The sequence below is a fragment of the Lepidochelys kempii genome, chromosome 6 (genome assembly GCF_965140285.1).
Source record: "Lepidochelys kempii isolate rLepKem1 chromosome 6, rLepKem1.hap1, whole genome shotgun sequence".
In the NCBI taxonomy this organism is placed as follows: Eukaryota; Metazoa; Chordata; order Testudines; family Cheloniidae; genus Lepidochelys; species Lepidochelys kempii.
In genome coordinates, this window is record NC_136385.1 from 104169026 (window position 1) to 104229521 (window position 60496).

Consider the following 60496-nt stretch of genomic DNA (forward strand, 5'->3'; position numbering starts at 1 on the left):
AAGGTGCCACAAGTACTCCTTTTCTTTATATGTATCTATTTACTTTAGGTTCCATTCTATGCATCCAGTGAAGTGGGCTGTAGCCCATGAAAGCTTATGCTCTAATAAATTTGTTAGCCTCTAAGGTGCCACAAGTACACTTGTTCTTTTTGCGGATACAGACTAGCACGGCTGCTACTCTGAAACTTTTGTTTTCACTGCTGTTTTGAAGGGAATTTGGATGCTTGCCACAATATGCTGGTCTCACAGCCCCCCTACCTGCAAGCTTTTCCATGCAGCTAGACCCCACTGCCTTCAGTGGGACTCCAGACAAGTGTATGGATCTGTGAGCATGTAAAAGCTTGCAGGATTGGGGCCTTATTTTGTATGGTCTTCAAACGTCACTTCTTTCCTTCTATCGCTATTAACTCAGGGAGCCATAATGCTGATAGGGATGTTTCATGCCTTTTGAAATTCTGTGGTCTCATTTTTATTTTTAGACTTTTACCATCTGTAAAAGTTTTACAACTGAAAAGACACAAGGGGGGTGGAAAGGAAGGCTGATGTTTAGGCAAGAATGAAGGCTTAATTCTTCTTTCATGTACACTGAAGCATAGATTCTTACAAACCCTACGTCTATCACCACCTATTCTAAAAAATGCTCTGGAACTTGTCTCTTATACCCTTTCTTCAGGAGGCAGCAGAAACCTGAGGGTGGAGCAATGCTTCTAGCTTGCTCCTCCCTATATAAATGGAATTTCAAGCAACTCCTGCCCCTATCAGAAGGGCTACCCAGAATTCCCAACCACACCACACCCCAAACAATGGCCTAGTTTTTTCCCCCACACCCATTCCCTTTCCAAGAAGAGCAAAAGGAGGTCTGGTAATCCAATCTATAGCATTCTTTTGAGAAGTACTCCAATGGTACTCTGGACATGAAGAACAGGGAAGAAAGGTATGGGGAATTTTAAACTATTACAAAGCACTTTATAATTTGATATAGCTGTCTCTCAGCTTATGACTCACTGAGACATCTCAGTAGAAAGTGGCTTCTTCAAGTAAGTGTTTGGGACACTGTTTAAGAGAGGAAAGTGTATGTGTTTTAAGCAGGTTATAAGTGTAGAGTTTGGAAGTTCATTTCAGTCAGTCACACAAAATGTACAAGCTTCTACTTAGCTCCTGAAACAAGTTTTTTGTTAAGACACAACAGCATAATGCCTTAAAGGCCCATGGGACATTCAACTTTCTTTTTATTCAAAGATAATTCCAAGTGCTGTACCATCTCCTGCAGACTTGTGTGTACATAACACTTACATAATGGTGCTAAAAGTTACAGAATTAGACCATTTTTTTTATTCTTTGGGAAACAGTGCAACTTTATGCCCATTCAATTTACAAATTGGATAATTCTCAAGTACAACTGATTTCTTTATACCGTTAAGGATTTAGAGCTTGATGTACAAACTATGGCTTCTTCATTTTTCAACCAGTTTGCAAATAGTCACTGGAAACATAATTCATTAATAATAAACCCCCCACTTTTTAAAGCTAATTAGTATTCATCAAGTTTCAAATGCAAAATAATTAAAGATCAAATTTTAATCATAAAGTTAGGATCCCCAATAGACTGTGTGTAGTGTTCAACTGGAGACTCTTAAAAATGATGCTACTGTAGCCTGCTTTGGGCTTTGAAACAAACCATTTCCATTTCAAGTGCTGCATGGGTAACAGTAACCCTGCCCAAATGCATTTTGTAGAACACCAGTTATATCCGAAATACTAAGGGGATGCAATAAAGTCCATAATGTCAGATGGGAGGCTTTTAAGAGCTGAATCTGTTCAGTGGTGTCCAACACCGCTCCCACTGCGTTACTTAAAACTGATATAGTGGTTGACATTTCTCTTCTCTTTGCATGCAGTTGTAGTCCTGATGATTACAGTGTCAAAAAAAGGCTATCGCTTTTAGTAAGGATTATTAATGGGAATGTTGTTTCCATTAATATCCAAGGCACACATGGTCCATGGCCAGTTGTATTCTGCAACAGATGACGACGACAACAACAATTATAAATACATCATAGTCTCTCCTTATTTAGATTCATTTAATGTGATAGTTTTAAATAAGGAAATTAGTATCTACTCATTGGGTATCTGCATCCATAATGTAAATAAAGACTAGTTATGGTAGAGATGCCTTTTCAAAAACAGTCTTGCCATTTTAAGATTCAGGCTGCGGCTATGCTGCACATCTCTTGTGACAGGGTAGGATATGTGTATCTACACACCGCAGGGAAAAACGGGCTGTGTCTGCATTGCAGTGTGTAGCTACATGTGTCAATGAAAGGCTCTGGTGGAGGGAGACAGCAGGGAAAGGCTCTGAAGTGGGAAGCTGCCAGAGCCTTTTCCCCACTTCTGGAGCTTTTCCCTGTGGTGTGGAAGGACTCCAGCAGCAGGGAGGCACTGCTACAATGCTAAAAATAGCAGTGTCAGTAAATATGCATAGATACACGTCCAAATCATTGTAATTTATTTATTGCTAGTTAGTAAGTCTGCTGTGAAAAGTGATATTAATAAACATACAAGTTTCACTTTTCACAGCAGACTTAATCAGCCCTGGCAAGCCTGGGGACAAATTGAACCATGGATGGAAGGTCTGGGGAAACGGGGCTACCGGAGGCAGTGAAGGGCTGGAGCCTGAAGCCCTGCAGCCACAGCCCAAAGCCCCGCAGCTGGAGGATGGGGTCCAGGGACAGAGCCTGAAGCCATGCACAGCCAGAGCCCAGGGCTGGAGCCTGCAGCGCCACAGACAGAGCTTGCTGCCCTGCCACCCCAGGGCTGAAGCCCAAAGCCTGAATCCCGCCACCCATGGGAAGGTGGGGAACTCACTGGCTGCCTGCTTCTCCAGCATTGGGCCCCAGGTGACTCCAGATGGGGGCAGGGCCCAACCCCTGCTGCTGGCCCCAGCAACCAGGAGCAACAGGGAGTGGGAGAGGGCTCTACTTTGCCTTCCCCACATCACAGCCCAGGAGGCCACATTTGAGAAACACTGATCTAGACCATCCCTGACAGTTGTTTGTCTAACCTACTCTTAAAATATTCAATGACTGAGATTCCACAACATTCCTAGGCAATTTATTCCAGTGTTTAACTTCCGTGACAATTAGGAAGTTTTTCCGAATGTTGAACCTAAACTGCCCTTGCTTCAATTTAAGCCCATTGCTTCTTGTATCCTCAGAGCTTAATGAGAACAATTTACCTTCCTCCTTGCAACAACCTTTTTTGTACTTGAAAACTGTTATGTCCCCCCTCAGTCTTCTCTTCTCCAGATTAACCAAACCCAGTTTTTTCAATCTTCCCTCATAGGTCATGTTTTCTAGACCTTTAATCATTTTTGTTGCTCTTCTCTGGACTTTCTCCAATTTGTCCACATCTTTCCTCAAATGTGGCACCCAGAACTGGATACAAAACTCCAGCTGAGACCTAATCAGCGTGGCATATAAGGCAATAAATAAGGCTGCTATTGCAAGCTGAATTACCTGTCAATAGGATATCCTCCTTCACAAACGCTGACCAAGGCATACAGCTGTCTCAGAGCATACTCATACTGCAATTGAACAAAGAACATTAACCATTTCCATGTCAAATCCCAGCCTCTTTTTATTTAAGATAGAAGTAAAAGAGCTTTGTAGATGCTGTTAACACCAATGATTTCTATCCTTGTTGGAATATTCCAACATCAGACCAAAGTTACCCCTCTCTCACACTTTTCATTGCACCTTCAGCCATACAATGTCCTTAATTCCATCTTCTTTATTCAGATCTCACTGCAGATTCCCTTCTTATGCAAGACTCATAATTCTAACCAATGTGAATGAAACCACAACTCTAATGTAGACTAATATGACCTCCCCTTGTGTTGGATGGTGTCTCTAGATTGTAAGCTCCTTAAGGCAGAGAGCATAGCTGCTTTTGTCTCATGTACAGTGCTGAGCACTCTCAGTGCTTCATAGATTAGACAAGTGATGACTTAAGACTTCTGCTTTTTCCACTAAATTCTGTTTTATGGTTGCTGCATCCTCTCAACCCATCCATTTGTCTGTTTTCTGCATCTGTCTTGTGTGACACCTAGACTGTGAGTTCTTTGAGACAGGGACCGATTTCTCTGTTACTTGTTTGTACAGTGCCTAGCTCAATGGGGCACTGCACAGTGACTGAGACTTGGATACTACTGTAACAAAAGTAATTATTTGTAGTAAAGCTCTCAAAAACTATGTCTGTGAACTCAACAAGAACCAAATAATATGTAGTAGGCGGTCACAGGTAGTGTACAACATACAGTCAAGGGGATTTCTTTGTAGGATATAATTATATACATTAGGTACTATATTTCAAGGCTGCTGTTAATTGCATTGAGTTGATTAAAAACCAATATTGAATGTCCTGTTACACGTGAAAGGCAAGGAGAAAACAGTAAAAGGAGGGAAGGAAATCCTTCCTCTATTTTGATCATCTTGTTACTTGTAGATGGTTGCTTGCAGACGGAGTGTCTTTCCTTTTACTTCTGAAAATGTTTCTCAAGTTTTATTAAAGTGAAAATACAGGGGTGTTCAATAATCCCAATTTTCTTTTTTGGTAAAAACTGACTTTGAAAGAACATCTTGGCAGCTGTGCTTGTCCAACTGACAAATCTATTGGGTTTTTTTTGCTAATGTTACACTTACCAAGGGAGAGTGCCAGTTGAAGCAGTGGGCTTTGAAGTAATTCACTGCTGACTGGTAGCAGTCATAGTCACTGATGGTCAGTCTGTCTGACAGAATTTGCTCAGTTCGCTCCTTGGATGCTGTTACGAAGAATATGATCTTTCGCATGGATTCCTGAATAATCCGTTTAGCCTGTACACAAAGCAAAGACAACTTACAATGTGCTTTTCCTGACCCTAATTTGGAGACTATTAACTGAATGCCACTTCCTTCTTTCAAAAAAACCAAACCCTTGGGCTTTTAAAAAATACCCTGTTTTCTAAAAGAAATAACATTGAACTTGCAGTCCCTTTTGGGCCAGCCCCTTAATAAAACATGAACAAATAAGAAGGGAAATCAGAAAGGTTACAGGTTGTGGGCTTCCAATAGAGCCTCCATTTAACCTATTAGTTCTCCCTGCAAAAAGGGGGAGAAACATACAGTAATCGTGACTAGACTTGCTGTAGCAGCTTTCTGGGAAAATGTATTTGCTCTTCAATAATGATATTAGAGAGATTTCGGAGAAAGTCTGATCTCTGAAAGGCTAAAGTAAGCAGTCATTCTGAAGTATGGTTTTCTTGTGCAAGAATTATGGGGGCGAGAGGATATCCCCTAGTGGTAGAACCACTGGCAGTACAATCTAGTAGGTTAGTTTTTGCATGTTTATATTCCCGTTTGGTAAGATGCCTTGTCTAAAGATCTCGGAAGTTTAAATAATTGTGGAGAAAAATATCAGAATGGCTGTTACTGGTATAAGATGTATTTTTGCATTAATTGGGGTCAATTTGCAGTAACTCCATGAGTCACACTGGAGTTACTTTTGATTTACATCCATATAATGGAACTGAATCTGTCAGAATTTTTAGCTTTACCTCTAGATGTGTTTTCATCTCCCCTGCAATCTTCTTAGCCTCATAAATATCATTGGTAGCCAACAGCTTCCGTTTCATGATTTCAAGAGGCACATCAGGACTAGGAGTGAGATCGTAGTGTGCCACTGGGGGCAGTGAAATAGGAGTGGATTTCCTTCCCATGCCCTGAAACTGCACCACTTTCATAGAAGAGATGCTCTGCACATTAGAAAGAAAAACACACAAAGGTTAAACATCTCTGCTAGATAGAGGTCCTTTGTGTTGCCATGCAAGCCTGTTAATTTTCTAAACTCGCTTGGCTACGGAAGGCACATGAAGGTAAGTATTGTTTTACAAGCAGTAGGTTGCCTTAAAAGTGGCTAATCTTCATTTTCAAAGTTCCCTAAGGCAAAAGGCCATCAGGTTGAACAGCTTGAACTTTACAGATTGAAGACCATGTCAGAAAATCATTTTATTAGTACAATGGGATAAGATGCTTTCAATTGCGTTTATGAATAACTTGCCAGTTTATGGCACCTTCTACCCAAAGAGCTCAAAGCATTTTATTATCATTTATTAAGGCTCACAATACTCTGGCAATATGTCTAATACACCCCTTTTATGGATGGGTAAAGTGAAGCATTGGGAGGTTAAATCAGCATCATGAAGAGAACCCTTGTGTCCTCACGCTCCGTTCCCTGCATTAGCCCATAGACCACATTTCTTTTTGCTATATCCATGTAGGAGAAGAGAGCCAGGTGAGGTCTGATGCAAGAAAGCAAACCTGACCAGGAATTTCCCATTCTATTCTGCATGCCTGGTCACTATGCCCTGCTTTCTCATCAGGCCTCAAGGCAATCGTGACCACAGCAACAGCAGAGAACAAAAGAGTAGCTAGGAGGCTAGCATGAAACTCTGTGCTCAAGATGCCCATAAAGGTTGAGGGGCTGAGGAGCAGCAAATGGCTACTGGCCCTTCTGAGGGTGTGAGCAGAGAATTAGGAAGGAGTAAGGTTCACTGTGTAGAAGGAAGGACAAACTGCTGTGGACAGGGGGGTAGAGAGGGAGAAATGAGAAATTCTTGGTTCCTGTCTTGCACTTTCCAATCTGAAGAGTAAATGCAGAGACTGAATGCCTGCAGTTCTAGATATGAGTGGCTACAGGCCTGAGCTACAAAATTCAGATCTTGCGTTCTGCTTCTCTAGCTTTTGAGCAGGCTTTAGTTTTTCAGGTAGATATTCAGAAGCTGAGGATTTGTCCCCTCATCAGGGTACAGCAATTTTGAAGGGATTAAAATATATGGGAAGGACTTGACCTGGAAACCACTTAAATGAATACTCACTTTGTTTCCATATTGCATCACATGGCTGGTGTTGGTGTGTTTCTTTACTATCAGAAATTGCTTATGGAGAGTTTCTTTTTTCAGATCCTCCTGCATGAAGAAATCTATATGTTTATAGACATCAAAATATGGCTGTTGTAAAAATGCAAGGAAAATTTAGAAGAGCCTTAGCTTCCCCCTGAGCAGGAGGTGAATACCAGGGCAATGGCTATTAGCACTTCAAAAGAGATTAAATGAAACGTTAGGAAACTTGGGTGAAATTGAGATTCTATGACATCTTCTCAACTGCAGTAAAAAATCCCTAAAGTGTTTCGTTACTACTGTAAATTTGGTTCAAAACAACACTTTTGTTCATATTTAAGGTTCATTAAGGAAACCTGGATACACTGTTCAGTAATTGCACTTTGAGATTCATGTTCAAAAGCTTGCCATGATGTTGCCCCAAATTAGTAACTTCAAGCTAAGTGAACTCAAAATTAGTGGCTAGGCTGTTTCTAACTTTTTCCACTTCAACACCCACCAAAGAGGAATTAAGTTTCTGAACTAAATTTAAAGATGTCCAAATGAACAACTTGCACAAATATTGAATTGGTCAGTAAAGTGTTTAAGTATACAAGCCATCCAGTTCCACATTACTAATGATTAAGAATTTAAACAATTTTTAATCTTAAATAAAACCTAAAGGATAAAAAACACTTGTATAAAGAAAAACTGTAATGCTTAAAGCTTTATAATTGTCTTAAATTTAAAGCACCAAATACTTGATCTAAGTAACTTACCACATCAGAATCTTCCATCCAGTTGACACTGTACCAGTCACCTAGGTAGGTCTGTCTCTTATCATCATAGTAACATGCATAAGAAGACTCCCTAGGATTGGCAGCAGTAGTTGCATAAACTGTCAGACAAATGGAAGAGCAGTCGTTATTTAAGTGGTACTTAACTGTCTGCTATACTTGTCTGAATGTCATGGATTTTATTCATTTACTTCAGTGCTTTGAATTGAAAAATCAGCTTGCTAATATTTTGTCCACAGTTGCTGTTGGTGCCACTGAAAAAGCTCTTTTTCTTTTACCAACTGTGTGTTCTATTGTGAGCACATAATGAAGAATGTGTAGGTTGGGGAAAGAGGCTTTGATCAAAAGCTTCTATTCAAAACACTGCAAATACAAACGCTATCTTAGTTGAAGGATAGATTCTTAACTGATCAGCTGAACTGCCTATTCTGCATGCTAACAATTGGTATTAATTTGATATTTGATTTGGAATAACATTGAATGTCCCTATGCAGTGTTGTTGTAGCCCTGTCAGTCCCAGGTTATTACAGAGACAAGATGGGTGAGGTTTAATCTTTTATTGGACCAACTTCTGTTGGTGAGAGAAACAAGCTTTTGAGCTACAGAAAGCTCTTCTTCAGTGTAAAACTAAAAGATACGACCTCACCCACACCTTGTCTCATTTAATATCCCTGAAATTCCTCTTTTCCAGAAAACACTGCCACTGGAGTAATACTGTACATTATTAACACTCTTCAGTGAGCATACTAAGGTAAAAAAAAAAAAAATCTTTAGAACAGCTCCATCCAACAATGTTCTATTACCAATCAAGTATTTTCTAACACAATGGGATACCAGTTCAAAACACTCCGCAAGTTATCCCATTACTGGGACAGGAAGCCTAATCCTAGCTCTGAAAAATTCAGACACCCAAAAGACCTCAGTAGCTAAAGACATAGCATGGCATATTTTGTATGTTTGCAGGAATTTTTGAAGGAAGTTGAATGTAGCATTTGTGATACCAATATAACAATAGTTATTTCTTTGTATATACAAGTCATTTTGTTTCAGGCAGAAAAGAGTTAGAATCTGGTGAAAAGCAGGACACCAAAACTGAAGACTTTATTGCCTTTTTAACAGTTTGCATTTCATAATTCTTTCCATGGTACATTCTTAAAATGCTTAACAAATAATCAATTAACCCTTGCAACTTGTCTTTGAGGGTAGGTGAGTAACACACCATTTTGCAGATGGCTGAAGAGAACAGAGGTTGTCAAAAACCAAGTCTCGAGTTGGTGGCAGAGCTAATGACAGAATCCAACAGTCCTGATACTCTGCTAAACCTCTACATGAAGGTGGGTGCAATAATCCCAGGACTGCCCTCCACACTTCTGATCAAGTCAGGATATGCAGCACATTGGCCACAAGAAATTTTGACCATTTCAAGCTAGGAAATGCCAGGCCAAAAAGCTGACTGATCACTTACCATTGATATCATCAGCCAAATGGTTCATCATTGATCCAGATTCACATGCTTCAATGTAAAACACCAGCTGCAGAATAAGTGAGACACGTTAGGAAAAAACAGTGGGCTGGAGAAGAGTTTCAACTCCTTTCAGACGCTAATTAATCTGGTCCTTACTGATAATCCACTAAAACAGCACACTACACATAGTCCTACACATAAAGGCAAATTAGCTCACTTCCTGCTTTGAAAAACTGAAACAAGTAAAGAAAATTGCATTAAAAAGGTTTCTTAATGACTTTTCTATGTACATCTCACATGGATCTTTTTGCTAATTCAAGCAGAATTCAACTAGCTGGTCAGCTTTTTTAAACTGGAAATAGTATACCATTCTGAGTTGGCTGTAGCCTCAGTATTTTTGAGACATCACCACCACTTATACAGACCTAAACACAACTAACTAGTACTCTGACATGATTAATAAAAAGTTTATTTAAGAAGGTAATCTAACAAACAGCTATAGATACCAATTAGTTTTCTTTGCTCTAAGTGACTTCACCTGTGCTGAAATGGGAATAGAAACCACTTAGATAAAAGAAGTGGTGGGTTGTTTAATTTAAATGTTAGCTTTTGTAAGTATCCCTTTATCCTCAGCTGACTTGTTATTTTGTAACAATAACCAGCAGTGAATCACAAGATATACACAGGGTTCCTACAGTAATAATACACAGGGTCAAGGGTGAACAAAGCAAAAGAAGCAGGAGTGAAGTGATAGTGGGTGTTTTTCAACTCTACTGGTGATCAAAGTATATGGGAGTCACAGGACTTTGCTAAATCAGGATATGAAACCTTTCAACATTGATCCAAATAAATCACATGCTACAACTGGAAAGTAAGCAATTGAAGACAGTCCAAAAATGGAATATATATCCCATTTAGATGGGCAATCCATCTAAATTTCAGGCTTTGAATCATCTTCCTCTTCAACAACTATGATTTTATTGTTTAAACAATTGAAGGAAGTGCAGCCAAAGATGTCACAAAGATGCTTCCTCTGCATTAGTTCCTCTATTAATTTCATATCTGATAAACTGTTGTTTACCTTTTGGTATTTTTTGTTATGGTACATGTAATAAATGGTCTTGTTCAAGTCCTTTACATGGAGCTGTAAAATAAGAACACTTTTTTTAATACCACCATAATTCAGCAAAATAAATAAGGGAAGAAACTAATTTCATCAGAATAAATGATTCCTACTTTTTATATATTACTGCTTCTAATTGTTTGGAGATATAAATATTTTCATTGTTAGAGTTCACAAGAGAGTTGCTTGAATATTTAATCCACACTTGTACCCCTTTTGTACTTAAATAAGTGATTTACTGTAGTCTGTGATCATCAAGTCCAAATTTAACATGGAGTTATATTTTTTACCCTCAATGTTTCCCCCCCCCCGGGGAAACAGAGGTTACAGTATTTACTACAGTGTGCAAGATGAATAATCATACCCACAAAGGTCTGAATGATGCACTGCAAAGCTAAGCAATAAAAATCACACAACAAATAAATAGTCTGTCTAGACCTCAGCTTTCAAACATTAAGTATTCTATTTTATATCATGTCCCAGACTGAGATCTGGTGTAAAGTGGGAGATCAGAACATGGCCCCTTATATTCTTTCCAAGAAAAAATAGTGTGTTAAGAAATTTAGATTTAGAAATATTTATTTTTATGGTAACTTTAAAAATGTTCAAAATAAAATGCTTACATCATCATTAGGAAAAGCCAGTAGTCCAGGGGCTCCATGGTCAGTGAAATAAACAAACACATGATCCTTGGGACCACTGCCAAGAGAAATTCAGAAACAACTGACTTTCTAAACATTTCAGCTTAATCTTTACATAAAAACCTGTTATAGTATTGAGACATGCTGGTATCTGTGAAGATAAATCAGAAGATGTAGTCTCATCTATACCGCCTTTTTAAATTACGTACTACACTTTGGATACTTATGGGAAGAGATGGATGAGTAGAAAAGGAATGCAGTAGGAAGCCAGAATCCTGAACTGAACAAAACACACACCTGTTAGGGATGGTCTTTCTAGATAATACTTAGTCCTGCCGTGAGTGCAGGGGACTGGACTAGAAGACCTCTCAAGGGCCCTTCCAGTCCTACAATTGTATGATTTTATGTCTTTTAAGAGACTCAGAATTTTCACACTAGCAATGTAAATGGATTTAAGTGTCTTATTCTTGTAATATAAACATTTTGGGTCATTTTAGTCCCAGATTAAGCTTTTGTAAAATAGTTTTATAAAACCTGAGAATCAATAGCTATTTCCATGATTATTTTTAATTTCAGGTTAATCTAGTTCAGCTTCATAAATATGTGCTGAAAATATCAGAAAACACTGGTACATTTTAAATGTGTTCAAAGAATGCAATGTACTCAAATATGGGATTTTTAGCCTTCTAATCCTTGATGCTCTATTAAAGTGGATTACCTACACTGATGGGAGAATCCTTCCCATCAGCATAAATAGTGTCTACACTGAAGTGCCACAGTGGTGCAGCTACAGCTGGGCTGCTGTAGCGTTTCAAGTGTAGACAAGCCATCTGTACAGTAATGCACAATACGACCAGATGCATTATGGGTTTTCATCTTCCCCTGATGTATCTGGAATATTGTAGGCCAGTACCAGACACAGTTAACAAAGGACTTCCATACCTAAAAGATATAGCAATAATAGGAAGAGATTCTAAAGATTCTTCATTGTTGTTAAGACCCTTAATGAGAGTCTTTCTTCACACAATTACAATGTGGCCAAGCTGCTCTGAATTATATGGTTGTGTTTATCCAATTTAGGATTCAACTATTTCTCTATTCTGCTAAAATTTGTTTTTTATTTATTTTATTTATTTATTTAATTCACATTTTTTTTTGTACTAGTCTGGTTCTGAAATTCTTTGTGTATTGGATACTTAAAGGCCTTGATCTCAGAAGACATTGTGTAGTCTGCCGCAGGGATCAGAAGATTGTTCCATTCATGCAAATGGCAACTATGCATGGATGCAAGTAAGGTTAACTGTCTTCTTACTGAGTAGCAATAAATGTTGGGACCACCGCACATCCACTCCCTTACTTACAACTATGTGGGGGGGAAGAGGGAGGCAGGTTGAAAATGCCCATGTATGAGTAGCCATGGGCCTAACTGCAATTTTTAATTTGGCTAATGAAATGTTTAGCTGTGTTCACCTTTTAGACCTCATTCCAGTTGAGCAATTTTGCAGTAGTACAGCAAAATATTCATTAATAAAAGCTCAGAACCCTTCTCAGCGCTTCTAATCTTGTATTTATACACTGAATATTTTAAGCCTGAGTTATGTAGGCAAAGCCTCACATGACTACAGCTCTGTGGCAATGACCAATTTAAATACAGTCCAGCTCTGTAACTTTTCTCCTTTCTTCCACCTGATTCCAATGCCAGAGTTCCCCTCTCTCTCCACCAACTTGTCTGCAATGGTCAAGTTGCTCTCTATTGTGGATATCTAGATCTCAGTCCACACTATATTTGGTATCCATCAGATACAGACACACTTTTTGATACTAGATTGCTAAAAAAGTAGAATTGTCACATTACTAATTCCAAAGATGTAGAATAGCCATTGACCAGTCTTGCTAATCCTCAGTCTGGACAACAATATAACTAAGATTGCATTTAAATCCCATTACTCAACATCAGCACATGAGTGTCCACCCATGTGATATGATTTATCATTTCCTGAACACAACTTTTATGTTACCTTTTTAATACTTTTCCTGATCCTATGCCCTTCATTGCTTCAGCATCACCTCTTAGAACAGCAAGGAAATTTTTTGGAGTAACATCCTACAGATTAAGAGAGTTTTAAAATTAAATATGAAGCGCAGTAACAGTCAACCTTATCTACTCACCTAGACAGGCTGGTTCTGTCAGACAGAACCAACAAGTGTTTTACAATGCAGAGGAATGCTGTTGGGGTGGGCTTTGGGAGCTGGTTCCTATGATAACCATTATTACTGATCTTCATATGCAGCTTTTTTTTTTCCTGTAAGGGCTTGTCTATACAGGAAAGTTTTATTAGCTATACCAGTATAATTATACCAGGTTTCAGAGTAACAGCCGTGTTAGTCTGTATTCGCCAAAAGAAAAGGAGTACTTGTGGCACCTTAGAGACTAACCAATTTATTTGAGCATAAGCTTTCGTGGGGGTGGGGGGATGAGAAAACCTGGATTTGTGCTGGAAATGGCCCACCTTGATTTTCATACACATTGTAAGGGGAGTGGTCACTTTGGATAAGCTATTACCAGCAGGAGAGTGAATTTGGGGGGGGGGGGGTGAGAAAACCTGGATTTGTGCTGGAAATGGCCCAACTTGATTATCATACACATTGTAAGGGGAGTGGTCACTTTGGATAGGCTATTACCAGCAGGAGAATGGGATGGGAGGAGGTATTGTTTCATGGTCTCTGTGTATATAATGTCTTCTGCAGTTTCCACAGTATGCATCCGATGAAGTGAGCTGTAGCTCACGAAAGCTTATGCTCAAATAAATTGGTTAGTCTCTAAGGTGCCACAAGTATAATTATACCAGTATACCTAAAATGATATAGATACACTAGTATAAACCCCAATGTGGGCAGGTATTTTGGAATAAAAGTGGTTCTTTGGTTTAGCTTAACCTCCTTCTAAAGCGACATAAGCTAAACTGAAAAAAGACACCTATTCCAAAATAAGCATGTACATAGTTATACCGGTATAACTGGTATCTGTTTAAATTTATACCTTGGAGTATGCCAGTACAACTTTCTGGTGTAGACAAGTCCTTAATCATGATGGTCACTCACTGCAGTTTGTTAGATCATGACTGCTCTTGGAAATCAGGCAACAGTCATAGTGAAGGAAGCTAGGAAAACGCTCCAGTCATTGCACGTGTAAAATACAATGAAACCTATACTTCTCGTCACCGTTAGTAGGTGATCTCCTCTCATGGGAGACTGCCTGAAAGTATCCCAAATTTATTATATCCAATACAGTTCTGATCCTCCTCTGTTAAGCAACTGATTTTTCTCAATCCCTTTAAGTAGATTTCACTCTGTCAAAAAGTTCTTGCCATTTAAGCTGATACCAAAGGGCTACTGCTGCTCATTTCCAGTTAAACAAGTACAAAACCTAAGCCACATTTGCTAAACAATATTAATTATCCAGTAGAAGTCTCAAACTACTGGCAGGATTCAGTGAAATAAATAACTTTTTTTTTTTTAACAAAGTTAGGAATGCCTTTATTTGAAAAGTTAATGATTACTTTCAATGAAGTGTAGAGAAGATAAGCACTCAGGTGACAGTATGAACAGAAATTTAAGTGCTGTTTTTATAGCTCTTTGCAACAGCCTTTGTGGTGGCATACGCAGATCTCTGAGACTACCTCCAATTTAAGTATGTCTACATGGCACACCACTGGTGGCAGCGTGTAGGATATGTGTAGCTACATGCCACAGTAAAAAGCACGCTGTGTCCACTGTGGTGTGCAGCTACACACAGCAGTGAAAGGCTCTGGCAGTGGGGAGGCAGAAGGGAAAGACTTTGGCAGCTCCCCACTGCCAGAGCCTTTCACTGTGGGAAGGAAAGGCTCTGGCAGGGGAGAGACAGATGGGAGCTTCCAGAGCCCTTACCTGCTGCCTCCCCGCACCAGAGCACTTCTCCAATGCCAGAACCTTCCTCTGTGGCACAGAAAGACTCTGGCAGCAGGGAGACAGAGGGACACTACACTGCTAAAAATAGCAATGTAGATGGGAGGCACTGCTTGGACATGTAGAGCTGTGTAGAGTATATACCCACAGAGTTCAGGCTTGTCCTCACCCTACTCACCTAAGCAGTGCTTCACCATCTACACTGCTCTTCAGACCTATGCTAGGGGAGCATGCAGTGTACATACTCTATATCCCACAGTAAGGAGTATGCAGTGTAGCATACTTTTAGTAGCAACTTGTAAATCACTCAGATATTGGGGTACTGAGCCATAAACTACAGTTAAATTTAATCAGGACATGTTTACATATTGAGTTATTGATGATTTTTTTTTAATTGTAAGATTTTCCCTCCCCTCACTCTGAGTATGGTGCAGAAATAATGGAACAGTCTATTGCTATAGTTTCTGCTCCATTTTAATATGCCCTCTGTTTACATCCTAGTTAGGAAAGGTTGGCCAAGCCATCTAACTGGATGAACACCCTCCAGTGCTTTGTATCAACCAGAGGCTTAATATTAAATGTATTAGAGAATATCTAACAGTCTGGGGGTGAAAAAAGATTTACTTGGGTCACTAGGTAATGTTAAATCTCAAACATATTGGTTGAATAATAGAGACTACTTCAGTCCTACCTCTTGTACATAGTCCTTTGGCACTCCCTTGTACACATCTGTGCCATTGGGTCTATTGATGATGATGCCTTTGGTTGGATTTCTGAAAATTAAGTTGGACACATGTATTAAGAATAATTCATATGCCGTATAGCGCCAACAAATTAACTAGAAAAATATTAAAAGGTCATGAAATGTCGACAAGATCAAGCCCAAATATTTGTACATATTTATTTACAAAAGCATCACCTCTTTAAAACTGATTTTTGAACAATCATGTGGAGGTCTTTGTGCCTTATCAATTACATATGCCCAGCTCAAGCCCCATGAACGCAGTGGCAAGACCAGGTAAATTGTTCTGAGGATGCAGGACATGGTCCGTCATGGCTACAATCCCTGGATTTATCAGTTTAGGTGCTTCAAGTAGCCCTTGCTTTGGTTCTGCTTTGAAACGGTTTTATTCTCTTTTGACACCTGAACCATTGCCAGTGCTGTGTAATTGCAGACACTGATAGCAAAATATTAACCAGCTAGTGTCACCTAATTCTGTTTATCAATTAAGGCAGCTGACTAAGGTGTGGCTGTCACTGTGCCCACACAGCTTCTAGGAACCAAAAGTAAGAGCTGAGTGTTGAAATTAGTCCAGAGTGAAGGGCCATCACTGAAACTGGGTGCAGCTGCACATAAATATTGACCTCCTTTATAAAGCATTTCAATATTTACTGGTGAAAAGTGCAATGTAAGAGCTGGTTGTATTATAAAGGCAAATATGGTCAAAGGTACCAAATCAGATGATGCATGGGAATTTCCTTTTTTATGGAAAGTATGCTTTGGGGACTAAACAGGCTGACAAAGGCCCTTAAAGATATCCACACTATATAGGCATGTCTGTACTGTAAAACACTACATAACAGATCATTTTTACTATGTATAATAAAAATTAAGATTGTTTATGTGTTTCACAACATGCAAAAGTAAGTTACCACAGAGCTCTGAATTTACACTGCCATAACTGAAATCAGGATCTTACTCTTGAAATTTAGAAATTTGCAAGGTACACATCCTAAAGTGAACTCATTTCAGTGATGGCTAAAGTGGTCCCTGTACATACTCTGTGAAGTGCTTAGGATTCTTCTTTTTGAGATACTACATACACACAAAGTACTACTGTTAACTATGGAACAGAAAAAAATATACATGGTTTAATATTCTTGCCATGTTCTTCACTTACTCCTCATTTTCTGCAATGTCATCATACATCATGACAATAATCTGTTCATCTGGAATTCCATTTCGGTGTACAATCTGGTAAGCATGGCATACATCAGCCTGAAATAGAGCAGAATGTCCTTGCTAATTCCTTGTTAATCTTTGGGAACAAAAGAAAATCACTTTATAAGATTTTGTCTAAAAGAAACTCCGGACCAACATCCTCATCTAAGTAACAGGATTTCACAATTGTCACTCTGAAGCCTAAAATGTCTTAAGTCAGTGTGAAGGGATGAAAACAGTTATAATCATGGCTGAGAGCTCTTTCTGTTCAGAGTATCACCAGATTCTAGCATCACTGGTCCCTGTGAGAACAGGCTGGAATGTTGGAGTGCAAAGATTCTGTGGCAGGTGGAATGTGGCAGCTGATCACAGAAGCTGGGGATTGCAAAAAGGTGCGTGTCCCTCCGGCCAGGGCGAGCTCTGTGCACAGACTTTGGAAAACATGTACAAACTGCAATACTTCTCACTACAACATAGTGTATGGGAAACAAGGGCTCCATTTTCAGGTGTTTGTGTGGTTTTGTTTTGTTTGTTTTTTTTTTAAACACATGACTTTCTGAATGACACACGTGCAACAGCATAGGCTTTCAGTAACTAGTTGTAAATATGAAGGATTGAGAGCCTCCGGAAAGCCTGAACACACAGCTGTCATCAAAGGCTTAATGGCTTTCTACTAGCCTGCCGCTTTGACCCCGTCATCCCTCTCTCATCAGTCCTCCACTGATGACTTCTTCTCCATTGCATTGAACATAAACTGCTTATATTCACTTTCTAGGCCCTTCACAGCCTATCCCCAAACCTACCTATTATCTCTCCTTTGCAACTGAAATGTCAATTCTTACCTTTGATAGGCCAATAATACCAGCCTCCATCACCCACTCGCTAAACTTTCAAACAAGCACATTAGTGCTTTCTCCCAGGCTGCCCTCCATGCTTGGGAGAAGCTCCCTGTAAACATCTCCAAAACTAATTCATTATCCACCTTCAAATTCCTCCTTAAAACTTTTCTTTGCAATACCACCTACAAAAATCTTGACAGTGGGTTGGCAGCTGAGACCACTGCCTATCATGCCAATCAATGGAGTTTTGTTTCCTTGCGCCACCCTAATCTATTTGTCTAAATCAGAGGTCCCCAAACTCTGGGAGGCACCCCACTGGGGGAGAGGGGGGGCATGGAGGAATGTTCAGGTGGGGGTGGCTGAGGCCTGGGCCAGCCCCCAAGTGGGGTGAGGAGGGAGTGCCACCCAGCTCTGTTGCTGGCCCGGCCCCCAGCTGTGACCCCAGCGTCAACCCCCTTCACCCTGTCCGCATCCCCCTCTCCAAGCCACGGACCTGCTTCCAGCAGGCTCTGGGGGGGTACAGACCGGGGTAATAGGAGACACGACCCTGAAAAGTTTGGGAACCACTGGTCTATATCCATCTGTTATCCATTGTCTTATACTAGGGTTGTAAGCTTTTTGGGGTGGGGACAATATTTTTATTTGTACATCGCCTAACATGGGTTCTCAGGACAAATTTTTTGGTGGCCTCAGAGTGTGGCCACCAACTCTTGCTGATGGCCACTCTCTCACTTTTTCCTAAAATACTTGATTAGCTTTAGGATAATCAAATAAATATGCACATATACACATCCAAATCATTGCAATTTATTTATTGCTATCTAGAAGTCTGTTGTGAAAAGTGATACCAGTATATTTGTTAATATCACTTTTCACAGTAGACTTAATCAGTCCTGGCAAATTAAGCCATGTATGGAGGGTAGGGGGAGACAGCAGGGGGCCAGGGGAGATGGGGCTGAGGAGGCAGTGGGGGGGCTGGAGACTGAAGCCCTGTGGCCACAGCCCAAAGCCCCGCGGCCCGGAGGATGGGGTCCAGGGACAGAGTCTGAAGCCATGTGGCTGGAGCCTGCCACTGCGCAGCCAGAGCCCAGGGCTGGAGCCTGAAGCCCCACAGACAGAGCTTGCTGCCCCGCCACCCCAGGCTGAAGCCCAAAGCCTGAGCCCCACCACCCATGGGAAGGTGGGGAACTCTCTGGCTGCCTGCTCCTCCAGCGTTGTGCCCCAGGTGACTCCAGACGGGGGCAGGGCCCAACCCCTGCTGCTGGCCCCAGCATCCAGGAGCAACAGGGAGTGGGAGAGGGCTCTATTCTGCACTCCCCCCATCGCAGCCCAGAAGGCTGTGACCGCAAGAAAAGCCCCTGGTGGCGGCATGTGGCCACGGTGGCCTCATTTGAGTAACGCTGGCCTAGCACAACACGGTCCTTCTCGTCCATTACCAGGACTCATGCCTGCTATGGTAATACAAATAATTTTTTTCCAGTCAGGGCTTGGAGCAATTAGATTATAGCACAGAAATGGTTACTGACAGTATTAGTACCATCTCTGTACAATTAAAATCCAATTTGCTCCAAGTCCTGATTGGGGGGGAAAAAAGCCATTCATTACATGAATGTTTTTGTAAAGTTTTCTTATGCATAATAGACGTCACTGAAAGGTTACTGGGAACATAAAGCCTTCTGCAAAGAAATCTAAACTAAAATCCCACGCACTGAAGGCCTGATCCAAAGTCCAGTGGAGAAGACGACTCCCCTTGACTGCAATGAGCTCTGGATTAGGCCTTAGATGACTTAGTGCTTGGCCTAGTTATGATTTATGCGGTCTGACATCTGAAAAATTAACTTGGTCAGTTTTGAGCTAGGACAAATTCTCCCGCGCCTAATTACATTCCTTGTGGAATAACCCTAAGTATCTTAAGGGTATGTAAACACAAGTTGTGTGAAAAGCTAAACTACAGAATTTCTAATCAAACTCTTGTCCTTATTATAAACAGGATATGAATGTGCAGATTTTCTTTAAAGAGACAAACTACTGCTATAGTTAAATCTCTTTTTTATAACAGAAATTACAATGTACATTAAAGTGATCTTATATAAAAAATACGTGTCTCCATGAGGAAAGCGCTAATATTTTGTTTTAGAAACTTCCCTCACGAACAAATTATTTTAGCTCTACAATCCGTTGATGATTTAATGGTCTAAGGACAAAATAATTCTCCTCTACCCCTAGATAACTAAGAAATTTTCCAGAAATGCATTTTTCAACATTCCAGTGGAACTTCAAATAGCATTACACCAAGAGAGGTTTTCTTTCAGGTTATGCTGTGTGTGGTGGTAGGGTTTGCTTTTTTCTTTGTTTGTTTTTAATTCTAACCCCTTCCTATGATCTACTCCATGGGTGAGCAAATTTTTTGGCCCGAGGGCCACATCTGTGAATAGAAATTGTATGGCAGGCCATGAATGCTCACAAAATTGTGGTTGGGGTGCAGAGGGGGGGTGATGGCTCTGGTTCCGGGTGCGGTTTCCGGGGTGGGGCCAGAACTGAAGAGTTCAGGGTGCGGGAGGGGGCTCCAGGCTGGGGCAGGAAGGTGGAGTGCGGGGGGAGAGGAGTGAGGGCTCCAGCTGGGGGTGTGGGCTCTGGGGTGGGGCTATGGATGAGGAGTTTGGGGTGTAGGAGGGTGCTCCAGGCTGGAACCGAGGGGTTTGGAAGGCAGGAGGGGGATCAGGACTGGGGCAGGGGGTACGAGCTCTGGAGTGGGGCTGGGGATGAAGGTTTTGGGGTGCAGGAGGGTGCTCCGGGCTGGGACCAAGTGGTTTGAAGGGCAGGAGGGGGCTCAGGGCTGGGGCACAGGGTTGGGGTGTGTGGCGGTGAGGCCTCTGGCTCGGGGCGCAGGCTCTGGGGTAGGGCTGGGGATGAGAGGTTTGGGGTGCAGGAGGGTGCTCCGGGCTGGGGCCAAGGGGTTTGGAGGGCGGGAGGGGGATCAGGGCTGGGGCAGGGTGTTGGTGCATGGGGAGAGGCTCAGGGGGGCAGGCTCCAGGCAGCACTTACCTCAAGGGGCTCCCGGAAGCAGCTCCCAGAAGTCCCTTCTCCAGCTCTTATGCGAGGCACAGCCAGGCAGCCTTGCATGTTGCCCAGTCTGCAGGCACTGCTCCTGTAGCTCCCATTGGCTGTGGTTTGCGGCCAATGGGAGCTACGGGGGTGGCACTTGGGGCGGGGCAGCATGCAGAGTGGAGCTCTCTGGCTTCCCCTACACATAGGAGCCGGAGGGGGGCCATGCCGCTGCTTCCGGGAGCCGCATGGAGCGGCCCCCGACCCTACTCCCCAACTGGAGCGTCGGAGTGGGGCAATCCCCAGACCCTAGCAGGAGCTTGAGGGCTGGATTAAAATGGCTGGCGGGCTGGTTCCAGCCCACGGGCCATAGTTTGCCCACCCCGATCTAGTCAACATTAGAAAAGTTGCACAGGTTTAATTAAATCAATCCAATTAAACCAGAGAGAACTCCTGACGTAGACACTGAAACATGAATAAACCTCACTTACATTGGTTTAGTTTAAATCAGTAATTTATTAGCATATGCTAAGCAAAGGTTAAACTGGTTTAGGAGTGTCCACATTAGGGGTTTGACCTGGTTTAATCAGATCAAATTTAGTTAAATTAGTGAAATGTTAATAATATAGGAAAAGCCCTGTCTTCAGAGTCTGACACAGAGATGGGGTGGTAATTGAGCAAGATTCCAGGAAAAGGCGAGGTACGTTCCATGCTAAAAAAAAAAAAAAAAAAATCTGCTGTAGCACAATCTCGTCACATGATTTACTTTGGAAATCTACCCATCCTTACTAAAGGAGTTATATTTCCTATTACATCAGACGATATTTTCTTCCATCCAGCTCTGTAAACTTAAATATTTATATTTCAACATTGACATCTGCATGGCACTTCACCAGTCCCTACCCCAAACTGCTTACATTAAACACAGATCTTGACAATAGACAAGACAAGAATAGGAGAGAACAGTGTAAAAACGTAAGATATGAAGCAGACGTTTGTGAGGTTTGCTAGGGAAAAAGAGAACTGGAAAGCACTAATCTGTACAGTCACTCTTCTGACCTTGAAATCCTTCCCAAAGATCTACTTCTTCTGTGGTGCCTACAGTAAATGGTTATGGGCTTAGCTACACAGGGAAACCTATCAGCATAACCATATCAGTATAACTAAACTACACAATACTGACATAAACTAAACTAGAGAAAGGCACTCTTATTTTGGAATGTGTGTCTGCACTAGGAGTTATACCAGTATAACTATAGTGGTATAATTATAGTACATTTCCCTGTAAAAACAAGCTCCAAATAGATGGACAATAAAAACTTCTGATGTACAAATATTAACCAACTCAGAACCATTCAGCTGTGTACATAACTAGCTGTGTACATAACTAGCCTGTAACTAGCGATACAACCGCATTTGCTCCAACCCCTCAGACAGAGACAAACACCTACAAGATCTCTGTCAAGCTTTCTTACAACTACAATACCCACCTGCAGAAGTAAAGAAACAGATTGATAGAGCCAGAAGAGTTCCCAGAAGTTACCTACTACAGGACAGGCCTAACAAAGAAAATAACAGAACGCCACTAGCCGTCACCTTCAGCCCCCAACTAAAACCCCTCCAACGCATTATTAAGGATCTACAACCTATCCTAAAGGATGACCCAACACTCTCACAAATCTTGGGAGACAGGCCAGTCCTTGCCTACAGACAGCCCCGCAACCTGAAGCAAATACTCACCAACAACCACATACCACACAACAGAACCACTAACCCAGGAACTTATCCTTGCAACAAAGCCCGTTGCCAATTGTGCCCACATATCTATTCAGGGGACACCATCACAGGGCCTAATAACATCAGCCACACTATCAGAGGCTCGTTCACCTGCACATCCACCAATGTGATATATGCCATCATGTGCCAGCAATGCCCCTCTGCCATGTACATTGGTCAAACTGGACAGTCTCTACGTAAAAGAATAAATGGACACAAATCAGATGTCAAGAATTATAACATTCATAAACCAGTCGGAGAACACTTCAATCTCTCTGGTCACACGATCACAGACATGAAGGTCGCTATCTTAAAACAAAAAAACTTCAAATCCAGACTCCAGCGAGAAACTGCTGAATTGGAATTCATTTGCAAATTGGATACTATTAATTTAGGCTTAAATAGAGACTGGGAGTGGCTAAGTCATTATGCAAGGTAGCCTGTTTCCTCTTGTTTTTTCCTCCCCCCCTCCCCCCCCCCCAGATGTTCTGGTTTAACTTGGATTTTAACTTGAAGAGTGGTCAGTTTGGATGAGCTATTACCAGCAGGAGAGTGAGTTTGTGTGTGTATGAAGGTGGGGGGGATGTGAGAGAACCTGGATTTGTGCAGGAAATAGCCCAACTTGATTGTCATGCACATCTGAGGAAGTGAGCTGTAGCTCACGAAAGCTTATGCTCTAATAAATTGGTTAGTCTCTAAGGTGCCACAAGTCCTCCTTTTCTTTTTGCGAATACAGACTAACACGGCTGTTACTCTGAAACCTGTCATTGTGTAAAGAGTTGTCACTTTGGATGGGCTATCACCAGCAGGAGAGTGAATTTGTGTGGGGGGGTGGAGGGTGAGAAAACCTGGATTTGTGCTGGAAATGGCCCACCTGATGATCACTTTAGATAAGCTATTACCAGCAGGACAGTGGGGTGGGAATAGATATTGTTTCATATTCTCTGTGTATATATAAAGCCTGCTGCAGTTTCCACGATATGCATCTGAGGAAGTGAGCTGTAGCTCACGAAAGCTTATGCTCTAATAAATTGGTTAGTCTCTAAGGTGCCACAAGTACTCCTTTTCTTTTTAGGTTTGTATGAGTTTCCTTTGTCTTCTCCTTTTCCTTATTGCGTGTTACACTCACTTATTACATCTTGACTTAATTAGATGGTAGAACTTTTTGGGGTGGGGAAACATCTTTTTACCCTATGATTGCAAAGCATTAGGCACAAATAGCACCTCAGCAGGCCTCCAGGTGCTCCCCGTACTACTGCTACTAATTGTAATAGAGATCAGTTGAAGAAGAGAGAGGATATATTGGGAGACATTTAAAAGGCAAAAAGTGAGGATTTGCATATTCTGTCTTAGGCCTTGTCTACATTAGGCTTTACCTGTATAGTTAAACCATCAAAACCTTATCATGTGGATACAGTTATATCAGAGAAATTGTGTTTATAATGGTATAGTTTGTGCCAGGTTGGGGAACTGGCATAAGCTATGCCAATATAAACACAGGTATACCTGTATAATTGTATTTAGGCTACAGCTGTTACTGGTATAGCTATATCGGTTTAAAAAAAAAACACCACCACTCCTAACTGACATAGCTATGCTGGTAAAAGGTTCTGTAGGTTAGGCTTTACATCATTTTAATCTAGACAGGGCAACCAGCCTCGGCTAAATTTCTTGCCACTTGTTGCTGCTGTTATACCCTCCTCCATATTGTGGCCCTTTCTCCTCCTCCCACCCCCAGCATTGCTTCAGCATCTTTTCTCTGAACTTTTCAACCTCCTCCTCCGCACTTTGGTGCCATTGCTACTGCTTGATATGTCTAAAAATCTCATTTCCATTACTTATCTTCCCAAACACATCCTCCTACACTGTTCTCATAGCCATGTTTGTTATTTGCGTGATTGTTTTACTTCCTTTTATCATTTACATTTTATCATTTTACATTTCTTGCATCTGCTGTCTGGAAGTACTTTTCACATTATTCTGTTCTATATCTGTTCTTAAACAGTCCTCATCATTGAAGTATCTGAAGGTCTTTCAGTCGTGCCTTAAACAATGTGACGAACATCTGTCCTGTGAGTCATTTGTTCTCTCACCCTCTCCCCTACCCCCCAGGGACGGCGGGGGGGAGGAGGGATTGTGTGTGCAGTGTTTGTTTTGGTAAGTTTTTTTTAATTATATGTACATTCAAAGCAGACTAGAGCAACTCATTTTCTCATCAATGTCCTTTCCAATACACTCTAAATCTTTTTTTTTTCCCCATAGGACCCATTTACTGTAGTGGAGATAAGGGGTGATACCAACCATTCAGGTGTTAACACTGTAAAACCTCAAGTGCAAAACACTGGCTCTTTTCAATAAAACTATCTAATTGATGCAGCTTCCTAACCATTGTCACCTTCTCTCTCTGTACATTTAGGGCTTATCTACATGGGGAAGTTACACCCACACAAGATAGGGTGTGAATTTAAACCACTCATACCACCACAACTCCTCATGTGGTTACTTTTATTCTGGTAAAAGGAGGTCTTTTTCCGGTTTAGTCTGTCACTTTGGAAGCAAAAAGAAAAGGAGTACTTGTGGCACCTTAGAGACTAACCTATCTATTTGAGCATAAGCTTTTGTGAGCTACAGCTCACTTCATCGGATGCATACTGTGGAAAGTGTAGAAGATCTTTTTATACACACAAAGCATGAAAAAATACCTCCCCCCACCCCACTCTCCTGCTGGTAATAGCTTATCTAAAGTGATCACTCTCCTTACAATGTGTATGATAATCAAGTTGGGCCATTTCCAGCACAAATCCAGGTTTTCCCATCCACAGCCTCAGAAACAACTCTGACATCATAATCAAAAAGGCTGACAAAGGAGGTGCTGTTGTCATCATTAATAGGTCGGAATATGAACAAGAGGCTTCTCGGCAGCTCTCCAACACCACTTTCTACAAGCCATTACCCTCTGATCCCACTGAGAGTTACCAAAAGAAACTACAGCATTTGCTCAAGAAACTCCCTGAAAAAGCACAAGATCAAATCCGCACAGACACACCCCTGGAACCCCGACCTGGGATATTCTATCTACTACCCAAGATCCATAAACCTGGAAATCCTGGGCTCCCCATCATCTCAGGCATTGTCACCCTGACAGCAGGATTGTCTGGCTATGTAGACTCCCTCCTCAGGCCCTATGCTACCAGCACTCCCAGCTACCTTCGAGACACCACTGACTTCCTGAGGAAACTACAATCCATCGGTGATCTTCCTGATAACACCATCCTGGCCACTATGGATGTAGAAGCCCTCTACACCAACATTCCACACAAAGATGGACTACAAGCCGTCAAGAACACTATCCCCGATAATGTCACGGCTAACCTGGTGGCTGAACTTTGTGACTTTGTCTTTACCCATAACTATTTTACATTTGGGGACAAAGTATACCTTCAGATCAGCGGCACTGCTATGGGTACCCGCATGGCCCCACAGTATGCCAACATTTTTATGGCTGACTTAGAACAACGCTTCCTCAGCTCTCGTCCACTAATGCCCCTACTCTACTTGTGCTATATTGATGACATCTTCATCACCTGGACCCATGGAAAAGAAGCCCTTGAGGAATTCCACCATGATTTCAACAATTTCCATCCCACCATCAACCTCAGCCTGGTCCAGTCCACACAAGAGATCCACTTCCTGGACACTACAGCGCTAATCAACGATGGTTACATAAACACCACCCTATACCGGAAACCTACTGACCGCTATTCCTACCTACATGCCTCCAGCTTTCACCCTGACCACACCACATGATCCATTGTCTACAGCCAAGCTCTGCGATACAACCACATTTGCTCCAACCCCTCAGACAGAGACAAACACCTACAAGATCTCTATCAAGCATTCTTACAACTACAATACCCACCTGCTGAAGTGAAGAAACAGATTGACAGAGCCAGAAGAGTACCCAGAAGTCACCTACTACAGGACAGGCCCAACAAAGAAAATAACAGAACGCCACTAGCCGTCACCTTCAGCCCCCAACTAAAACCCCTCCAACGCATTATTAAGGATCTACAACCTATCCTCAACGACGACCCAACACACTCACAAATCTTGGGAGACAGGCCAGTCCTTGCCTACAGAAAGCCCCCCAACCTGAAGCAAGTGATTTTTTTGGGTGCCTAAACATACTTTAAAGGAGTCTGATATTCAAAAATTCATAGGTATCCAGTCTCTCAAAATCAGATCCCTTTAAGTTTAAAGACAGGTTTCAGAGTAGCAGCCATGTTAGTCTGTATTTGCAAAAAGAATGCATCCGATGAAGTGAGCTGTAGCTCAGGAAAGCTTATGCTCAAATAAATTTGTTAGTCTCTAAAGTGCCACAAGTACTCCTTTTCTTTTTAAGTTTAAAGCATCTCATTTAGGGCTCCCAAAGACCAAGTCTACTTTAGAACCTTTTGCTAGCACACGGATGACTGCATAAACACTGAGGACACAGTAATTCAGCTATGGTTTCCAGTGGTGATGCTCACACCTGGGTGAGGCTGATCTAGGCCCCAAAATTCTGGGTTAACTGTGCAGTGTAGACAGAGTCTCAGTAGGAGTTAAGGCACTTTTTAAAAACTGTGGGAGACATTCTTCTTAATGACAACTAAATTCACTTGTTTACTCATTGTTCAGAGAGAAACTGCTGTCACGTTGTGTAGCCTGGAAGGAGGTTGGGGTTTCTCCACTGCACCTTAAGCTTTTAGGTTTCCTCATTTCTTCCTCAGCTGCATTTGCATAAAGAATGGAACTAGAAGGAATGCATAGCCAAGACTTTCAAAAGTGGCTAGTTCACGGGGCCCCAATGCAGTACCTGCGGGCGCAATGGCACCCGCCAGGTCAGTTGTGTGCACCCACAGGACATGCCACCGCCACCGAGCGCAGCCACCGGAGAACCGGCCGCTGAAATGCTGCTGAGAAGCGTGGCCGTTTTTCGGCAGCATTTTGGCAGCGGCGCTTTTTGTCACTGTCGCTTCTCGGCAGCATTTCAGTGGCGGGGGGGTCTGGCGCCCACCAGTCTTCTGGGAATAGGAATATGCTATTCCCACAGAAAGGTTGGGGACCACTGGGCTAGTTATTTTGGCCAAGTCCATGGGCGGCGGGGTGAACGCGCCCTAGGGGGAGGCTAGTCCCTGGCCCCTCCCCCCCTTCTGTTCCCCCGCCAGAGCCCGGAGCACACTGCCCCACCACGCGCCCCAGCACTGGGCAGGTGAGCGGTGTGGCTGGATTGCCCCTGGCCCCAGCACTGGGCGGGCAGCACGGCCGGAGCTCCCCCTGCCCCAGCTTGGTCCCAGTGGCAGGAGGATGGGGGACATGGTGTGGCATGGTCTTGCGCACCACTGCCCCCAGCCTGCCCACCTGCCCCAGCCTCTCGGCCACAGAAGGGACCAGCAGGCAGGAGGGGGTCTGGTGGAACATGGGCAGGACCACGCTAGGCTGTTTGAGGAGGCATGGCCTCCCCCTGTCTACGATACCCACCGCCCATGGCCAGGTCTATATTTGAAAAGGCTTGTCAGGATGGCTATACAGATAAAAAGGCCTGCTAGCACTGGTGCGGCTTATAGTGGCAACAGAGTGCTTTTCCAGGTATAGCTTAGATCAGTTTGGCAAGCAAAATAAACATCTAGAATAGGACTTTTGGAAGTTTAGAAATCTCAAAAAATCACATTCCTAAGTGACATTCAGGGGCATGTGCAAGTGGAGGGGGGAAAGCAGTGGCACAGGCCCCCCCAATAATTGTTGGGGGCACAAAACTCCTCCAGCCCTGGGGCCACAGTGGTGGGGGGGGTAGGAGAGTGAGCTTCTCTCGGCCCTGAGGCTGTGGTGGCGGGGGAAGGAAGAGCGAGCTCCTGCTGGGCCAGGGCAGGGGGTGGGAGTGAAGCCAGAGCTCCTGCCGAGGCCAGGGGAGGCCTGAGGCGCAAAGCAGGGTTGGGCGCAAGCCACGGCTGGATAAGGCACCGCCCTCTCCCGGGGGGCGGCGACTCCTCTGGACACGAGCTGGGCCCTTCCTGTGGATCACCCCAGCTTTGACAGGGTCGCTTGCCTCTCCCACTCCATGGAGATGTGGGGAGGAGGTGTTCTACCTTGGCCAGCGTTGGCAGCTGACTTAAAACTGATGCAGACCAGGGGAATCCGACTGTTTTAATTAAGACAAAGCACTGCAAAGGCCAACGGTGAGTGTTGATGTAATGTGATTTCTGCCCAGTGCTCTGAATGTCAACGTGAGCGAGTTCCTGCCAGGAGGACAGGACGAGTGGGCTCCTCCCAAGACTGGGACGAGGGGAAGGAACAGAACACGCACCCTCCACCCCAAAAGGGGTCAAAGTTAAGTTTCTGCACATACCCCTGCTGACTTTACTATGGCCAGGTCTACACTAGGTGCTTTTGCTGGCACAGCTGTGTCAGCTTGGGGCACTGGATCCTGACTGGCATAGCCGTGCTGGTAAAAGCCCCTCATATAGGCACAGAAATATGGATAAAACTTCATTTTACCCATACAGCTTGTTTTGTTCAAAGTGAGTGGTTTTATTATACAACTTTGCCAGCAATCTGCATCCACAATAGGAGCACTTTGCCAATATGCTATACCAGTAAAAGAGTCCTTGTATAGAAGCTGGTAGGCTCAGGGCATACTGGCAAAGTTTCTAATGCAGACCTGATCTTACCCTGTTCATGTTTAACTACAATAGCTTTTAAATGGTCTCCTTTAAACTTGAAAGTCAAAACCAGCTATATAGGGGATAAGGAGGGATGGAGTTCCCACCTTTGTGCTAGGATGGCTGGCTGGAGCTACTATGGCTAATAGTGTATGGGTTCCACTATGGCTGCTTCTTCATCGTGGAGATGGAAACCAAAAACACTTTATAAGTGGAAGCTTTAGACTCTCCTCCAGTATGTGAGAAAATCCCTAAATGCAGCATGCCCCCCATCTTCTTTCATGCCTGTAATATTTCATTAGTGTTGGTATGAGGCTGTGTGTTTTTTTTCTGCAAAATCTCTCAAGAATTGCTCGTTTCACTACACTAAATTTTTAGGTTTGGGTCCTGTTAAAGGAACAGTGTAGTGATCTGAAGTAATAAATGAGAGGCTATAACATCTCTGATAGTGAAGTATTCTTATACCAGATATATATTAAAAATGTCAACTATTTCTAAAAATACCTGCTGCTGTTTCATTAGCCTCCCTAACTGTGCTCCACTGGTTCAATAGCTTGATCTGTATTACGGACACTCTTGAAAGATTTCCCAGTTGCTAATGTTGGTTTAACTGTAACAGTGTTAATAATGTTGGAAGCGCTAGTGTAGACAAGGCTACCATTACAGCGTTCATAACCACATCCATTAGACTTGTTCCTAGTAAGTTAGATGACAAGGTGCTGAAAATGGAACCAGCAGCAAAACTAGCTGTCAACAGTAGGGATTTTAATACAGTAAAAGCTTTTCTATCTGGCATGTTAGGGGAATGTTACTCAATGTATATCTTTTCCGACTTAAATGGCAAACAGTGGCTGGAAAGCATGGTAGAGGAAAAGTGTAAAACCAGTTTTTTTAGCAAATTCCAAGATAACAGATTTCAGATATTTTATGTACATTTATTTTTGTCTTCAGCATTTGAATTTTCCTGGAGGAGGATTTCACTTAATTTTCTTCAGCTGTATTCCCAGAGATAAAGACTTCAGATTCTATTGCCACCTCTTATAGCAGTGGTTTTCAAACTGCAAGCTGAATATAAGGCACTGGGTTGCGGTGGCTCTGGTCAGCACCTCTGACCGGGCCGTTAAAAGTCCCATCAGCGGTGCTGCCCGGCTAAGGCAGGCTAGTCCCTACTTGTTCTGACACTGCGTTGTGCCCCGGAAGCAGCCAGCAGATGTCTGGCTCCTAGACGGAGAGGCCAGAGGGCTCCCTGTGCTGCTCCCACCCTGAGCACTGGTTCGGCACTCCCACTGGCTGGTTCCCAGCCAGTGGGAGCTGGGGTGGTAGTGTCTACAGGCGAGAGCCACACGGACCGCTTGTGCACCTCTGCCTAGGAGCCGGACCTGCTGCTAGTGGCTTCTGGGGTGCGGCACGCTCCACAATGCCAGGACAGGCAGGAAGCCTGCCTTAGCACCCTAGCTGCTGAGCAGGAGCCTCCTGAGGTGAGCCCCTTCCTGCACACCAAACCCCTCATCCCTGGCCCCACCCCAGAGCCTGCATGCCCAGCCCACAGCCCTGACTCCCTCCCACAGACCAACCCTCTGCCCCAGCCCAAATCCCCCTCCCACACCCTGAACCCCTCATTCCCAGGCTCACCCCACAGCCCTCACCCCCATCCCCAGCTCCGTTGGGTCACAGGCATCAACAATTTTCTTCAACTGGGTCGCCAGAAAAAAAAAAGTTTGAAAACCACTGATGTAGATAGGGCTATTCCTGTCAACATAGCTACTGCCTCTTGGGGAAGTGGATTAACTACGCCAAGGGGAGAACTGTCTTTCCTAAAGCAAAACACTGCATCAGCTCAGCTGCATCACTGTAGTAAGTACAGATCTGCCCTGTATCTATTGACTTTCAGGGTGTCCTGCAAAGCCTATCTATTTCCCTGGACTTCTGGGGAGGGATGATATAATGTCTGGGTATCTTCACAGAGATTGGTTCATGCTCTTTATTTGTTTATACTCTGGTGGATTATATGGTGATGGGTTGTTGTGAGGCCAACTGTATGTTTGTTTCATTGGGTAGGTCTTCACGGCCGTTAACTGACATTAGCCTAGCTTGAGCAAGAGCAGTCACACTGCACAACACAAGATGCACTCACATGTGTGGCACTAATACTAATAACCCTGGGTTTTTTGCAAATGCTATAAATTGAGCCACTCTCTGAATACTTTTCCAAGTGCATTGTAGAGAACTTGTCTGTCCTTTTTGGGCACCCATGGAGAATTGTGGAAGGCATTAGAGGATTGCAGAGCAGTCACATTAGCAGCTGCTGAATTGTGCTAACTCAAGGTTTACTCTATACTCCCCGACAGGCCAACTACCTTGAGTTAAAAACACCACCACTCCTGAGTTGAGTCCCTCTACATAGAAAACCCCTTAAGTTAACTTTGCAGCAAGGACAAGCTCATTACTTTGGGTTGTGGATGTTTTATAAAAATGTCAAGGTGCCAAGATCTGTTTATGAAAGATGAAAATAAATGAATAGCTTAGGTCTTGGCTTTATTTGGAACTAGTTCCAATTCAGCCATCATGTCCAGAAACTGTAGCTTCAAGGTGCAAATCCCCAGTGTAGATAAGGAAAGCAACAATTTCTCCTGTTTGTACTTGCCTTACTTACAGTTGGGGTTGCACCAGTGCAGTGACACCATTTGCTCGCCACTGTGGCTGAATCTCAAGTATACAGAAGGCCTTAGATTACTTGAAACTATAGGTACATATCCTATCATGGATGACTCAATCCTCCATCCTTACAAGGTACAGTATGGAAACTGAGTTCCCTGAAGTATTTTGTGTATGAAATCTCTCACATAATATTTTAAAAAGGTGAGGTCTCATCCATTGAGCATGGATATCAAAAATCCCATGGTACTTTATATAAGAGGAGGGTTAGCTTCAGAGGAGTTGATCAAAATGTTCCTTCCTCCTGCAAAAGACCTCCACTGTTCTGTAGCATGTTGTGCATTAATAAGTTACTAGGGTGGAGTTGCTGCAGGTGGCTACAAAGTAAAAAGCTGTGAGTGATCATACTTTACTGAGTTAACAACAATTGAAGTAAACAGTAAACTTTCCAAGAATAACATTCAGTGAGGCAATGAAAGCAGACAAGCTGAGTAACAGATACTGCTGAGGACAATTCATATTTTGTAATTTAATTTGCACAGACTGGACTGTGTGTGGGGAAATATTTAATTAAAAGATACAAGATGTGATGTAATCCTCTTCAATTTCTCTGCCAGAAATAGCAACCAAGTTACACAAAGTTGACAAATGAGCAATGGGTTGGTTTAAAAGATTTAATATCTAGCTGAATTAATTACTGTCAATAGGATAAAAATTCTAACTGCAATTATAGTCTGTCACAACACTATCTTCGACACTCTCCCCTCTGGAATAATTTTGAGCTCATTCCTGGATGGCTCTAGAATTCCCTCTCTTTTATCTCCACCAAGCAATTAAGTGTCATATGTGAGCACTTTAAAGTAGTTTCAAGGATTTCTAGAAAGAGGAAGCATGGGATGGGGAGTCCAGACCTGAGTTCTATTCCTGGCTCTAGCATGTGACTTGGCCAAATCATTCAACTTTCACTATATTGCAGTTTATATCTGGAAATTGGGGAACAAATACTTACCTCAAAGGTATGTTGTGAGGCATAAACAATATTTGTCATGTTCTGAGATGGAAGGTGTGATAGTAGTCCAAAGTACTATTTTGTTCCACCTTTAGTTAAAGGTTAGACCTACTGGGCATCTGGTTTTGATTGGGGTCTCATGGTGATATTAGAGCAGGTTTTACTGTATGTTGGCTAGACCAATTCTATTATAAAGAAGGTCTCCCATAAGTATTTGTAAGCTGTGAAATTGTAAAGGTTTGCTGTTTTGATTTTCTTAATCTTAACAGAAATTTTTTTTTAAATGGAAGGATAATTTTCTGCTGTCTACATTTCATGTTGATTAAAAACAACAAGATTCCCAAGATATACACTTAGAAAGTGATGGGACCGGCAGGTCCCTGGGCGTGTTCCCTAAGTGCCTGCACAGCACTAAATAGGTTGCTGCGCCACCACACAGCTTACAGGGAACTTGGGTCCACTGATTAAAAAAAAAAAAAAAAAAGATTTTTAAGCCTCCAAAAAAAAAACCACCATTTGAACAACAATCGCCATCTTTTAAAAGCTGCTACTGAGCTTGCACAGGAACAACTTTTCCTGAAGATTTTAAATACAATGTTATTCCTACCTCAGTCTTTTTAAATGAGTGTTCTCCCACCAGAGTGTTGTGTGTAAGGGAGCTGGTGAAGTTGTTATGCAGCAACAGAACCTCAAAACATAGCTTAAAGCAAGCCTCCAAAACCCTTAAGCTTAGATGTCCCAGGACCAGGTACTTGAACAGGACACCTATACAGTGGGAGATTTAACTGAATGTTTTACTGGTAGGGATGTAAAGGGGGAAAAGAGAGAGAGAGAGGGGAAAGTTGCCAAATAGTTGGAAGTGAGAGTCGAGAGAACATAATGGACAAGAGCATACAGAATTGCTTTCAGAAAAACCTGCTCTAGTTCAATCATCACAATTTGATGCAGTAATGACCAAATGAAATTCTATGACCTGCTAGCTGGACATCAGACAAGATGATGGTCATGGCCTTCTCTGGCCTTTATTTATTTTTTAAAGAGGACAACACTATTCTGGCTTGTCAAGTCAAGAAAGAAGAGGGCTGAACAAGAAAATAATAATTAAAAAAAAGTAAAAGGAATAGTGGAAAGGTGTTGGAGGGTTAGAATGATAAAGGAAAAGATCAAGTGGAGATTGGCTTTTAGATTACTAAAGTTTATTTATGTAATTCACTTAGTTTCAGAAAAACATTCCAAATTAAATATGAAAAAAGGAAACACCTGTTAATCTGAAACTGAGAGGGAGATGATAGCAGAAAGTTGTTCATGCCCAGACTAATTCAAAATTTACATAGGAACATAAGAATGGCCATCCTGGATCAGACCAATGGACCATCTAGCCCAGTATCCTGTCTTCTGATAGTGGCCAATGCCAGGTGCTTCAAACTGAATGAACAGAACAGGGCAATTATCTCATGATCCACTCCCTGTTATCCCAGCACCCACCTTCTGGCATTCAGAGGCTAGGGACACCCAGAGCCTGGGATTGCATCCCTGGCCAATCTTGGCTAATAGCCATTTATGGACCTATCCTCCATGAACTTATCTAGCTTTTTTTTTTAACCCAGTTACTCTTTTGGCCTTCACAACAGCCCCCCAATAACAAATTCCACAGGTTGACTGTGCGTTGTGTGAAGTAGTACTGCTTTTGTTTGTTTTAAACCTGCTGCCTAGTTATTTCATTGGATGACCCCAAGTTCTTGTGTTATGTGAAGGACTAAACAAACACTTTATTCAGTTTCTCTACACCATTCATGATTTTATAGACCTCTAGCATATTCCCTCCCCCTTAGTCATCTCTTTTTCCAAGTTGAATAGTCCCAGCTTTTTTTAATCTCTCCTCATATGGAAGATATTCCATACCCTTAATCATTTTTGCTGACCATCTCTGTACCTTTTCCAATATATCTTTTTAAAATGGGGCAACCAGCACTGTGCGCAGTATTCAAAGTGTGGGTGCACCATGTATTTATATAGCAGCATTATGATATTTTCTGTCTTATTATCTATCCCTTTCCTAATGGTTGCTAACATTCTGTTAGCTTTTTTGACTGCCACTTCACCTGACCAGATGTTTTCAGAGAACTATCTGCAATGACACCAAGATCTTTGAGTGATAACGGCTAATTTAGATCCCATCATTTTGTATGTATAGCTGGATGATGTTTTCCAACGTGCGCTACTTTGCATTTATCTACAGTGAATTTTATCTGCAATTTTATTGCCCAGTCACCTAGTTTAGCGACATCCCTTTGTAACTCTTCAAAATCTGCTTTGAACTTACCATAAGTAATTTTGTATAGTCTTCAAATTTTGCAACCTTACTGTTTACCCCTTCTTCCAGATCATTTATAATATGTTGAACAGTACTGGTCCCAGTAAAAATCCCTGGAGATCACCACTATTTACCTCTCTCCATTCTGAAAACTGTGTTTATTTTTACTCTGTTTCCTGTCTTTTAACCAGTTACTGATTCATGAGGACTTTCTCTCCTATCCCATAACTGCTTACTTTGCTTAGAGCCTTTGGTGATGGACCTTGTAAGGCTTTCTTAAAATCCAAGTACACTGTAACAACTGGGTCACCCTTGTTCACATTTATTGATGCCCTCAAAGAATTCTAATGAATTGGTGAGGTATGATTTCCCTTTACAAAAGCCATGTTGACTCTTCCCCAACAGATCATATTGATCTGTGTCCGCTCATTCTGTTCTTTACTATAGTTTCAACTAACTTGCCTGGTGCTGAAGTTAGGCTTACTGGCCTGTAATTGCCAGGATTGCCTCTGGAGCCTTTTTTAAAAATGGGTGTCACACTACCTATCCTCCAGTCATCTGGTACAGAAGCTAATTTAAGTGATAGGTTACATACCACAGTAAATACTTCTGACATTTGAGCATCTAACTAAGTTTATGGGACAGGTATTTGAAGAAACTACATTGCACAGTGACTGGTATTTGTATACTATGCCATGAAACACTGTTAGAATGTCGTAATGAATTGGACAGGTCATCCTTACCTGGTGTCTGTAATTGTACCAGCCATTTGACCCTGCTACGATGACAATCCAGTGCTTGCCTCCATCTTCAGGATCCTCGAGAGGAAATGTGTTGATTCCCAGGATACAGCCTAGCAATACAATTGCTTTCAAAATCATTCTCTTCTTTCTTTACTCCACAACTCCAGAAACTAAGGAATAAATTTCAAAGACTAGGTCAGAAGATGGTAGAATAAAGCCAAAGCAGCAATTTCTGCATTTTAAAAATACAGCACATTGCAATACAGGTGTGATTCAGTTCCTGTTAGTTTGACATTGAAGTGAAAATACAACTACCCAGAATAAAAAAGTCTTTGAAGGAATACAAATGAACCAAAATAAATGAAGCCAAAAGACCTGGATATTTTGTTCTACAGTAGCTAGTAAATTGGTTAGGACCCATATGCGTGAAATGAGTATCACTATCATCCACATTTTACAGATAAAAATCTTCTGAAATAAAAACCCATGAGACTTTTCATAACACTTTTCATTCTATTTGGTTTCTTCAGTCCCTGCTCTCCTTACAGTGTGTATGGTAACACCCATTGTTTCATGTTCTCTGTGTATATAAAATCTCCCCACTGTATTTTCCACTGTTCTTTCATAATAATCATTCACCTTTGGCGTAACACAAAAAAGATGAGACTAAACTACTCCCACTCCAATGCTGGTCTCCTTTCAGACAGAACTGATAATCATTTTGACCTCTTACTGTTACATGGATAACCAGAGGGTAACATGGCCCCAGGCCTGCTATTCTAGAACCTGCCTTGGGCAGACATGTACAAGGAAAAAAAAATACCCAAGACTAGGGATTTAGGACATGTAAATTACTCTTTCACTGTAAATTATATTGTGGAAACCAAATAATGTCTATTCCTAGGCAAATCCCGAAGCGTTACAGCCTCCTGGCAAATTGAGCATCACCCAAACCGATCTCTGGCAAGGTGCTTAAAATGATCTATTCAATTTGTCCGCCACTGGCAATTTTGTCGCACCACCAAAGCTTTTCCTGACTACATGATCAGCCATATAGTTATATTCCTTGGTACACATGCTTCAGAATTTTGTTGGTCCTCATTCGGATATGTCCATACCAAGAAAGCCATCAAAACCAAACCAGTGCTGATGGTGGCAGTTGCTGGGTTTGGCTTCAAATAACCTCATTTATGATCTTGTCCGGCTACTTTATATGAAGCAGCTGACAAAGATTGTAAGAATCAAAAACTTTAAAGGAGTGGTTTTTGGCTTTCTTCAGTGCCCACCTTCCACACAATAGTCTGCATAAGAGTGATTCTATAGATCTGCAGCTTTGCAGCAAGCTTGATGCCACAACCACACCACAGAGCCTGTTGAAGGGCCCAAAACATAGCAGCAGCTGCTGCCATACGTGTCTACATCTTTCAAGCACCCTGCAGCACTATCTATGACTCTGCTCAACTGTTTACAGCTGCTACCTGCTCGATGTCTCATCTGGACAGGTTAATACTGAGCTGGTTGTAATCTGGAGCTGGAGTCTGCTTGATGGTAATGGCCAGGAACTTAATTTTATCTGGATTAATGAGACCACCAATGTGTGCTGCTTCTTGCTCAACCAGACTGGTGAATCACTACAGCTGATGGCCAAACTGAGTCAACAAGGCAGTGTCATAGGCATATTCAAGATCTCAAAGCAAAATGGAGTTCAGCTCAATGTCTAATAGACCTTAAATTTTAAATAGAGATTAATTTCTATACAACATTTGCAGTGTTTACTTTTCATCAGTCCTATTCGTCTGTCACGTTCTGTTTCATGATTTAGTCCCTCTGTTTTAAATTTAGAGCAGAAAAAAGTAAACTAGACAGCAATACTAGCAAGGTACAAAAAGAAATTATAAATGCTAACATCTGCAGGGTTTTCTGAATAGCTTTTAGAACAAACTCAAACAGGTATAGTAGCTCTTTTACACATTTACTAATTCACTGCTTGATTCTAACTTTTAAAAAATGTCTGAGGGACAAGCCTAGACTGTTGAAAAGATGTTAGGTAGATTAAAAAGACAGTGTGCTGTGCTGTGTTGAAAGAGGAAACCAGACCAGTAATGTGAGGGGGAAAATATTCCTTGTCACATGCTAACCTTCAGGTCACAAACTGCAACAGGAAACCTGTTCAATTAATTTGATTACCAAGAATTCACAGGTACACAGAAGTACAATTGTAATAAATTCCTCTCATTTTCTTTAAAAATAAAAGACAACTGCAATTCTCAGTCTAGTAATAAAGTAGAACCGTGGGAATATACATATTATGTGCAGTATGTCTTGTTATACATGACAAAAAGAAATGGTCTCTCCCCTGAAGGGTTTAAAATTCACAAAGATCAAATGTGCTGGGTGACCTGGATGATGGTGATAATTTAGATCTAATTACCTAGTCACCTTAGATACAGCAATTTTAATAACTGATAAGAGGTCTTCACTATATTTAGAATGATAAACACTGCAGTTGTTTACAGCTACAGTAGAACACCAGAGTTACGAAAACCAGAGTTACAAACTGCCTGGTCAACCACACACCTCATTTGGAACTGGAAGTATACGTAATCAAGCAGCAGACACACAAAAAAGCACATATTGTATAATACAGGACTGTGTTAAACATAAACTAAAAAAAAATTTTTTTAAGTGTGACAAGGTAAGAAAACTGTTTCTGTGCTTTAGAGACTAACAAATTTATTTGAGCATAAGCTTTCGTGAGCTACAGCTCACTTCATCGGATGCATGCAGTGGAAACTACACAATGGTAGATATGTGCCAGCAATGCCCCTCTGCCATGTACATTGGCCAAACTGGACAGTCCCTACGTAAAAGAATAAAATGGACACAAATCAGACGTCAAGAATTATAACATTCAAAAACCAGTTGGAGAACACTTCAATCTCTCCGGTCACTCGATTACAGACCTAAAAGTCGCAATTCTTCAACAAAAAACTTCAAAAAACAGACTCCAACGAGAGACTGTTGAATTGGAATTAATTTGCAAACTGGACACCATTAAATTGGGCTGGAATAAAGACTGGGAGTGGATGTGTCATTACACAGAGTAAAACTATTTCCCCATTTTTATTTTTCCCCCCTACTGTTCCTCACACGTTCTTGTCAACTGCTGGAAATGGCCCACCTTGATTGTCGCTACAAAAGGTTGTTGTTTTTTTTCTCTCCTGCTGATAATAGCTCACCTTAGCTGATCACTCTCAGTGTGTAGGGTAACACTCATTGTTTCATATTCTCTGTGTATATAAAATCTCCCCACTGTATTTTCCACTGCATGCATCCAATGAAGTGAGCTGTAGCTCACGAAAGCTTATGCTCAAATAAATTTGTTAGTCTCTAAGGTGCCACAAGTACTCCTTTTCTTTTTGCGGATATAGACTAACACGGCTGCTACTCTGAAACCTGTTTCTGTGCTTGTTTCATTTAAAATTAGCATGATTAAAAGCAGCATTGTTCTTCTGCATAGTAAAGTTTCAATGCTGTATTAAGTCAATGTTCAGCTGTAAACTTTTGAACAACCAAAATGTTTTGTTCAGAGCTACACACATTTCAGATTCACAAACTCTGAACAAAAAAACATTATGGCTGTTCTTTCAAAAGTTTACAACTGACTTAAAAAAAGATTTGACAAGGTAAGGAAAGTGTTTGTGCTTGTTTCATTTAAATTAAGATGGTCAAAAGCAGCATTGTTCTTCTGCATAGGAAAGTTTCAAAGCTGTAGTAAGTCAGTTGTAAACTTTTGAAAGAACAGCCATAATGTTTTTTTGTTCAGAGTTTGTGAATCTGAAATGTGTGTAGCTCTGAACAAAACATTTTGGTTGTTTAAAAGTTTACAGCTGAACATTGACTTAATACAGCATTGAAACTTTACTATGCAAAAAACAATGCTGCTTTTGACCATCTTAATTTAAATGAAACAAGCACAAACACTTTCCTTACCTTGTCAAATCTTTTTTTAAGTCAGTTGTAAACTTTTGAAAGAACAGCCATAATGTTTTTTTGTTCAGAGTTTGTGAATCTGAAATGTGTGTAGCTCTGAACAAAACATTTTGGTTGTTTAAAAGTTTACAGCTGAACATTGACTTAATACAGCATTGAAACTTTACTATGCAAAAAACAATGCTGCTTTTGACCATCTTAATTTAAATGAAACAAGCACAAACACTTTCCTTACCTTGTCAAATCTTGTTTTTTTTTTTAAAACTTTCCCTTTTTTTTTTAGGGGTTTATGTTTAACACAGTACTGTACTGCATTTGCTTTTGTTTGTTTCTGCTGCTGTCTGGTTGCATACATCAAGTTCCAAATAAGGTGTGTGGTTGACCAGCCAATTTGTAACTCTGTTGTTTGTAACTAAGGTTCTACGGTAAGTGGCTGGATCAGAAGTGCAAAGTAACCACAGCTCTCACTGAAATCAGCATGTAGAAAATCTCCTAATTTCTATAATTCAGTGGGGATTTTCCCGCTTTAATTCCCTTTTAAAAATATATTTTGCAAGCAGTAGAGGCTGGGGTTAGATATTGATAATTACGGCATGAAGCTTTACTAAATCCACTAGTGACTGATATATGCATTAATTATTACTGGAATTAGTGGTTTCTTGTGATCATTTATGCAAAAAATGGTACAGTCATTGAAAATGTGCAAAGGCCATATTTACAGTAAATAGAAAGTATTCCAGTCCGTATTTTAATCAAGACAGCCTTTATTTTACAATAAAAATTGTGTAAAGCAATTTAACAATTAACCTTAAGTTTAAAATTGCTTCAAACTGCTATCCCAGTGCTAGCTCATCCATTCCTACAGCAGCAGGAGCAGTGACATGCCCCCATTTCCCAGCAAAAATGAGACAGCAGCTCCTCCCTGTGACTGAGACAAACTAATAGCCCTATTCTTAACATCCTAAGAAATCCAGGTTGTAACATGACAGTTCTCGAGGTCTCAGTGAAATTGGTTCAGCTGTTTACTTTCAAATCCACCTACTCACATACTTAACATGTAGGGACATTTTGTCAGTAATTTTTTTATCATGAAATAGTTGTCCAAGCTGCAGGTACATATCAATGCAAAAATTTATATAATGTGTTATGCATCATTCTGTAAACAGGACTACCACTACTTTGAGCGTGAACAGTAAAAAATAAGCACTTTGGTCAGCCATGGTAGATCAAGTTGGTTATGACACCTTTTTATAGCGAGGAGGGAGGTTTGGGGAAACATAACTAGAAAACTTTATACTTAACATTTTTCTAATTGTTCATTATGATTTGTCTTGCCATTTTATACTTTTAGACTTTTAGGGCAGGAACAGTATCATACTGTGTACTTCTACAGTGTTCAGTCCAACCCTGATTAGAGTTTGGGGCACTACTATAATATAAATGTTTAACAGATTTTCATATAAAGCTAATACTGTCCACCTCAACTATAAAAAAAAAATGCATGTAAGTGCAATAGGGCATTTCCAACTTAATCCGCAGAGTGTGGGGAAAGTCCATTATCTATGCAGGAAATTTTAAATTCTTTTGACTAGTGTTCCAATGAAAACCTTACCTTAGAACAGTGGCTCTCAACCTTTCCAGACTGCTGTACCCCTTTCAGAAGTCTGATTTGTCTTGCATACCCCCAAGTTTCACCTCACTTAAAAACGACTTGCTTACAAAATCAGACATAAAAATATAAAAGTGTCTCAGCGCACTATTGCTGAAAATTGGCTTACTTTCTCATTTTTACCATATAAATATTGTACTTCATTTCAGTGTATAGTATACTAAGAAATATAAACAAGTCATTGTCGGTATAAAACTTTACTTGGTATTGACTTCCCTAATGCATTTTATGTAGCCGCTTACAAAACTAGGCAAATATCTAGGTGAGCTGATGTACCCCCTGGAAGACCTCTGCATACTCCCAGGATACGTGTACCCCTGGTTGAGAACCACTGTCCTAGAGGACCAAATCTATGCATGCCAGATAGTAAGAGACTTCTTCTCCCACAAAAATGTTCCCACTTTCTTCTATGCCCTTCCCTTTATGCATGGAATGCTTTTCCTGAGCTGCTCTTCAAAACCAGTACCTCCCTCCACATTCATCCCTGCTGATGAACAACTTGAAGTGTGAGAAAAGAAACTGACTAATAACGGCTAGACTGAGGTGCAACTGATAATGGCCTTATGTTTAACAACAATAAACAAACGCTCAAGCTGAAGCTATTCCTTACTGTGATCACTTTATTTGTATATTTTTCCTCTGCACTTGCATCTACTTTTAGATTGTGCAGGGATTATAGCTTCCTTTGTTTATTCAATGCCTAACCCATTATAGTTTCTCTTGGAAACAGTGGATCTAGTTTTTAAGTCTGTCAATGATGCTCATAAAAGGTTGTATGAATTTATTATTACTAACTACACCGACCAATTACATACACCAGGCTCCTAAGTAAATTACTTCCCTACAACTCTGTCTTGTGCAAAAGTTTCCTTAGCAAAGCCCCAGGTCACACAGGTGGTGTTTCCTTTCAGTTCCTCTTTACCATTTCTTTAGCTCAGTGCAAACAGCTGCACCTGGATTTTGTAGCTGATCAGTTGTTTCTCTATTTAAAAACAACTTGTAATGCCATTTTCAGTGGGTTGGTTTTACACCACTAACAGAGGCTGGACACTGCAATGGACACCCATTTCAGACCAAGCAGAATTACTGTTAGCCCCTTATATATTTGAATAAAACCCCTTGGCTGGACTGGTGGGTCAACGCCTAGTAGCTGTAGCCTGTTGACTTAAGGGGTCTTGGCACAGTATTAGTGGGAATGAGACATCACCCCTATCTATGCTTTATGTGGTCCAGGTCCACTGCGAGCTGAGGAAATCCCCTCCTCCCCCCTCAAGAAGAACTCCCCTGTACCCACTGCCCCCAGCGGGCTGCTAATGACCGGACAGGCCGGAGTCTTGCTCTGCCCCTTTCCCCGCTCAGTGCCCAGCCCCCCAGCACAGGGTGGATCCGCGACGCGCCCCTGCCCGCTGGTGTCCAGACCCCTCGCAGGGCGAGGTCCCTCACCTCCCCCGCCCCCTCCCATCCCTACAGCCATTTCTTGCCCCGCCCCCACTCTCCAGAAGGGCTCCCCTCCGCCCAGCCCCCCACAGCTCTGCCCCCGCCCCGCGTGCCCAGGGCGCAGGCTGGTTTCCCTTCGCCCGCCCAGGCAGCGCTGCCTCCCTTCGGGCCGGCTCTTACCCAGACCGGGTACTAGGCGGGAAACGCCTCTAACTCCTCACGCGCACCTCGACCGCTGTGATTTGCGGCGGACGGCCAGGGTCTTTGTATAGAGCCAGCCGGCCTCAGGCTGGGCGGGGAGACGGGTGAGTGGCGGCGCCATCGGCCAATCCTGTCAGCGCAGAGGCGCAGCCAGAGGCCGTCCTACAGTTCCCAGAATGCAGTGCTCTGCCTCCGGCAGCAAATCCAACGGCCCTCGGTGCAATGCATGCTGGGAGTCGTAGTGCTCAGGTGTTCAGTGCGAAAGATAAGGGCTCGGCACCGTTTGGCACGTGATGGTTGTGCCCGACGGAGAATCCAACCTGGGTGTGATCTAGGCTACAGGCCACCCCTGGGGTGACCATCTTTCTTGGGTGGAAGTAAGGGGAAACCACATGCAAGTTGAGGGACAACACTTTATTTTAAGGAGCATTTTAGGGAAATGCCATTTCCCTTAGCATAGTATATATTTTTCTCTTGTGTACGATTCTACAAGTATGCAATGCAATTAGCATAAGCTTCTATTTAATTTTAGATTTTTACTTATACGTTTTAATACATTTAATATACCATAAAATAATAAGGGACAAGTGGTCACTCTAAGGGACAAAACAATGAAATAAGGGTGTGTCCCTTAAAATAAGGGATTGGGTCGTTGCCCTACCATAACATGTCTGTAAAGTGCTTTGGACCTTTGAAGTGATATATAAGTGCTAAATATTATAGGGTTTTGTCAACAGGATAAATTTACTGGCATCATTATATCAGTATAATTATATTGCTGTAGTTATAGCCTTAATTCTCCACGTGGATATTATTCTGAGTGCCTTTTTCTGTTTTAGCTAAACGTATGTTGCTTTGGAAGCCGTATAAACTAACCTAGAAAAAGGCGCCATTGTTCAGGAATAAGAGTGTCCCCTGGGGAGTTATCCTGTTACCATGGTATAACTATAGCAATATTTCCCTATGAGCATAATCCCATAGGCAACCCTGTCTTCCAGTATAGCTTGTTCCCATTAGATATACAAGTAAAAGCTATTTCAGTTTAAAAATAAGTGTAAAATCACATCCCAGACTGAAATAGCTAAATTAGTACAAAAACTGTCTGTAGACCTTACAACTTTGCTGAGTCAATGTAAGGGTTGCAGTTTTGAACCTTTAACAAAGAAGTTCTCTCCCAAAATATTAATTAGTCATTTCAATTAAATATGTGTTAAGAAATTAAAACAAAAAATACCAGAAAACTTTCAAGTTTTACAAATATATATATATAGCTATACTGGCAAACCTCCTAATGTAGACACAACTTCTAGCAGCAAAAATGTGTTTTTGCCAGCATAGCTTATATCAGCTCCCTGAACAAAATGTTATGTGAGAAAAAGCACATTTTTGAAGTATAGCTGTCTACACTAGGCCTTTTGCCAGTATAAAAACTGACATTGTTATACAAGCAACAGTTTCTAGTAGACTAGGGATAAGATTCCGTTGCCTTCTTAATTACTCAGCTTTCATTCTCAAATTAAAATAGCTATTCACTAGGTTTCTTGTCCCAATAGAGTCTAAATTACACAAGACCTGACTTTCTAATGGAAAAAAAACACTTTAAAAAGTTCATATTCTTTTTTGCATCATAAAAAGCATAAAACAACACAAGCCCATTTTTCCCTTTTCAAGTACAGTAACCTTTAAATTCACCCTTCCCCTTTTCAAGAAGGTATATTATCTTTTTTTCAGACTCCATCTGTGATCATTGTAGTATCCATTAACATGAATACAAGAAAACTAATTTTAATTACATAATTCTGCTCTGACCTTGGCAGAAATTTGTTAGAAAACTGAGGAATCCGTATGGTTGAACTGTCTCAACCTATCACCTGATTATAAGTTTAAAAGGTCATGGTTAACCAATGTTGGAGATAATCCTTTTTTGGATGCTGATGTCTTTGTCAAGCAAACACATTTCTCCCAAACTTTTATGGCTAAACTGTTAAAATTGATTAATTGTGTCTCATAGGTCACCCTTCTGATCTGCCAAAGTCCCCAACACTGTATTTTCTAACAGAAAAAAACATTATTTTGAGCTTAATTTGCATTACAAGGGTTATGGTTTGTATCCTGAACTACACCCTCTGGCTCTAGTGTCTGTTGAGTGCTTGCTATCTATCTGGTGTCGTTGAGTGCTTGCTTAACCCAACAATTTCAAGTCCAAGGGTTTTTTTCATATTGTTTGTCGTACTTGGGTTACACCGGATAAGCATGCTGGGATTTAAGTGTGTTGCTTCCAATGAAATTAGCAGCTACATAGTTAAACACCCTTTATATGTGATGCTCAGCAATGTGTAAAATATAGAAGGCAAGATCTCTGCCCCCCATGAGCTTAGTCTAACCTTTATACACTTAGATCAGATGCATAATATCACTGATCAAAGTGGTGCAGATTTTTTTATTAAATACACTTCTTTCTCCGATGGAGTTAACATTAAGAGGCTTCTTCAGTGGAGTGAGTGGGTGTTTGGATATGGAGAGGGTTTCAAGTGTAATGACCCTGGCAATGACAGTGAGAAGACAAAAGTGGGGGAAAGATATAAAAGGTCTGAGTAGGCAGGCAAGCTTGGGACAGACATAGGCAGAGCAAGGAGTAAGAAGAAAGAGAGCAGAGAAGGGGTGCAGTTGTGCAGAGCTTAAAGGGAAAAACAAGATGCTTGGATCTGATGCAGCAGGTGAAAGGAAGGCAAGTGAGTAACATCAGTAGATGTAGGAGAGGTAGATCAATCTTAAGAGCAAAGTCTTCATGGGACTAAAGGAGAGTGAGGGGAGAATCAAGAATGCCAGTGAGGACGAGATTTGTGTAGTCCAGGCAAGAAGGGACTAAGTCATGGACAGGACTTCATGGTAAGAAAAGAGCAGTAAAGGATAGATTTTGGAGATGGAAGGATTTGGCAATAGATTGCCTTTTGGAGAAGGAGAGAGGAAGAATCCTATTAAACACTGAAGGTGCAAGCTTGGTAAAAGAGATGATGGAATTTTCAATTTTGACACTGAGGAAGGATTTGAGAGGAAAGATAGAGTGTGCAATTTTGCCATGTCTGAACTGGCATTATTATTAGGGTGACCACACGTCCTGTTTTTGCCAGGACAGTCCCTTCTTTAAGCCTTGCCCTGGCCATCACAACATTTTTGACAAAACTGGGCATTTGTACCATTTGCTCTTGCTCTTGCTCATCAGTTGGCAAGAGCAAACTGGACAAATGCCCAGTTTTGCCAAAAAAGTGAGGTGCGACCCCTAGTGGAGTGCGGAGGAATATGCAGAGGGCAAACGGCAATGCCAGCCCTGCGTGAGAGGGAGGGCTCAGGACAGTGTCTTGGGCTGGACTGGCCCCACATAGGCAGGAGGCAGGACGTCTGGGACTGGCCCCGGGCGCAGGGGGGGGAAAGGGGGACAAGCTCTGGTTGGCCCAACACGGGTGGGCAGCAGGGGGGCTTGGTCCGCCCCACGTGAGAGGGAGAGAGGCATGTCTCAGGCTGGCCCCGCGCAGGCAGGCCGTGGGGGAGCTCAGGCCGGCTCTTGCCAGGGGAAATCAGAGGGGGTACCTTGGGTCAGCCCCATGTGGTGTCCCATTTTCCCTTTGGGAAAATATTGTCAGCCTAATCATGATAATCAGGATGAGATATACAAGACAGCACTGGAGACATTAGACTGAAGTTAATAGAGGAAGAGGGAGAGATTTGAGAGTCAAACATCGACTATTCTAACATAGTTGTATGATCCTGTGTCCATGGGTTGGACAGCAGCAGAAAACTAAAGGAGTTTGATGGTTTTGTGCATGATAATAACAATAATTAATAGTAAATATTTGAAACCCTTTTCCAAAATGAATGAAAAACTTAAATGTGACTCTTACTAGAATTGCTCCAAATATGTTTAGTTATATTAAGCAGCAGTGTAATAATTAAAAGAGCCGTCAAGGGATAGAAAGGAGAGCTAACAATCTAGCATGGCCATTACCCCCTAGTGGAAGGGGAGCGATGAAAAAGGTGCATCTGTTGGCAGGTTGGTGAGAAAAATACTCTGTTTTGAGAAAGGGGAGGAGGAAGAGAAGAGAGAGAGAGAGGAGTGTGTGTGTCAGTTGGGAAGAATATCATACACATAAAACATTCTGATTGTGCTGTAACAGTTTTGGAAAGCAAACATAGCTGTCACCCAGACATCGCATGACAAACTCCTGATGCATTTGAATGCATTTCCACCAGACCAACATTGCCAGAGGTTATTTGAGAACTGAAAACTGTGAATTACTAATTGGCTAGAAAACTCTGAAACTGCTGACCAAAACAGAACATGCATCTGCTCTTAAAAACCAAAAAGTCCTTAACTGCAGCTTTCATGTGAGGTTTCAGTAAACACAGAATGGAAAGTCCAACACAGTCACGTTGGTATTGTACACAGTCATATGTGGTAAGTTTATATAATTTACCTGAAATTCTCCTTTTCTGAAAATATCATTCCAACAGAAGTCTCACTTTTGCATCCCAGCTTTATAGTGCAAGGTTGGGCTGAAGCTTTGGAGACTGATAATGGCACAGTTTGCCATCTCTCCCACAAAAAAGTCTTCTGCATTTCTGGTGTAGTCTTGAAGATGTTCTAACATACATAGAGTTATGGTACCAACTCACTATCCTTACAGCTAAGGAGAACTGGATTGGGAACCCATCAATGCTGTTTTTAATCAACCAGAAGGGCTTCTATAAAAACATGTATCAAACCTGAGGCTAAGTAGGCTATTTCTACCTCAGCAACCCTCCCATGGGTCAGGGATTATCTATATGAAGCCTCTCAGTCTGGGGGAGACAGACATGAGCCACAAATCAAATGTAGGTCTTACACCACTGAACCAAATGCTTAGCTTACACCATTAATAGAATGAATTGAAAAAGTAGCATATGAAGTTAGTGAGTTTGCTAATCTATAAAGAAAATTTTCTAGAGACTGTACATTTTAAACCCTACAGGGACTTTCTGTAAAAAATGTTTCCTGTTTACGTCTTGGGAAAATTGTCACTGAACATTTTCAAACAGGAAAATGGTACAAAATTATGACCATTGTAACTGTGCTGATGTAATTGCTTTAAAAAGCATGTTATCTATTAAAATTAGTCTTTTGATTCAATAACAGGATCCCTAGGACAGTTCAGAGCCCAGACCAGAGCAGTTCTACCTAACCTAATCTAGACTAGTGTGCCTATTCAGCAACTAATTTTATACTGTTAAAAATGACTATAGATTTGTTTCTGCTGTCATTTATTACAGGACAAAAAATTTGACGATAGCGTGAAGGTGATGGACTGCATAAGCCTATTTGCATATCTACATAGCAAAAATACCAACACATTGCCTAAATAGGTGGGGTTACAGACAATATCTTATCCACCCCAACTTCTCCTTAAAATTTCAAAGATTTCCTTCATAGCCACCAACAAGCAGTGGGCTTAGGTGAAGGGCTACGCCTTTCACCCTGCCCTGAAGTCAACAAACTCTGTCTTGGCAGGATCACAGTGTTGTTAAGTGCTGGGTGCTTTGGCTAAATTATTGCCTAAAACCAGTCCTGAGCTGTAGAAATATTCACATTGCATTAGTCTGTCCTGACTTGTTTTGAGAGCCCTTCATAGTTCTCATCCCTTTGTTAGGGGTCTGCAATAACTTGTGTTTATTAACAAAATAAAAAGAGGAAATGAAACTCTGAAAGCAAAGTCAGATGCAATATGAGAAAGGAAGAAAAATCACATGGTTAATGAAGCAGTGTAGTGAGTCTGAGCTTATAAAATCAGCAAGACAGGATTTTGGCAGATGGGTGTAGGTGGCAGAAATGCAAAACTGTTTATCTTGCGAATCCATGCAGAGGTCGGACATGATGATCCTGGTCCCCTTGGACATCCAGAACCCTTGAAAAGACTTATGATCTAGTTCTGGTTACATTTTTACAGCAAAATTATCCAGGGAATGGATGATCTTAGTTACTCAAAGAAACAAAGAAAAGAAAGTCCATTTTTATGCAGAAAAAATAAGAGGGAACTTCACTGACTTTCCCATAGTTCTGAAGGAAATAATGACAGAACTAAAGTCAGACATAAGAACACAGGGAGGTCAACTCAAGCTAAACAAGGTTGGGGAGCTAAAGGAGTTCATGCTTCATTCTCTTTCTCAGATTATTGTGTCACAGTTTCAGGGTAACTGCACCTTTGAGACCCTCTGAAGTGTGTTCATGGAACGCTGTCCCAAGCCTCTAGCTACCACCTGTCATTGGGATGGGACCCATGTCCCACTCCCCACAACCAGGAGGTTAGACTTCCAGCGTCACTTGCCTTCACCCCAAACAGCTTTGGTAAACGTCCAACTCCGGCTCTTTGTCTTCACTCCAAGGACAATGACAGTGATTTACCAGGAATCAAACAGCCCTTTCAAAGCAGAGTACATTTATTTAAAGACAAAAGCATACAGAGAAAACATATACAGCAATAACAGGATCTAATTGCTTTACCAGTAGCCCCCCAATAGTCCTATGGAGACTCTGGCAGATTCTATTCTTTCCAATCCTTCAGGAGTTTCCTCTTGGACAAAAGGTCATGTGTACCCGTTAAATCAAAAAGAAGACCTCCCCCGTGTCAGCTTAAACTCAGACTTTTATACCAAAACACTTGCTTTATCTTCCAACCTCCCGAAAAGAGGTAAAACCAATCACTGCCCTTTTTTCCCACAAGGTCAAACTTCAAAAGGCTAGGTATCTGCATAACCAGCTTTGGGATTTTGCATTACTCAACCCCATCTCTGCTCCCCAATAAGCCAGAAACACACACATACAAAAGTCTGGATATTTGATGGGCCCATATCATCTGGCCCTTCTTAATATAATGGACTTCAAAGTTTTCATGCTTTCCAGGGGATAACCATATCACAAACATACAGATAACCATACATTAAATACAATAGTTTCAAGATAGCGCTACGTTAATCATAGCTGTTACATCTTGCATTACTGGGGGCAACATAAACATAAAGGGGGAAAAAGTGCTTGTAGACAAGGAAACTTTGGCCTGAATTTCCAGAGGTAGCCTGTGATTTTGAGAGCCTGTTTTTGGGTACCCAACTTGAGACACATGAAGGTGACCTGCTTCTCAGAAGGCAGGTGCTCGGCAGTTCTGAAAATCAGACCTCTTTTGGGTCCAAAATGGAGGCAACCCAAATCACTAGTCATTTCTAAAAACATAGGCCTAAAAATGTCTGTGTAAAAATAACACCACCTTACTCAGTAGAACTCCTTCTGTATTCAGTCACATGTGCTGATTTCAGTGACAGAAATACATTCTAAGGGATTCCAGTTTAAGGTTCTGATTACGGCCCACCTCTACTAATTAGCTTACCCAAACATCCCTCCATATGCTAGTGGTAGATGGATACATCTATCTAAGGTACTTGTATGGCCCCCATTACTGTAGTATCTGAGTGCCTCACAATCTTTTAATGTATTTATCATCGCAAACCCACTGGAAGAAGAACTGCAGCACACAGAGACTCAGTGACGTGCACAAAAATCTGTGGTAGAGAAGGAAATTGAATCTGTATCTCTGAGGTCCCAGGCTAATGCCCTAACCATTGGAGACAATCCTTATATGAGACAGAAGGTAATGAATGTCCTGCCTCTTTTGGTGTGGGGTCTACTAAACCATTCAGCCTGTATTTGTTTTAACAATGCTGTGAAAGCAAACGTAGGGGGAAAGGTCCTTAAGTCACACTCATCCTATAACAAGCTCTGCTGGATTTTCTAGTTCCAAATTCCCCATGAGTACAGAGTCTTCTGATATTGAAACCACCTCATCTCCTGGGTTCTCACACTTAAATTGTATGTAACTATTTAAACAAATATGCTCTTAACTTTAATTACACCTGCGAGAATTCTGCGCCAATGCGCATGTGCAGAATTTTTGTCCCTCACAGATTTCTTTGCTTTCCCGCAGAAAAATGACTTTCTGACGGGGAAGCAAAGGGAAGCCCCAAGAGTGGTCATGTGATCCTCCCCAGCAGTATGTTTCTGGTGCCCAGCCAGCAGAGAAGTAAATCACTGTGGTGGGGCATGTAGCTACACACTGCAAGTTGGACACAGCCTGATTTTCACTGTGATGTGTAGCTACGCATGCCCTGCACACTGCCACAAGAGGTGTGCTATGTATATGTATCCACAGATCACCAAAAGCACTCAGCTTTCTTGCTAACATCCTGTGGAAAACTGGGTGAAAGTCAATTTTTCTGTTCTTCTCTCAAAGCTTTTCATAGGATTGATACAAGTAACCTGAGGGACCCTCTCACCCTGTGTGATTGTGACTATCCATGACAGTTTCATTCCAATGGAACAATAGCACTGTCACCCTCTAGAGTGAGAGATTCATATGTGCAAAGATAGAACTTTCTTGGTGAGTGGCCATAGATTTGGAACTCATTCTTGGAAGATATCCACATAATTACAGACATCATAGAATCATAGAATATCAGGGTTGGAAGGGACCCCAGAAGGTCATCTAGTCCAACCCCCTGCTCGAAGCAGGACCAATTCCCAGTTGAATCATCCCAGCCAGGGCTTTGTCAAGCCTGACCTTAAAAACCTCTAAGGAAGGAGATTCTACCACCTCCCTAGGTAACGCATTCCAGTGTTTCACCACCCTCTTAGTGAAAAAGTTTTTCCTAATATCCAATCTAAACCTCCCCCACTGCAACTTGAGACCATTACTCCTCGTTCTGTCATCTGCTACCATTGAGATCAGCATATTCAGGACAGAATGTAAACCCCATTTCTTTGAGCCTGCTTTCCCACTATACCACCATCAAAAGAAAGAGAAATTGATCCCTGCTGACAGGGAAAGGGGAGAAAAAGAAATATCTTATTGATAAAATTCATTATTTTGAAAGGTGCTCAGGTACAATGGAGATGAGCACTAAAAGTGGTAAAACAAAATTCAAAATTTGAAAATTGTGATTGAAAAAGGACAGGTTTTTTTGTGAAAATGTTCACCAAACAATTCATCCTGTTTTTTGGCCATCTTTAATGAGCACTCTGTAAGAATCTAGATAGATGCCATTTGTTTAATTCCATGTAGCTTTATACTAAGCTGTATCCTGTGGGTAGACAGCATTATTACTTATCCTCAGAGCATTACTGTGAGCAGTCTTAAGCTCTTTCCAACAAATGCACCACAAAAAAACCTAGCATATGCTTGGGTGTGGGTAAAATACCCAAATCCTCAGTTATCATTTCAACCCCTGAGTCTTCTGATGTCTGACAAAAGAAATGCACTCTTCATTTTGAGATCTTGCTATTTTTTTACAGGTCATTCATCAGTTTTTGTCCCCTAACTTTTCTCTCTATCAGCATTTAGAATGGCAGGCACTGTTACCAGTTTGCGTGAATAATACATCAGTATTGTAATTCTCTGACGAAGAAGGAGAGAAAATGGAAAGAGGAAATAAGCACTGAAAATATTGCTGGAAAAGTTTTGTCATCATCTATTACAGGAAGGAAAAGAAAGAATTAGAAATGATGATAGGAAAGGAAAGAAGATGTAACAATAGCAACACAAGGTTATACTTTTAAATGTATTAAGTTGATTCCCACTATGTTACAATTAAATAAAGTATATAGGAGACATTACACAACTGTTTCATTGCTTTAAACTGTAGGAGGTTTGGCTTTGGAGGAGACTTGTGACACAGGTGTTTTCCACCCCAGCTAGTTGGTGTCATAAACATTTTTCAGAGTGGTAGCCGTGTTAGTCTGTATCAGCAAAAAGAACGAGGAGTACTTGTGGCATCTTAGAGACTAACAATTTTATTTGGGCATAAGCTTTTGTGGGCTAAAACCCACTTCATCAGATGTCCAAACCGGACAGTCTCTACGCAAAAGAATAAATGGACACAAATCAGACATCAAGAATTATAACACTCAAAAACCAGTCGGAGAACACTTCAGCCTCCATGGACACTCAATTACAGACCTAAAAGTCTCAATTCTTCAACAAAAAAACTTCAAAAACAGACTCCAACAGGAATTAATTTGCAAACTGGACACCATTAAATTAGGCTTGAATAAAGACTGGGAGTGGATGAGTCATTACACAAACTAAAAACTATTTCTCCATGCTAATATTTCCCCTACTGTTACTCACACCTTCTTGTCACCTGGTTGAAATGGGCCATCCTGATTATCCCTACAAAAGTTTTTTTTCTCCTGTTGATAATACCCCTCCTTAATAAGTCTCGTTAGAGTTGGTATGGCAACCCCTATTTTTTCATGTTCTCTGGGTGTATATATATATCTTTCTACTGTATTTTCCACTGCATGCATCTGATGAAGTGGGTTTTAGCCCACGAAAGCTTATGCCCAAATAAATTTATAAATATTTTTAAAGCTCTACATTTTGCACCTGGCAATCTGAGAGATTACCACTCTATCCACAGCCACATTTCAGCTAACAATTCCCATATTTAATAATCTAAGGGCTGGAGGAAGGATAGTCTCAGGGTCAGAGTCACTGCTGCCTTGCACCTTGAGTAGTCATTTAACTGTAATGTAGCTAGAGTTAAGGTTTGCCCGACACTCTCCATGTATTCAGTTGCTTATAACTTTGCCAAGCTTTTAGTTATTTCATTTAAAATTTTCCATGCTAGGTGTCTGCCTCAGGTTGAATGTTTTTTTGGAAACTTCCAGATAAAATAGTTCGGTCATTTCTGAGAACAAAAAAATTCTTATACCCATTTAATTGAGAACTCTAGTGCCTTAGCCGTAACTTGAAATTTGTCAAGGTGATTGTCCTAGAGTTAGGAACATGCCTTTTGCCCTCCCTATGAAAAGACATCCACATTTGGTTATGCTGCAAAACTCCAAAAATTTAGTTTGCACATGCTCATTAGACTAAGTTTGGCAGTTTAACTACTTGAAGATTTCATCTGCCCTGAGCATGCTCCATCGCAACACAGATCCTACGTGCTGACTGGACTGAGTATGCACCATCCCAGCAGTTTGACTGACCATGTTCCAGCCTGGGATTTCAGGGGCTGGGCAGGGTTTTCCCTGCAATTGCTATTCTTTGTGCCTCAGTTCTTCATCAGTAATATGGGGATAATACCATCTAGTCTCACAAGGGTTTTGTGAAGATAAAAGTCACTAATATTTGTGAAACATGCTGAGAACGTTCATAGAGGAGGTAATGAGGAAATTCCTAAGTTTTTATTCAGTGCAGGCTTTGGATGATGTTTGGGAAATAAGGCCGGGGCCACACACTGAATGATGAGGATAAAAAGAAATATTGAATAGCTAGTCAGTGAGCCCAGTCCATCCTGTGCACTGAATGAGGCAGGGATATTATGGAAGAATATGTGATCATGAAATTAAAGACTGTGTCATAAGGCATGCATCCAAAGGGGGTGGGGGTGGGGGGGAGGTGAATTAAGATTGCACAGGCAACCTTAATTCTGGTATTTCCTAAATTTTGAGTGCCAGAATTTGTTACCTTAATGTTCTTTTAGCACAGTTTTTTGTATGCAATTTGTCATATGCTTATAGAAGTAATGTGTGTTTCGATACATTGAGAAAGGGAAACTGCTAATTTTCCCTGAGTATTTGCATGTAATAACAGATTTTCACAAAACAAATTCATATTGAAATGCTATCTTCACCATCAAAAAGCTTCTTATCATGAAAACAGAAACACTGAATTTGTTCAAGATGGAAATTGGTCATTTCCAAAGAGAAATGAGTTTTTCCACCTGTGAAAACTGACCAATTAAAAAAAAAATCAATCAAAGCTGAAACCAAAACATTATTTTTTGTGAACCCATGAAAACATGACTTTTGCTTTGTTAGTAGCGACACTGTTACAACACTGTTACTGTGGTGTGCGTTCACTAACTCTGTGACTTATATCCTCTTACGAAAGGGTGCTGTAATATGCAATGTGAATTTATGCAAGTTCTTGATAGAATTACTTATATTCTTAAGAATAAAAGAAGGGAATTAGAAATTCTATATGTAGAGCCAGCTAATCTTTGATGTAAAGCCACATCTGAATCTCTCAGATTCTGAGGCAGCAGATAGATACAAAAGTTCAGTTAGAGACTGTCAAAGAAAGTGGCAATATGTGCCGATTATCAGATTAGAATCTGGACTCTAGTGAGGGAATGGTAGGCATCTGTTATGATTTCAATTGAGTTTAATGATCCCTTTCTGCTATCATTACATATTCCTCCTACCCAGCCTGAGTGGCACAGGGGCTGATGCTCTGAAGAAGCTGTTAGGACAGTACAGAGGAGGAAGATTATAAATGTTTAATTGAAAAAAAAAAAACACTGCAAAATCTAAAGGCAAAACTAACAAGACAAAAACAAAAACCAAAAAAAACCCCACACTGTGACAGGTCTGGCAATTTCCTGCAAAATCCTGGACAAACCTTACTGAATTAAGTTAAACTTTAGTCAAATAACTTTAAATATTTTAGGAGCTCATTGTATTAAAAATGCAGATGTTTATGCATCATTATGTGATTGTACAGTAAAAGCTGTTTTCTCTGGCACTTCATCAACCAGAAAGCTCTATAAACTGGCATTTCTGATCTTCATTGAAATTCTGGTTTATAGTCCGGTTGGCGCGGGGCTGGTAGGGGAATGGGGCATGGGAGTGGGTGTGGGTTTGGAGCACGGGCTCTGGGAGGGAGTTTGGGTGCAGGAGGGAGCTCGTGGCAGCGGGTTGGGGTACAGGAGTGGGTGCGGGGTGCTGGATCTGGGTGGCGCTCACCTCGGCCGGCTCCCCGCAAGTGGTGACCTGTCCCAGCTGCTCCTAGGTGGGGTCACAGGAGGCTGCTGTGTGCGCTGCCTCCGCCCATGGGCACTGCCCCCACAGCTTCCATTGGCCGCTTTTCCCAACCTGTCCCAGCTGCTCCTAAGCAGAGGCGCGGCAGGTGGCCGATTGTGGGGAGCTGCCCAAGGTGAGCCTCCCCAGTTCCGGCATCCCGCATCCCCTCCTGCACCCCAACCCGCTGCCCCAAGCCCCCTCCCACCACCAAACTCCATCCCTCTTAGTTAACCGGCATTTTTCAGTTACCGGCACCCCCCATTCCTCCAACATGCTGGATAAAACAGCTTTTATTGAATATAACTTGTTTGGAGAAATAACTGAGGTAAATCTTGGGAAGCGTTATGAACGTCAAAGGACTTTTTAAAACTTTGGTTTGGGGTTTTTATCGCCCTCATGCTCTGCTGATAGGAAGAGACCACTTGCATGACTCATCTTCACAGGGAGGACAGCAGATGAAGTGAGCTTATGCTCAAATAAATCTGTTAGTCTCTAAGATGCCACAAGTACTCCTTTTCTTTTAGCAGAACAAAAATAAGTCTTTAGTCCTCTTGCTGATGTGATGGTTTCTTAAGCCAGACATAAGGCATTTCCAGTTGCAAAATCCAACCACAGCCTATCTGGTATTGCTGAGTCTCCTCTTTCAGGAAGCACATAACAATTTCTGTAGAAAAGCAGCTCTTCACAATAATTAATATCCCTCTCCTGGATGGTGATTCACATAGTCACAAAGGCTCACACTACACCTGCTCAAATATTACAATATGGATAGGGCCCTTCATTTTATTTTATTTACATTTTTTTCCTGAGAATTTATCAGAGTTTATTACCACAACAACAAAAACAGGTGAAAATCAGTGCAAAAAACTACTAATTTCTCTGGGTAAATATCAGGGTTTATTTTGGTGGATGGAAAGACAGGGCAAAAAAGTATTCAGTAGATTAATGCTTTGAATTCTGTTCATCAATGTGGTTTGCTGCAGAACGAAAACAGAACTCAAACACAATGCCACCTCTGAGTTTAAGAAAACAATACATCTCTAATCCCCAAATAAAACTTTTCATTTGAATAAATGGTTTACTATTGTAGACTTAGAACTATTAGCCTATACATATTTATATTTAATAATTGGGTCACACCATTTTCAGTGCATACTCAACTTCATCCTTTTCTCCTGGATTTTTTTTTTTTTAACTTTTGAATACTTCCTTGTGTTCTGAAACGTATTCTGACACAGATTTTCATTTTCCTCCCATTTTAGTGCGTCAAATCTTTAATTTGTTAACTGCTAACAGCTTGAAATGTGTACATAGTGGGCATGAGATTCATTAGTATGTTCAGATGTGCATGCACTTCAGAGCTTGCATGCGTGTCTATTTGTTTGTGTATATCTTCTAGATTAATACATAGACTTACTTCAATAGGTAGCTTTGCATATACACACAGACTAATGTGTCATCATAATACATATATCTCATGCAATGTATTGTATTTTCCTAATAAAAATTTCCTAATAAATCGGAAAAAATGAATAATACTTTTCGTAAAACCTGGGAAATTTTCAGTAAAAATTGCAAACTGAAAATGAAATTAAATATTCAATACAGATATTACAAGTGAGATATAACTTTTTGCTCTAATCAAAAACTGCTTCTTGGGCCTAGTACAATCAGAAAGACAAAACCAGAAGTTTGGCAGCTTTGTCCCCTGTTCTGCCTCTAACTTTGTATGAAATGACAGGCCCTTTAAAAGTATTATCTTAAAGAATCTCTTGTTATATTGGTACGTAATATAATACTACAATTTGGTTCCTCAATAGTCAGATCTTTCCATTCTTTTTATACATCATGAAGAACTTTTTGATCCTTCAAACAAGAGTGAAAGGTTTGAGCTTCTCTTGCCATCAAAAGATAGAAGTTACGGCAAGATGAGGAAGCTTAAACAAAACAATCAAACTATTTCAATCCTTTTCATTTTTAAAATACTATTCACTCTCATTTATAAAACCCCATAGACATTTGAAACTGTAATCCATTAATTCATTTACAATCCTTTTTCCATCATGCCATATATGGTATTGTGCTCCCTATATATGTAGAGGAAAGCATTTGAAAAATAAATACTATAACTATGAACAAATTATAAATACCAAGAATGGTTGTCAGATTATGAGTTTGGTAACATTAGGGCCTGATTTTAGAAAGCCTTAGGACTGAGAATAGAGCTTACTAGTCAATACTGTAGCTCAAGTGGCAGGGATAGATAAGGTGGGTGAGGTAATATCTTTTAGTAGACCAACTTCTGTTGGTGATACAGACAAGCTTACACAGAGCCCTTCTTCAGGTTTAAATAGACATCTTGAAGGGATCTTGCCTTACTTTTCTATATAGGGCACAGCCTAGTGTTGGTCCAATTATATTATTATTGCTACAGGGGACAAAATCAAAGGCTGAGAGGACTATAAGTTTTATGCTTATATGCCAAATGGGACTCTAAATTCACTACAAACTACCATGCTCCTCCCTGCTTAAAAAGCCAATAAAATGCTTTTCATCTTTAAATCTTCTGCTAATCTTAAAGGTTAAAGCCTCCTAATTTCCCTTTGTTCAATCCCCTCCCACAGCGTGGAGTCCCCTCCTGCACCCTCATTCCTGGCCCCACCCCAAATCCCACACACCCAGCTGGAGCCCACACCCCCTCCCACACTCCGAACCCCTTGGCCCCAGCCCAGAGCCCCTTCCTGCACCCCAAACCCCTCATCCCTAGGCCCACTCCAGAGCCTGCACCCCCTTCCACACCCCTGCCCCAGCCCGGTGAAAGTGAGTGAGGGTGGGGAAGAGCGAGTGACGGAGGGAGGGGGGATGGAGCAAGTGGGGGTGGGGCCTCCAAGAAGGGCCGTGAAGGGCGCGGGGCAGGGGTGTTCAGTTTTGTGTGATTAGAAAGTTGGGAACCCTAGCAGGTGTACTACGCTAAAGTACAAGTAATAGATAGCTAAATTTGGGGGAAGTAATTTGTGTCCTTTTCAAAGAGGGGGGCTGGGGAGGGAATGTATTTTGGAAAGTGCTGTGGGAGCAGGAGAGCATGTACTGACATTGGGAATGAAGGATGGTTCTGTGGTTAGATAGCCACCTAAGATTTAGGAAACCCAAGTTCAATTCCCTCCTCTTCTAGGTGTCCTGTGTGACTCTGGGCAAAACACTTTTGGTGCCTGTTCCCCACATGGGCAGAGATGGAGGGGCATTGAGGGGGCATTGCCCCGCCCCCCCAACTGGATATGTTGCAGAGATGATGCACGGAGGGGGAAGTGCCTAGATTTCTCCCTTCTATTTGGCCCTGCTTCCTCCCCATGGAGGAATGTTTGCAGGGGCAAGCGGTGACATGAATCCAAGTCAGTTTCCCCACATGGGCTGTGTAAGGGGAGGGCAGAGAGCAGCTCCTGATACCTCACAGCACAGCACAGCTGGGGAAACTGACCTGGATGGACAGAGCACCTGGTGTTGCTGTTCCCCCCAACTCCCTAGGGGGGCACAGAGGAATGTTCAGGGGATGAAGGAGCGAGCAACAATGCCAGACGCTCTGTGTGTCCAGGTCAGTTTCCCCACATGGGCTGCCTAAAGGTATGGCAGAAGAGCAGCTCCTGAGCCTCACTCTCACAGCAGAGCTCTAGCTTGGGCCCATTTCAGTTTTACAAGCCTATCAAATAAGAGACTTGCCCCAGAAACACAGGCATCTAGATATAGGGCCCATATTCTAATCACCTCTGGTAACATGTAGCAAGTGAATATAAGATCTGAGCTATTTCCCAAGTGTCTGTGCATTGACTGTGTCAAGCCCAGGTGAGTGACAGAGTGAACAGGGAAGGTTAAATGTGAGTGGAATGTGCTTAGGCAGATGAGCAAAGGGCACAGGCTTTAGCGATGGATTTGTCTGATGTGTGCATTGCATATTTATGTATCTCTAAAACCAGGGAGACATGCTTCAGTTACATGAAAGTGCTCGGTTCTGTTTAGTCAAGAGTTTGTTTTTATGCTAATGTTGATTTTTAAGTGGTAGCTGGTAAACATGGCAAATAATTAAGTTAAAACGAAAAATTAAGGGTGATTAAATAATGAACGTAAACTGTATTTGTGATTTCAAGTACACTGTAATTTAAGTACCACAACAACTGGTAAATCAAAAAGTTAGACCTGTACCGATTATTAATACTATTAAACCCCCCCCCCCAGAAGTCAAACTACACCTTTGGTTCCCCATCTGTACAACTGGGGCGACAGGGTCTGTCCTGCCTCGGAGGAGCAGCATGGGGGGAATCAGGTGAAAGATTGGGAAGTGCCCAGGTGCTGAGACCTCTGGCAGTACCCCAGGTAAGCGCTTCCCACTGGAAGGAGGGGGAGAGGAATGTGAGGT

The 60496-nt window shown here is 41.7% G+C and overlaps 1 protein-coding gene across 1 annotated transcript; it reads right to left on the bottom strand.

Moving 5' to 3' along the window:
- Nucleotides 1–1212: 1212 nt before the first annotated feature.
- On the bottom strand, nt 1213–43314 carry LGMN (legumain). Its single transcript, XM_073349482.1, has 14 exons — nt 43182–43314; nt 35903–36072; nt 16783–16880; nt 15573–15654; nt 12955–13040; nt 10919–10994; nt 10254–10316; nt 9173–9239; nt 7690–7808; nt 6911–7000; nt 5591–5788; nt 4701–4871; nt 3516–3583; nt 1213–2015 (listed from the first exon to the last, which is right to left on the bottom strand). The coding sequence occupies exons 2-14, from the start codon at nt 36038–36040 to the stop codon at nt 1976–1978; spliced, it is 1296 nt and encodes a 431-aa protein (XP_073205583.1). The 5' UTR covers nt 36041–36072; nt 43182–43314; the 3' UTR covers nt 1213–1975.
- Nucleotides 43315–60496: the final 17182 nt, after the last annotated feature.

Excerpts from the sequence above, each read along its gene's own strand:
- LGMN (XM_073349482.1), bottom strand. The coding sequence starts at position 36,040 with ATGATTTTGAAAGCAATTGTATTGCTAGGCTGTATCCTGGGAATCAAC. Across the intron at positions 7,809-9,172 it reads TTTGGCTGATGATATCAATG|TTTATGCAACTACTGCTGCC; the intron begins GTAAGTGATCAG and ends TTTGTCTGACAG. Across the intron at positions 4,872-5,590 it reads AGATGAAAACACATCTAGAG|GCTAAACGGATTATTCAGGA; the intron begins GTAAAGCTAAAA and ends CTTTGTGTACAG.